Source organism: Bos indicus, chromosome 25 (genome assembly GCF_029378745.1).
Source record: "Bos indicus isolate NIAB-ARS_2022 breed Sahiwal x Tharparkar chromosome 25, NIAB-ARS_B.indTharparkar_mat_pri_1.0, whole genome shotgun sequence".
Taxonomy (NCBI): domain Eukaryota; kingdom Metazoa; phylum Chordata; class Mammalia; order Artiodactyla; family Bovidae; genus Bos; species Bos indicus.
In genome coordinates, this window is record NC_091784.1 from 10,414,767 (window position 1) to 10,478,449 (window position 63,683).

Here is a 63,683-nt window from a genome sequence, read left to right on the forward strand (position 1 = left end):
AGGGTTACAGTCCAGAGGGTCACAAAGAGTCCGACACGACTGAAGGGACTTAGCACGCACCCCAATACAAAATAAAAAGTTCAAAAAAAAAAAAAAAAAAAAAAAACCCCAAGCTTTTTCATTCCCCAGATGCACACACGGAGCCTTGCAGGTCCATCCAGCTACTGGCAAGATCAGGCTTCTCTCCCAGCTGCCACCTCCGTGGGGCCCTGCAGAGGGAGGAGCATGGAGCACACGTAGTCTGGAGTCCCACCTCGTTAGACGGGAGGCTCCGGACTCAGTGTCGGCTTTCATGGGCTGTGCCCACCTCTGTGTCCCCCGGGGGTTGCCCAGCAGCTCCAGAGGGAGAGGGAAGCTGTTTTCCAGTCTCGCTGCCAAGATCCACCTCTGGTTCCCCTGCCCCGCCCTCAGACGGCAGTGCCAGGACCGATTCTCCCCTCGCTGCCATTCCACCCACCTCCTCTGCCTCTGGAGTCACCTGCCAAGGTGCTAACAGATGGGGGGACAAGCCAGTGCCGCAGAACAGACGTTCACGCCCTCAGGAGACTCTCCTCCGAACCCCCAGACTTGAGCGAGCCCCTTCTCCTACCACCCACATGCCCTGAAGTCTGGCTGGCCGAGAGGAAAGGGGGCGTCCTCAGCCCCTCCTCAGACCCTCAGCGTTTGCTGGGTAGGAGGCTGGAGGGGAGGTGGGCAGTGCCCACAGGGGTTGGGCCGCCAAGCACGATTGGCACGGAGTTGACGGGATGCCCGGACATCCACTCAGGGGCGTGGGGGTCAGGGCACGGCTCAGGGGGCGGGGCTACACAGCGGGCCTCATTTGCATACAACCCTGAGGGGCGGGGCCAGGCCGCTGGCGTAATTCTTGACGCCATCTCCCCAACCTCCGCTGCGCCCGGGTGCACTGCCCCCGTTACCCCTGGGGGACGCTCTTACCCACCCACCCAGTGTCTTTATCTCCTCTTTTGCATAGATTTAAAGCTCCTGGACCAGTTCCTGGAATCCAGGGAGGGTGGACGGGAGGGGAGAAAAGACATCCATTCTCCGAACTGATGAAAAAAGCTACTAAGATTTCTGGGAAAAGTTGAAGCCACTGGGGTTTATGAGGAACCAAGATGGGGAAGGGGGTTCCCAAGTGGCGCTAGTGATAAACAACTCGCCTGCCAATGCAGGAGACTAGGAGAGGCGGGTTCCATCCCTGGGTTGGGAAGATCCCCTAGAGAAGGGAATGGCAACCCATTCCAGTATTCTTGTCTGGAGAATCCCATGGACAGAGGAGCCTGGCAGGCTATGGTCCGTAGGATCGCAGAGTCAGACTCGACTGAAGCAACTGAGCACGCACTCAGGATTGGGGAGGTGGAGTGGGACTATACAGGCTTTTTCTGCACTGTTCCTTTCTACAGGTGATCCACGCCTCCTGGGGTCTCAAAAGTTCTCCTTTTGTTCTGGGTCAGCTTCAGGACCCCAGTCACCAAGCTCACAACATGATTTGCTAAGTCGGTGTGTGGATCAGCAAGTCCTGGGCTGGCCAGGCCTCTGAAGAGTCCCCCCTGGCCTGCAATTCTCTGACTGGTGGGGGTCCTTAACAGATACTGAGAAAGCAGGAGTCCCCCTAACTAACCCAACCAGCAAGGCGCCTCTGCTATGCGCCAGTCTCTGTGGCCTGCATTTCATAGACATTACTCCAGACAACTGGCTAAGCCCCCACAAATAGAAACTATTCTTGTTATTCCCATTTTACAGATGAGGAAACTGAGGCTTGGGGCAGTTACATGAGTTGTCCATAATCACCCAGAGAATGAACTGCAGTGCCTGAATATATTTAAAGCTCCTGGACCAGTTCTTGGTGTTCTGTGGTTCCCTGTCAGGATGGTCCTGCTTTGGAACAGGAGGCTGCACACCCATTGGAAAGGTCAGTTCTCTGACTCACATCCTCCCCTGATGGGTCTCACTCATCTGAGACCACCAACAGCTGGGGTTGAGCTGTGGGCACTGCAGAGACGCCCTCCAACACACACACACACACACACACACACACACAAACACACACACACTCTCTCACACTCTGCCAGGCTCAAACCCACTGGGCTTGTGGCAGAGGAGGGGCTGTTCCAGGAGCCCCTTGGCCACCCTCACCAGGCTGTCCTGGGCTCTGCCCCCTGTGGGTGCCCACACCCTGGCCTGCCCGCGGAGGAGCGCCAGGAATCCCAAGCAGCATATTTGGGTGGGGAGGAGGGAAGGACCAGCCATCCCTGGGACACAGAAAACTCCTCCCAGGAGCCCATTTGTAGTTACAAGGGACCCAAGAAGGTGTAGCCAGAGGCTCAAAGCCCAGCCCAATATAGAGACCAAGAATTTTCTGTGAGTTTTCAAGGGAGGAATTGAAGGACTCCACATAGTTCCTTAGGAATTTTAATCATGTGCCTTGAACCTGCTTCCTTTCCTGCCCCGCCCCGCCTCAGCCTATGTGAGGGGACACTTGTCAAGGGTGCCCCAGGAACCACAGAAGCAAACAGCCAGGACTTTGTGTGTTGGTGACGCACTGACATTTCTGGTCAAGGCAAAAAATGCAGCCGCCTCCCTCCCAGAGCCTAACAGCCTGACGCTGGCTGGGGAAGGATGAAGGGAGGGGAGCCCCCTGGGGCCAGTGCCAGTTCATCCTAACTGTACTGCTGTGGGCACCCCATAACGTGTGGTTGGAAGCCTGGACTCAGCCTGATTGCCTGGTTATGGATCCTGGCTCCACCATCTCTGTAAATTTGGATGACTTCCTAAACTGCCCTGTGCCTCAGTTTTGTTATCTGTAAAATGGGGACAGGCACAGCAGTGACTTTGAAGGATGAATGTGGGATTACCTGAGATAAGAGGGTAGCACTGGGCATCTCACAAGCGTTCAAGATGTTATCTTCAATTATTATTATTATTATTGCTATTTGTTAGCAGAGAACAGATAAATGCTGTCCCACCATGTCAGCTGCTTGGTGAGTAGGGCTCTGGGGTCCTCTGTCCATTAGACTACCCTGCAGTGATTGCCAGTGGCCTTGCCAGACCCCTCTTGGGGTCCCTCCAGGTCCACTTAAAGTAGTAACTTTTCTTTTATTTGGGAGGCTTGGGTCAGCAGTTCAGACCCTAAAGTCACATACCTAGACTCATGTCCTGTCTCAGCCATTTATTCACTGTGTGAGATTCTTAACCTCTCTGGGCCTTGATTTCCACTTCCATAAAATGACAAGGTAAATAGAACCCATGTTCCAGGGCTTAGTTCCCTGACCAGGGACTGAACCCACACCCCCTACAATGGACGTGCAGAGTCTTAACCACTGGATCACCAGGGAAGTCCCTGAAGCTCACTTTTAAAAACCTCATATGACTCTTCAGTGAAACAGAAGTGTTTTCCCCTGGGTTGTTTGACTGAAGACTGTGGCTTGAAGTTCTGTGAAGGCAGGTGGAGTCCCTGCTAGAGCCGCAATGCCCAGCACAGGTGTTGACACATGCCAGGTGTTCCATGAATATGTCAAATGAAGACGTGAATGAATGAATGAAAGCTTACATGGAGTGACCCAGTGTTCAAGGGTAGCCCTTCTATGCGTCTTACTAATCCACAGTCACCTTCAGTCCCAGACCAGATGGCACAACTCTCGGCCCTTCAGTCATCGAGCAAAGACAGGCTCGGTGTACCCTCTTAGCTCTCCCTAACCTGGGGGGAAAAGTGGGTTCTGCAACAGGCCTGGGAGTTCTGAAGAGGACAGAGCACCGGCTCCAGCTCTAACTGACTGTGTGACTATGAGCAAATCACTGTGCCTCTCTGGGCTTTCTCTTCTGAAAAATAAGGGCTTGAAAGTATCACCTCCCGAGGCCCTCGTGAGCCCTATCTATTCCTTCATCCATTCACTCAAGAAACATCTGGTGATTCTAAAGGTTAAGACCAAAACAGAGGGTCGCCTCTGAATCATTCTTGTTAACCAGAAAATGAAAAAACCCCAGGACCTTTGCATTCCTAGAGCATTGCTTTTGAGGTTTTACTTTTTCTGGCTTCGGTTTTGCTGAATCTGTGAAATGAAATTGGGAAAGAGAATACAACAGCATTCAAATTAGTGAGTATCCTGGCCCCCAACAGCTCCAGCCTTGATATCTCAGACCCTATGTCCCTTCTTTTATTTTTTTGTAATTTTAATTTTCTTTTTTTGTTTTTTTTACCCCTTCTTTTGAAGCACCCCTATTGGGAAATAGATAGATAGCAAGGTCAGAGAGTGACTTTTGGTGTCAAACATGATAATAAATTCTGAACAATTCACCCAGGAAGAAACCTGGGGGTGTAGGAAATCAACCAGACAGAAGACAAGCAGCCTGGTCCCCACTGCATATCTGCCTTGTCTGTATCATGTGACCCCCACTTGAAATGTGACCCCCTTCTCCTCTCCAGCCCCTGGGCCTCAGTTTTCTGGATCAGAGGATCTTTCAGGAGCCTCAGCAAAGCAAAATACCAAAATCAGCTGCCTAAAGTGTCAGCGAGCGAGCTGTGTGAGTGAAGCAGGACTGGTGTGAGACAAGAGGGAATGGTAGGGACTGTGGTAGAATGAAGGCTGCAAGCTCCGTATATCAGCTTCAGGGAGAGTGTGCAGACAGGGTAGCCAGATAATCCCCTTTAATACAAGCCAAATGTGTGTGTGCACGTGTGTGTGTGTGTGTGTGTGTGTGTGTAGAATGTATTATTTAGTCATTGGCAATTAATTCAATACATTTTTGAAAGCTTCCTGATCATTGAGACTCGGGTCCATGCCCATCAGCCTTCCATCTTCAACCCTGTCTCTCTTCTGTGGCTTCTCACGTTGTCCCTGAAGCCTGCTGGATCTCTGCACCACAGGTCTGGTCTCAGAAATGCTAAAATGCTGGGTAAGGCCATGGAGACACAAAAGGCTACAAGTGTGAACCTATACATGCGCACACACACACACATACACACACACATACACATATGCACTGCTTAGGGAGTGGTCTGTTCCTTGGAGCCAGCTGGACAGGATCCTCCTGAACTCACTGGAAAGCAAGTGCACTGAGAGATCCTCCAGTTTCTCCCAGTTTGCTCCCAGGCCTGGCACAGAGCCAGCTCTTGGTCGTGTCTCTAGGATTTCCTGCCTGGGCTGCAGCAGGGAAGACACCCAGTGACCTGTGATCACCATGCCAGCCTCTGAGAGCCACAGTGGGAAACACCTCACGGGTCCCTAAGCTGTAAAAGCAGATAGGAGACTTACCTTCCCACAGCAAAATGCAACTACATCCTTTTTCTTCTAAAATTCAGAAGTCATCCCTTCTGTCCAAGATGAATGTACATGCATTTTTATGTACTTGTTTGGTTATTTACAATTCACCCAATCAAGTACTGCACGTGCATGCGTGCTCAGTCGTGGCCGACTCTGTGCGACCCAGGGAACTCTTGTGTCTCCTGCATTGGTAGGCAGATTCTTCACCACTGTGTAAAAGAATCCGCCTGCCCAGGTGGCGCAGTGGTAAAGAATCTGCCTGCCAATGCAGGAGATGCTGGGTCGGAAAGATCCCCTGGAATAGGAAATGGCTATCCACTCCAGTATTCTTGCCTGTGAAATTCCATGAACAGGGGAGCCTGGTGGGCTGCAGTCCATGTGGTCGCAGAGAGTCAAACATGACTGAGTGACTGAGCACGCAAATACAGTAAACTATTTATGGAACACCCACTTTTACAGCAACTGGGGTGCAGAGCTGACTAAAAGCTCAGGGTGTCCCCAGTTCTCTCCACTTCACTTTCTGACCCAGTTGCTCTGCCAAAACACCTTTTCTCACAGTTCATCCAAAGACCCCTGGGCACTAAACCCAATGATCTTTTTATTTTCTTATTTAAAAAAAATTCCTAATGATGAGCACATCCAGTATCATTAGGGAAATGCAAATCAAACAAATCTCACAGATACCATCTCACTCCCATTAAGATGGCTAAAAAAAAAAAAAAAAAAAAACAGAAAATAAGTTTTGACAAGGATAGTCCCACCAGCCCTTGTTAGTGGGACTAGTATGATGGCTCTTCAAAAAATTAAAAATAGAATTGTGTTATCTAACAATTCCTATTCTGAGTATATACTCAAAATAATTGAAAGTAGAGTCTCAAAGAGATATTTGTATATCTGTGTTCACTGAAGCATTATTCATAAGAGCTAAAACATGGAAGCAAACCAAGGGTCCATTGATAGGTGAATGGATAAGCAAAATTCAGTACAAGGGAATATTGTTTAGATTTAAAAATGGAAGAAGTTTTGCAATATACTACAACCTGGGTGAACCTTGAGGACATTATGCTAAGTGAAATGAGCCAGTCACAAAAAGACAAATACTGTGTAGTTCCACTTATACATAAGAGTTACTTAGAGTAGTCAAAATCATAGAGACAGAAGTAGAATGGGTTGGCAAGGGGAATTAGGGCGAGTTACTGTTTAATGGATACAGACTTTTAGTTTTATAAGATAAAAAGAATTATGGAGATGGATGGTGGTGATAGCTCAGTTTAGTTCAGTTCAGTCGCTCAGCTGTGTCCAACTCTTTGCGACCCCATGGACTGTAGCATGCCAGGCCTCCTTGTCCATCACCAACTCCTGGACTTTACTCAAACTCAAGTCCATTGAGTCAGTGATGCCATCCAACCATCTCATCCTCTGTCATCCCCTTCTTCTCCCACCTTCAACCTTTCCCAGCATCATGGTCTTTTCCAATGAGTCAGTTCTTCACATAAGGTGGCCAAAGTATTAGAGTTTCAGCTTCAGCATCAGTCCTTCCAATGAGTATTCAGGACTGGTTTCCTTTAAGATGGACTGGCTGGCTCTCCTTGCAGTCCAAGGGACTCTCAAAGAGTCTTCTCCAACACCACAGTTCAAAAGAATCGATTCTTCGGTGCTCAGCTTTCTTTATAGTCCAACTCTCACATCCATACATGACTACTGGAAAAACCATAGTTTTGACTAGATGGACCTTTGTTGGCAAAGGTAATGTCTCTGCTTTTTAATATGCTGTCTGCTGCTGCTAAGTCACTTCAGTAGTGTCCGACTCTGTGCGACCCCATAGATGGCAGCCCACCAGGCTCCTCCATTCCTGGGATTCTCCAGACAAGAACACTGGAGTGGGTTGCCATTTCCTTCTCCAATGCATGAAAGTGAAAAGTGAAAGTGAAGTCACTCAGTCGTGTCTGACTCTTAGCGACCCCATGGACTGCAGCCCACCAGGCTCCCCAGTCCATGGGATTTTCCAGGCAAGAGTACTGGAGTGGGGTGCCATTGCCTTCTCCAATATGCTGTCTAGGTTGGTCATAAATTTTCTTCCAAGGAGCAAGAGTCTTTTAATTTCATGGCTGCAGTCACCATCTGCAGTGATTTTGGAGCCCAAAAAATAAAGTCTGTCACTGTTTCCTTTGTTTCCCCATCTATTTACCATGAAGTGATGGGACCAGACGTCATGATCTTAGTTTTCTGAATGTTGAGTTTTAAGCCAAGTTTTTCACTCTCCTCTTTCATCAAGAGGCTCTTTAGTTCTTCTTCACTTTCTGCCATAAGGGTGGTGTCATCTGCATATCTGAGGTTACTGATATTTCTCCCGGCAATCTTGATTCCAGCTTGTGCTTCTTCCAGCCCAGCGTTTCTCATGACGTACTCTGCATATAAGTTAAATAAGCAGGGTGACAATACACAGCCTTGACGTACTCCTTTCCCTATTTGGAACCAGTCTGTTGTTCCATGTCCAGTTCTAACTGTTGCTTCTTGACCTACATGCAGATTTCTCAGGAGGCAGGTCACGTGGTCTGGTATTCCCATCTCTTTAAGAATTTTCCACACAGTATTATGAATGTTATTTGTTACCAATGAATTGTACAACTACTTTTAGGTTATTTTTAGGTTAAGATAAATTTTACATCACATGGATTTTATCATAGTAAGAAAAATTGAAAAAAAAATCCTAATAGCGCACCGAGCACCCCAGACTTTGGGTTTCTAAATACCGTTCTCCAGTAAAAGGAAACAGGGTTCCTTGGAGAAATGGCTGATTCCGGGACTGGAGCAGAAAAATTTGAAATGAGCCTGGAGCATCTTATAGGGCCAGGAAGTAAGGAAGTGCTCAAAAAACAACAGGACGGGGGCTGTCAAAGGGACATAGGAACCACAGGATGTAGGATCCAACCCAAAGAACTCCCAATGCTCAAAGCTGGAACAATTTGAGCAACACAATAAATAATGTAGTATTGGATTATAGCCCAGAGTGTAAAATATATATCCATGAGTAATATTGACATAAATAAATGATAGAATAAATAACAGTGAAGATACTTTTCTTAGAGAAGAATTACAAATAATACATGTACATACATATATTACAAATAATACATGTACATACATACATCTCCCAGAGATGGAGCTTAATCCCACCCCACCTTGGGTGTAAGCTGGACTTAACGACACACTTTTAAAGAGTGGAGTATGGAAAGGGATGAGCAGTAACGGGCATAGAGGAGAAGTTTGGCAGATGCCCCCTTAACCGCATGACCAGTTTAACCTCTACAGGGATGTCACGCAGACATCATGAATGCCTTCACAGGAAGGAATGAGAAAGACACTGCATCCCTGGTCTTCCCTGCCAAATCTGTAACCCCATACTAATCACAAGAAAAGCATCAGACAAACCCACGTTCAGGGACATTTAACAAATACCTTCAAATACCAACAAATAGAAGGACTCTTCAAAACTGTCAAGATCATGGAAAACAAGGAAAGATGGAGATACGGCCATCAACAGAAGAGAGCTGATAACGAAGTACAGTGTAATATACCCTGGATTGGATCTTAGAACAGATAAAGGCAAACAGGAAAAACAAATTCTGGAGTTTAGTTAATAGTAATACACTAATGTTACTTCTTAGTTTTAACAAATGAACCATAACAAACAGTTCCAACAGTTATTAGAGGGCGATGGGTGAAGGGTACATGGAAATTCTCCACCTTGTCTTTGCGACTTTTCTAAGAACCTAAACATATTGCACAATTTAAAAGTCTATTTAAAAAAGCATTTCCTCCTGATTAAAGAGGAACACATGTTCACTGTAGATGATTAAATATAAACAAATAAGAAACCAGCAGTTTCAATGCCATCTTATTCTGCACTTTTTTTTTTGACTTGAAGTATAGTTAGTTGGCTCAGTGGTAAAGAATCTGCCTGCCAAGCAGGAGACCCGGGTTCGATCCCTGGAGAAGGAAATGACAACCCATTCCAGTAATCTTGCCTGGGAAGTCCCATGGACAGGGGAGCCTGGTGGGCTACAGTCCACGGGGTCTCAAAGAGTCAGACACAACTTAGTGACTTTGCAACTCCATGGACTGTAGCCCATCTTCCTCTGTCCAGGGAATTCTCCAGGCAAGAATACTGGAGTGGGTTGCCATTCCCTTCTCCAGGGGATCTTCCTGACCCAGGGCTTGAACCCAGATCTCCTGCACTGCACGTAGATTCTTTACCATCTGAGCCACCAGGGGAGCCCCCAACAACAACAATACTCTATAACAATAATGTAATGGATTATAGATAATTATACGGTGAAAGTGAAGTCGCTCAGTCGTGTCTGACTCTTTGAGACCCCATGGACTGTAGCCTACCAGGCTGCTCCCTCCATGGGATTTTCCAGGCAAGAGTACTGGAGTGGGCTGCCATTTCCTTCTCCAGGAGATCTTCCCAACCCAGGGATTGAATCCAGGCTTCCTGCATTGTAGGCAGATGCTTTACCATCTGAGCCACCAGGGAAGTCAATTATACTGTAACAATACTCTATTACAAAATAAAAGTAAATAAATAAGTAAATTTGTCTATTAAGGGCAGGATTCAAACCCAGGACTTCTGGCTCCAGTTCCTAATTTCTTTTGCACTGCCCCACATGGCTGACAGTCACCTCCACCTTGGACCAACCTTGTTTTATAGAAACAAGCTCAGTCTGGGAACTTGTACAAGGCCCCTCGGCTCCTAAGTCACAGCTGGCCTCAGGACTCCTAGCTCCGATGTCCAGTCTTTGGACACCATGGTCTATGCTGTGCTCCTTAACAGACAAACAGGTTTTTAAAAATGCGGCCTCTTCCGTTCCTGGGGAGGCTGACAACCTCACAACATTCGGTCCCCGACGGGTAACAGCATGTCTCCACCCTGGGATCCATCGAGAGGCCGGTTCCGCAGCAAGGAACAAGCTCCCAGATCTCTGGTTTGGGCACATTTATTTTGGCTCTTTACATATATATATACATATTATTTTTTTTTTTTCATGATAGGAGGAAAGGGAGAAAAATGACACTTTCTTTTATTTTTGTTTTTCTGCCTTTGCAAATTCTGTGTTATGTAAGGAGCGTGCGTGGAGCGGGGCGGGGTGGGGGTGGAGGGAGGGGCAGGCTCAAGGGCAGATGCCCATGCACGGGGTGCTGGGGAAGGTCTTCCTCATCGCCATGCACTTCTCCTTGTCAATGCACAGGGTGTTGGCCTTGATGGCCAGTTCGTGCTCCAGCCGGCACTTGGTCATGACCAACAGCTGCATCGTGTCCCGGGTCTCCCGCAGCCTCAGCTTGAGGGTCTGCAGGGTGTCGTCGATGGTGAACACCTCGTTCACCAGCCTGGGGAGAGAGCAGAGGGGAAGGTGGGTTCGGCCAGCCGGAGGCCATATGTGCCTTTCCCATGTGCCAGGCGCTGGGGAACTCAGAGAACCAGGTGGGTGGGGCTCAGCCAGCAGGAAAGACAGAGGTGGGCAGGCAGGTGGGTGAACACCCTGTAGAGTTGCTGAGGATGGTGAGCACAAAGCGAGACACAGACGGGGTGTTCAGGAAAACAAGCCGGTGTTTCCTCACTTAAGCACAGACTCAAGACAGGACCCACAAGAACCAAAAGTGAAGTGAAGTGCAAGCCGCTCAGTCATGTCCGACTCTTGGCAACCCCATGGACTATACAGTTCATGGAGTTCTCCAGGCCAGAATACTAGAGTGGGTAGCCTTTCCCTTCTCCAGGGGATCTTCCAACCCAGGTCTCCCACATTGCAGGCGGATTCTTTACCAGCTGAGCCACCAGAGAAACCCAAGAATACAGAAGTGGGTAGCCTATCCCTTCTCCAGAGGATCTCCCCAACCCAGGAATCAAACCAGGGTCTCCTGAACAGCAGGCAGATTCTTTACCAGCTAAGCTACCAGGGAAGTATAAACAGACACTCAAATCCTTACACAAATACTCGTGTGGCGCGAATGAAAAGCCAGTGAAAGTGTTAGCTCCTCAGTTGTGTCTGACTCTTGCAACTGCATGGACTATAGCCGGCCAGGCTCCTCTGTCCATGGAATTCTCCAGGCAAGAATACTGGTGTAGGTAGCTATTCCCTTCTTCAGGGTATCTTCCCTACCCAGGGATTGAATCCAGTCTCCTGCATTTCAGGCAAATCCTTTACCGTCTGAGCCATCAGGGAAGCCCGCGGCACAAATAACAAGAGTCAAAAGGTCAAAACAACCCAAATGTCCATCGAAAGATGAATGGATGCACAAAATATGCTCTGTCCCCACATGAGGATATTATTCAGATGTAATGAAAAGGAATGCAAAGAACAGACTTATTGGAAAAGACTCTGATGCTGGGAAGATTGAAGGCAGGAGAAGAAGGGGACAACAGAGGACAAGATGGTTGGAGGGCATCACTGACTTGATGGACGTGAGTTTGAGCAAGCTCCGGGAGCTGGTGATGGACAGGGAAGCCTGGCATGGTGCAGTTCATGGGGTCGCAAAGAGCTGGGCATGACTGAGTGACTGAACCGAACTGAACTGAACTGAATGAAAAGGAATGAAGTGCTGATATGTACCACAACATGGATGGACCTTGAAGACATGAAGCTGAGTGAAAGATACCAGACACCACGTCTGAACCCCAGTACCTGTGATGTGATGCTTTTTGGAAGAAGGATTTTTGTGGATGGAATTCAGTTAAGCATCTTGAGATGAAATTATCCTCCATTAAGTGTGCTGTGCTCAGTCAGTCAGTCCTGTCTGACTCTGTGTGAACCCATGGACTGTAGCCTGCCAGGCTCCTCTGTCCATGGGATTCTCCCAGAATACTGGAATGGATTTACCTGCCCTCCTCCAGGGGATCTTCCCGGCCCAGAGATCAAACCCGGATCTCCCCCATTACAGGCAGATTATTTACTGTCTAAGCCACCAAGGATGGACCCTAAATCCAATGACTGATCTCCTTATAAGAGAAAGGAGTGGGAGATTTGAAACACAGACACACACAGGGAGGAAGGCCATGTGAAGATGGAGGCAGATGCAATGATGCAGCTACAAGCCAAGGGCTGCCAGCCACCACCAGGAGCCAGGAGAGGGGCCGGGTGAAGATGCACTCTCAGAACCCCCAGAGAGAATCAACCCTGCCGATACTCTGATTTCAGAGGTTTGGCCTTTGCAAGTTTCAGAGGAGAAATCCTATTGTTTTAAGCCACCCAGCTTGTGGTCATTTGTCACAGCAGCCTTGGGTCATGAATACACCTGGTGAGCTGTGATGGTGGGTTGGTTGTGGGGCTGGGACCCACCTGGAGGTTGGGGGAGAGACAGTGCTCAGAACTGGAGGACACGCTGCTGGGAGGACCCAGGTTGATATCAGGGTGCTTCCCAGTGACAAGCCTGAGCTAGAGAGAGGTGACAGCAGCAGCCTGGAGACCCTTCTTTCCTTAGGGCTCTCTCAGCCAGCACTGTCCAGCAGAATTTTCAGCAGCGATGGAGATGGTCCATTGCACGCCTCCAGCCACACATAGCTTCTGACCACTTGATATGCAGTTTGTGCAAATAAGAACCTGAATTTTATTCCCAGGCAGTGACCAAGGCTGTAGAAACCTCAGCGCACGGCACCACTCAGCATTTTCTCTCTGAATATTTTTCTTCCTCCTCTTTCTCCTCCAGCTCTGTTTGCCTCATTATCTCAGCTCAGAAGGAAGACGAGCCACTGAGTTGTGGGGGAAGCCTGTCACATGGCCACAGAGAATGAAGACAGTGTCCTGAGCTTGGAGGGGACAGAGCAGTCAAGCGACCAGCCCCAAGTCACACAGCAGGTCACAGGAAAAACACTCCCCAAGTCCAGTGGCCATTTCCTTCCTTGCCTGATCATCGTGCCATCTCAAACCCCCACCCCTAGACTCCAAAAACCCTGTTTCTGGGCCTGCAGTGAGCTTTGTGCCACTCTCCCGTCAAAAGAAGCAGGTCCTCCTTAGCTAAGTGGGACGGGCAGGATTGGGCTGTTCCAAGGCGATGGCACCCCACTCCAGTACTCTTGCCTGAAAAATCCCATGGACGGAGGAGCCTGGTAGGCTGCAATCCATGGGGTCGCGAAGAGCCGGACAGGACTGAGTGACTTCACTTTCACTTTTCACCTTCATGCATTGGAGAAGGAAATGGCAACCCACTCCAGTGTTCTTGCCTGGAGAATCCCAGGGACGGGGGAGGCTGGTGGGCTGCCGTCTATGAGGTCGCACAGAGTCGGACACGACTGAAGTGACTTAGCAGCAAGGGCTTGCAGGTGAGAATTTCACAGAAAGGGCGCTGGAGGATGGGTGAGGTGTGGGCTGGGCATCTCTTTCACAGGAGCCTGGAGAGACGGGGCGGGGATTGGGGGCGCGGAGGGGCGGGGTGGGGGGCGGTTGGAGCGATCAAAGGGCAAGGACCACGCCTCCAGGCTGGGCGGCAGCTTCTCATGGGCTTGGAGAGTTCCCGCAGCAGAACAGGCCTACAAAACCGTCCTCATTTAGATGAGAAGGCGGCAGCGCAAAGGGGTGGCCTCCATTGGTGGGGAGACTGCCAAGGGCATCCTCAGAGCCCCAGGCCCCCAGTGCGCTGTGGAGTCGTAGACCCCGGTCTCCTGATGGGTGGAGGGTCCATTTCCCAGTTCCTGAGACCTGCCCCTCCCCTGCCGGCCCCTGACCCCCACCCCGCGACTCACTTGAACTGGGGGCTGTCCCTGCACAGCTCCACGTTGGGGCGCCGGGTCCGGCACTCCAGCCTCGTCTGTGCCACCTTCAGCGGGCACTCCTTGGCCATGATGGACCTTTCCAGCAGCATGATGGTGTTCTCCGTCTGGAAGATCTCCTGCAGCGTCTGCGGGGAACATTTGCGGTATCAGAAGGAACCTGAACTTGCATTTGTGTGCTTAGTCGCTCGGTCGTGCCTGACTCTTTGCCACCCCGTAGATCGCAACCCGCCAGGCTCCTCTGTCCATGGGGATTCTCCAGGCAAGAATACTAAAGGGGGTTGCCATGCCCTCCTCCAGGGGAATCTTCCCAACCCAGGGATCGAACCCAGGTCTCCTGCATCACAGGCCAACTTTATCAACTGAGCCACCAGGGAAGAACTTGCACTTAACCAACCATAAGTGCCCCCCCAGAACTGAGTGTACTAAAGGTATGACACGCCACCATGTATAAAACGTCCGTTCTCTTCCCTGTCATCTCCGGCAGCTCTAGATCTATGTATGAGCAGTTCTAATTTTCATGGTGCCCCTCACCTGAGAGAAGGTTCTTTAGAGGTGGACTGCGCTGACACCCTTCCCAGACTTGTCAGGGCCCAATGGGGAGGTAATGTCAACCCACTCCAGTATTCTTGACTGGGAAATCCCCTGGACAGAGGAGCCTCGCGGGCTATAGTCCCTGGGGTCGCAAAGGAGTTGGACACGACTCAGCAACTCGGCAACAACAAATAACGAGGTGACGTGTGCTCTGTTCTGGACAAGCCTGGAATGGTACCCTGCCACAGTGTCCCTCAACACCCTTCCTTCGATTAATCTATGGGCTTGTCTGTCTCCCTCCCTAGCATGTGAGCTCCAAGAGGTCAGGTGCTTTGCTTTATCCATTGCTGCATCCCCTCCACCCATCGCCAGGCACAGAGCTTAGTGCAGAGTGAGGGCTGTCAGATAAAATACCGCACACCCAGTTACATGTGAATTTCAGATCAACAACAAAGCATTTTTAGTACAGTAAGTCCAATTTGTTTCTAAATCCAACAAGATTAGCCTAGATACCCAATTAACACAGTTGGTGATACAGTACTGTACTATAATAGGTTTATAATACTTTTCACACAAATAATAGATAAAAAAATAAAATAAAACATTTTTACTCTTACAGTACAGTACCTTGAAACTACAGTACTACAGTACTACAGCTGCCATACAGGGGCTGGCATCAAGTGAACAGGCAAGAAGAATTACTGACTCGAGGAAGCAGAGGAGGTGGGAGATGGTAGAGCCGAAGGACCGTCAGTAATAGGAGACAGTGTGTGCATAGTCGCTTAGTCGTGTCTGATTCTTTTCGACCGTTTGGACTGTAGCCCACCAAGCTTCTCTGTCCATGGGATTTTCCAGGCAAGAATACTGGAGTGGGCTGCCATTTCCTCCTCCAGGGCATCTTCCTGACCCAGGAAGGCAAGCTGCAATTTCACTCACTCCTGATGTTAATGCAATGCACGTTCACATCTTTGAAAGTTCACAACTTGAAGGTTCATATGTAGGGGATTTACTGATATGTCTCAATATTGCATAACACATACTTACACTAGAAAGTTGTTTGCTGTTGATCTGAAATTCAAGTTGAACTGGACATCCTGCATTCTTATTTGCTAAATATGGCAACTCTACTCATAGTAGGAACTCAATAAACATCCATTGAATGAACGAATGAATCACGGTGGGACCTCGAAGTCTAGATTTTTAGTTAGTTGCCCAAGGGTCCTTATGCACACTGAAGTTTTGGACCAGTGTGCCCTGAAATGTATATGGTCCTGTCACAGATTTTAATATGCAGAGAACTGTTACATGTGAGTATACCAGTGCTCCTGAATGCGGTGGGGACTGCAAGTCTAAGACCCTGTCTCACTTTTAGGGACTTTGTAACCATATTGTTTTTCTCTTTGACATGAGAAAGAGAAACAACTGATGCCGAACAACTGATGCTTTTAAACTGTGGTGTTGGAGAAGACTCCTGAGAGTCCCTTGGACTGCAAGGAGATTAAACCAGTCCATCCTAAAGGAAATCAGTCCTGAATATTCATTGGAAGGACTGATGCTGAAGCTGAAACTCCAATACTTTGGCCACCTGATGCAAAGAACTGACTCACTGGAAAAGACCCTGATGCTGGGAAAGATTGAAGGCAGGAGGAGAAGGGAATGACAGAGGATGAGATGGTTGGATGGCATCACCGACTCTTTGGACATGAATCTGAGCAAGCTCCTGGAGTTGCTGATGGACAAGGAAGCCTGGCGTGCTGCAGTCCATGGGGTCGAAAAGAGTCGTACGTGACTGAGCGACTAAACTGAACTGAACTGATGAAATACTCACAAATCATAACATGACTATTTTACCTGGGTTGGGCCCATATTTTATGGACAACAAGAAATTGCTTAAAAGAGATTTTTTTTTCCCAAAGAAGTAAAGTCCTGGCTTCCCTATTACCTTAACACGTTATTGACTGGAGACGTATTAATATATCTTTTATCACCCAAATGTTATTGACTGGAGATGTATCAATACGTTTTTAGACAGTGATACAATTAACATCACTGCGTGAAGTTGTTAGAACTTAAAGTTGATCAAAGATTCATTATCCAACTTCTGTCATTATCATTCACATTTTTCTCCCTCAGGGGTTTTTGATCCAACCTTATTGAGAAACCTATATGCAGGTCAGGAAGCAACAGTTAGAACTGGACATGGAACAACAGACTGGTTCCAAATAGGAAAAGGAGTATGTCAAGGCTGTATATTGTCACCCTGATTATTTAACTTCTATGCAGAGTACATCATGAGAAACACTGGGCTGGAAGAAGCACAAGCTGGAATCAAGATTGCTGGGAGAAATATCAATAACCTCAGACATGCAGATGACACCACCCTTACGGCAGAAAGTGAAGAGGAACTAAAAAGCCTCTTGATGAAAGTGAAAGAGGAGAGTGAAAAAGTTGGCTTAAAGCTCAACATTCAGAAAACGAAGATCATGGCATCTGGTCCCATGACTTCATAGGAAATAGATGGGGAAACAGCGGAAACAGTGTCAGACTTTATTTTTGGGGGCTCCAAAACCACTGCAGATGCTGACTGCAGCCATGAAATTAAAAGATGCTTACTCCTTGGAAGAAAAGTTATGACCGACCTAGATAGCATATTGAAAAGCAGAGACATTACTTTGCCAACAAAGGTCCGTCTAGTCAGGCTATAGTTTTTCCAGTGGTCATGTATGGATGTGAGAATTGGACTGTGAAGAAAGCTGAACGCCGAAGAATTCCTGCTTTTGAACTGTGATGTTGAAGAAGACTCTTGAGAGTCCCTTGGACTGCAAGGAGATGCAACCAGTCCATTCTGAAGGAGATCAGCCCTGGGATTTCTTTGGAAGGAATGATGCTAAAGCTGAAACTCCAGTACTTTGGCTACCTCATGCGAAGAGTTGACTCGTTGGAAAAGACTCTCATGCTGGGAGGGATTGGGGGCAGGAGGAGAAGGGGACGACAGAGGATGAGATGGCTGGATGGCATCACTGACTCGATGGACGTGAGTCTGAGTGAACTCCGGGAGCTGGTGATGGACAGGGAGGCCTGGCGTGCTGCGATTCATGGGGTTGCAAAGAGTCAGACATGACTGAGCGACTGAACTGAACTATGTATATTATAAATGCAAGTTTATTACCAAAAATTTTCAAAAGTGATGTATTACAAAATTTTGAGTAAAGAAGTATTTTTCATTGAATTTTATGCAGATACTTTTTCTGATTGTCTGAGCAACACATATACCAGTATCTTAGAAGATGACAGTTCTTCAGATTATAATTCTGATTCAGATGATGTGAATATTAGACCAAAAAAAAAAAAGACAAAAAATCTTAGTGATGGATTCTGAAATGGAAAGTGAAAATGAAACTCATGGTGCTGGAGAAGACTTTACAGGTGTGGCTTCTCAAGTGGCACAGTGGTAACGAACCCACCTGCCAATGCAGGAGACACAAAAGACACAGATTCAGTCCTTGGGTCAATAAGATCCCCTGGAGGAGGTCATGGCAGCCCACTCCAGTACTCTTGCCTGGGAAATCCCATGGACGGAGGAGCCTGGTGGGCTACATTCCATAGGGTCGTAAAGAGTTGGACACGACTGAAGTGACTTAGCGCGGACACACACAGTGGAAACTACTGAATATAATAACCCACAGAGTGTTAGTGAAATAACAGGAATTAATTTTGGCCAGCCAAAATAAAAATCCCTAGCCACAGGCACTAGTTTCTGGAAAAACCACTCAGCATGCCCTGGTCAATAATGAATTTGCATGAGGCTTAGTCACTCAGTCGCATCCAACTCTTTGTGACCCTATGAGCAGTAGCCTGCCAGGTTCCTCTGTCCATGGATTCTCCAGGCAAGAATACTGGGATGGGTTGCCATGCCTTCCTCCAGGGGATTTTCCCCACCCAGGGATCAAACCCAAGTTTCCTGTATCTCCTGCAATGGCAGGTGGGTTCTTTACTATTGAGCCACCTGGGAAGCCCTATGTTACGGAAGGAAAAAAAAAAAAAAGCCTACAAAAAGAACACGTCTCTGTTTCAAGAGAACAAAAGGATGCCCTTTTCCTACTTGGGCTGAGACAGAGGCAGAGTTATCTGAGGGTGGGGTAGGAGGGGGTGCTACACTGCCTCTTTCAAATCCCAAGGAGGGAGACTGGCCCCTCACCTGGTCCTCAGTGGGCCACCCAGACCAGAGCAATGCCAACCAGAGGCTGGTTAAACGCTATCCCATAAGAATGTTCCGTGCCCAGCATGGGAAGGTAAACACTCCACTGAGCGGGGAGAACAGCTCCTTAGAAGCCCAGGGGATTTTTCTCAGAAACTTACCCTTTGGATATGCAGGTATGCAAAGCTCAGAGAGCATGCCGAACACACTGTAGAAGAAAACTGGGCCTTCCAACCCAGGTGGCTCAGTGGTAAAGGATCCATCTGCCAAGCAGGAGGAGTTTTGGCAGGCAGGTTCTTTACTACTGAGCCACCTGGGAAGCCCCCTTATGCCTCATTACAGGATACTGAACACAGTTCCCTGTGCTGTATAGGAGATCCTTGTTGTTTATTTTATACATAGAAGTGTGTGGACCCTCAACTCACACCACCAAAGTGAAAGTGTTAGTAGCTCAGTGGTGTCCAACTCTTTGTGACCCCATGGACTATAGCCCACCAGGTTCCTCTGTCCACGGAATTCTCCAGGCAAGAATACTGGAGTGGGTAGCCATTCCCTCCTCCAGGGGATCTTCCTGACCCAGAGATCAAACCTGGTCTCCTGCATTGCAGGCAGATGTTTTACTGTCTGCGCCACCAGGGAAGCCTGTATCTGCTCATCCCAAACTCCTCATTTATCCCTCCCACCCCCTTCCCCCTTTGGTAACCATAAGTTTGTTTTCTGTGTCTGTGAGTCAGTTTTGTAAATAAGTTGACTTGTATCATAGTTTAGATTCCATGTATAAGGGCCATCATAGGGTATTTATCTTTCTCTTTCTGATTTACTTCACTTAGTGTGATAATCTTCTCTAGATCCACCCATGTTGCTGCAAATGGCATTCTTTCATTGTTTTTTATGGCTGAGTAGCATTCCATTCACCCCACTCCAGCACTCTTTCCTGGAAAATCCCATGGACGGAGGAGCCTGGTAGGCTGCAGTCCATGGGGTCGCTAAGAGTTGGGCACAACTGAGCGGCTGACTTCCCTTTCACTTTTTACTTTCATGCATTGGAGAAGGAAATGGCAACCCACTCCAGTGTTCTTGCCTAGAGAACCCCAGGGACTGTGGGGCCTGGTGGGCTGCCGTCTATGGGGTCGCACAGAGTTGGACACGACCGAGGCGACTTAGCAGCAGCAGCATTCCATTATATACCACGTGTTCTCCCCATTCATCTACCCATGGCGCTTTAGGTCGTTTCCATGTCTTGGCTTTTGTGAACAGTGCCACTATGAACATTGGAGTATATGTATCTTTTTGAATTAGAGTTTTCTCCAGGAATGGGATTGTTGGATCATATGGTAACTCTATTTTTAGGTTTTTGAAAAGCCTCCATACTGTTTTTCCACAGTGGCCGCACCAATTTACATTCCCACCAATGGTGTAGAAGGGTTCCCTTTTATCTACACCCTCTCCAGCATTTATTTTCTGTAGATTTTCTTTGATGATGAAAGGGCCTATCCCTTGACTCTAGCGAATGGGCGGACATTCATTCACATGCTCATTGATTTCTTCATTCACTCACTAATTTATGGATTCACTGATTCAGTCTTTGACTTAACTGTGGATGAGGCACCTATTGGGTGCTAAGCACTGTTGTAGGTAGTGGACACAGCAGTGCACAGAACAGGTAGAAAACACCATCTTCAAGGAGTTACATTCTAGTACAGCGGTCCCCAACCTTTTGGCACCAGAGAAAAGTTTCATGGAAGACAGGCTTTCCATGGACCAATGAGGCAGGGTATGGTTTCAGGAGGATTCAAGAGCATTACATCTATTGTGCACTTTATTTCTACTATTATTACATCAGTTCCACCTCAGATCATCCAGCATTAGATCCCCCAGAGGTTGGGGACCCCTGTTCTAGTGGATTATTTGCCCACTTCTTTAGGCAAGATTTATTAAGCACCTGGGCTTCCCAGATGGTGCTAGTGGTAAGGGACCTGCCTGCCAATGCAGGAGATGTGGGTTCAATCCTTGGGTCAGGAAGATCCCCTGGAGGAGGGCATGGCAACCCACTCCAGTATTCTTGCCTGGAGAATCCCATGGACAGAGGAGTCTGGTGGGCTGCAGTGCATGGAGTTGCAAAGAGTTGGACACAACTGAAGTGACTAAGCACGCACACACATTTAGCACCCATAAGCCCTTACTACAACTGCAACCGTCTTTGTGCTGTGCTAAGTTGATTCAGTCGTGTTTGACTCTTTGCAACCCTATGGACTGTAGCCCGCCAGGCTCCTCTGTCCATGGGATTCTCCAGGCAAGAATATTGGAGTGAGTTGTCATGCCCTCCTCCAGGGGGTCTTCCTGATCCAAGGATTGAACCCATGTTCAATCCTCTTACGTTTCCTGCATTGGCAGCTGGGTTCTTTACCACTAGTAGCATCACCTGGGAAGTGACCATCTTTGCCATCACAGAAGTTCAAGTTCCTCTCTCCCCGTTAACAACACAAATTTGAATGCCTTTAGTGTGCAGGATATTGGTGGGAGATGCCATCACTAGGAGGCATCCAGTACATTTCAGTTTTCTGGGAACTCTCATGTGAGCCCAGCAGTGAGGCAGGAAGACAGCAGCTCCCAGGGAAAACTAAAGCTTACTAATTGTTTTTCAAACCTGAGGACCACTTCCAGGGGCATGAGGCCAGTCTGTCCTGGCACAGCCTCCCAACACTTGCTCATCTCCCTTGATTGGCAAAGAGCAGCTGGGGGATCCAGAGACTTCTGCAGGCAACAGGCTCCAGTTACATGTTAACAAGCCTGCTCTGCTTTCGTTATATGTATCTTTCTACCGTGTGTGTGTGTGTGTGTGTGTGTGTGTGTGTGTCCGTGTGTGTGTGTGTGTGTGTGTGTGTGTGTGTGTGTCAGAATCTTTGCGACCCTATGGGCTGTAGCCCGCTAGGCTCTGTCTATGGCATTCTCCAGGCAAGAACACTGGAGTGGGTTGCCATGCCCTCTTCCAGGGGATCTTCCTGCCCAGGGATCAAAACCCACATCTCATGTCTCCTGCATTGGCAGGCGGGTTCTTTACCACTTGTGCCACCCGGGAGACTGAGCTACTCTCTACTCCTGGCAAACGCTGTTGGTTTTCCATCCATAGAATAACATAATTACATTTTACCACATGAATGAAACGTAAAGTGAGTAACAGCCCAGGTGGCGGGGCGGGGGTGGGGGAGGGGCAGGCAGGTAAAATCAGGAAGGGTGACGGTGAAGGAGGGTGCTGAGGGGCACTATGAAGCTACTTGCCCCCCGTCTCCTCCTCGGGGCTGGCTTTTGGCGGCGTGGTGGGGCAGCTGGAACCGACTCTTGCTTTTTCCCCATGCCACCACCCCTTCCCACCCCACCCCACCCCCTAGCATTTCTTGAACAGGCCTGCCTGTGGATTTTCCAGAACAGAAGGGGTTTTCCAGAATTGGCTGTTCTAGAACCCACTGATGACTCACACCCAAGGCAAATCTGCCCAGGCGGGTCTAAACTCTGCCGAGAAAATGTTTCTCCAAACCTCCTGTCCAGCCTCCATCACTCACAGCCAGGGTCCTCTTCAATGGAAGGGAGAAAAAAGATACACACACACTCCTTCTTGGGGGCAGCCCCTGATGCCTACCACAGTCCTGCCAACCTGTGCACCTCCAAAAGCCCTGGAGGCAGTGACTCAGCTTCCAGAAGTTTGAGGAATGTGACCCCCAAGGGACAGGAGGCAGAGACCACGTGGGCTGACCAGAGGCAGGGGCTGGAGACAGAACAGCCTTGGCCTTCAGGCTTAGCAGGAAGCTAAGGTGCCAAGACTGAGCTCTGGTCCCAAGACCCCAAATTCCATGATGTCCCCCAAGGAGAAGAACTTGGAGTCCAAGAGGGTAATCCACATATCCCAGCATGTCCACTCCTGGTCTATACTATATACACTGAAGGAGCCCAAGACCATTCTGGAACATACGTGTCAAGGAGGTTCAGTGAGCTGGCAGCACCCAGCTGCCTGTGACCAGAGACAGACATGTAAAAAACAGTAAATGAGCAGGTGGAGGATTTTGGCAGCCCATAGATGGATTAACCTCACATCCATAGGAACGATGCAAGGTGAGGAAACTGGGAAACAGATTGAGCTATTTGATACAATCCCTTTTGAGAAAAGTAAAGATCCATGCACAAGCAATGGCAATCCACATTTTTTATAAGAACACATTTAAACGGGTGGCAGAGGAGGAGTGGTTAGGTTGCATCACCGACTCAATGGACATGAATTTGAGCAAACTTTGGGAGATAGTGAAGAACAGAGGAGCCTGGTGTGCTGCAGTCCATGGGGCTGCAAAGAATCAAACACCACTGAGAGACTGAACAATATTTAAATCAACAGGTCAACATTCTTTAAAGAGGTCATATTCATTCATTCATTCAAATAGTCCCTGAGGGCAAGGTCATCTATGAGAGAATAGGAGTTACCTTGAAGTTTAGGGATAAAAGGGTATAAACAAGGAAATGAGGGGCTTTGTACAAACACATGTGCCAGGAGCCAAGACGTATGATAAACTTACCTCTCTTCCCCAGGATCAAAAGAGGAGAAAAAAATCCCCATAATCCTATCAGAGCTAAGGTTTCCTTTTAAAGTAACTTTTCTAAGGGAGAAATTCTATTAAAGACAAAATGCTATCTAATTGTAATGGGTGTTAATTCTTGCATTTGTTTGCCCATTAGCATTATCTGGACAGTTTTTTAAACTGCAGCTGTCTGCCCCCTCCACCAGAGGTTCAGATTTCATTGGCCCGGGATGCAGTGGGTGTCAAAAGGTTTTAGGAACTCCCTACAGGTGCAGCCAGAGTCACGAAACACTGATGCAGGTGATAGAGATGTGCAAATGCTAAAGAGTCCCAAGGGGAAGGAGATGGATTGAGGACTTGGATGTGCAACTCAAGACTGTCCATCTTGGCAGGAAAACTCCAAGTGGAGTCACTGGAGTAATTTCATCCCTTGAAGATATTTTTGGAGCTGTGCATGTGGGTGACCTGAGCACCATGGGCTTGGGTTTCCAGCAAGGGGCCTGGGGGAAAGGAGGCTGCTTCATCACAGGGTTTTCAAGTTTCTGGGGGAAATTTGATGTCAGCAATTGGAAATCCTGGTGCTCAGCCCAGAGCTGTGCCCTTGTCCCGCACTGTGGTCACCTAGGCAATCCAGACCCCAGCCCAGGCAGGCAGGAAGCTCAGAGCACAGGCAGCCTTGCCGGGCAAGTCTGTACATGCTCTGCAGCTCAGAATCGCTCAGACCCAAGGCGCCTGTAATATGCATGTGGGCACGCACGCGCGCACACACACACACACAGAATGAGCATCTAGAACACCTTCACCACCCTTTGCAGGGGGAAGAAGATAGAGGTGTTTGAGGCATTCAATTACCCACTCACCTACCACCTGCCCATGGAGCTGGTGCATCTCACAATCCACATCTAACCCAGCATGCTCCCACCACAGGGCCTTTGCATAGACTGTTCCCGCTGCCAGGGACGCTCCTTCCCCAGATCTCCACATGGCTCATGCCCTCATGCCCTTCTGGTTATGGCTAAAATGCCCAGAAGACCTCTCTCTGATCATTTCCTTTAAACTTACAACCCCCAAACCGGCCAGCACTCCCAATTGTTCAAATTCTGCTTTCTTTTCTCTATAGTCGTTATACCTTCTGACATACTGTGCTTTATTCATTAAAGAGCCTCTTGATGAGGGTAAAAGAGGAGAGTGAAAGAGCTGGCTTAAAAGTCAACATTCGAAACACAAAGATCATGGCATCCTGTCCCATCACTTCATGGCAAATAGATGGGGAAACAATGGAAACAGTCTTTATTTTATTAACCCAAGTTTATTTTCTTGGGCTCCAAAATCACTGTGGATGGTGACTGCAGCCATGAAATTAAAAGATGCTTGCTCCTCGGAAGAAAAGCTATGACAGACCTAGACAGCGTATTAAAAAGCAGAAATAACGCTTTGCCGACAAAGGTCCATATAGTCAAAGCTGTGGTTTTCCCAGTAGTCATGTACGTATTTAGACCATGAGTCATGTGAGAGTTGGACCATAAAGAAGGCTAAGAGCCAAAGAATTGATTCTTTTGAACTCTGGTGTTGGAGAAGACTCTTGAGAATCCCTTGGACAGCAAGGAGATCAAACCAGTCAATCCTAAAGGAAATCAACCCTGAATATTTATTGGAAGGACTGATAATGAAGCTGAAGCTCCAGTTCTTTGGCCACTTGATCCAAAGAGCCTACTCACTGGAAAAGACCCTAATGCTGGGAAAGATTGAAGGTGGGAGGAAAAGGGGGCAACAGAGGATGAGATGGTTGAATGGCATCACCGATTCAATGCACATGAGTTTGAGCAAACTCTGGGAGATAGTGAAGGACAGGGAAGCCTGGCGTGCTGCAGTCCATGGGGTCGCAAAGAGTCGGGCATGACTGAGCAACTGAACAACAATTCATTAATGTTGTCCATCATCCTCTACCAGGGAGTAAGCTCCATGTGGGGAGGGATTTTTGTTTTGCTCTCTGCTGAATTCCCACTGCCTAAACCAATCAGTGCCCGGGACATAGTAATAATATCACCTAACACTTAAAATAGTGCTGACAGGGTGCCAGGCATTTTGCTAAAAGCTGTATGTATTGCCCAATTGTTCAGTCGTTCAGTGGCATCCAACTATTTGCGACCCTGTGGACTACAGCCTGCCAGGCTCCTCTGCCCATGGAATTTTCCAGATAAGAATACTGGAGTGGGTTGCACTTCCTATTCCAGGGGATCTCAGGGATAGAACCCAAGTACCCTGACTCAGGGATAGAACCCAAGTCTCCTGCATTGGTAGGCAGATTCTTTACCACTGTGCCACCTGGGAAGCCCACCGACTAATTAGTAGATGCTTAATGAACACTTCCTCCCTGGATGGACCAATGCACACCATGAAGTGTTTGCTTAAGTAGAAAGCAGAGACATTGGCACCAGACAACCTGAATCTCTCCAAATCCCAGCCCCAGCACATCCAAGCTGGGTGACCTTAGGCAAGTGTCCTAGGCTCTCTGAGCCTTTCTAGTAAAATGGGGATCACAGCCACTCCACAGAGTGGAGGTGAGGCCATTGTGCCAGGCCTGGGAGAAGGAGCTCTTGGAAACCTTAGCAAGTATATAAAGCCCTTCACTGCTGGCACACGAAGCCAGTGACACTCCTTTGTGGTAACTTGAAAAGCCTTGGCACCAAGTCCTGCTCTTCCCAAAGCAAGCCCGTGCCTGTGTGTGCGTGTTCCTCCCACAAACACGCCCTGGGAAAAGCCATCGTGCCCCTCCTTCCATCTTCCCTTGGCCAGCTAAAGAGCTCTCGCCCTCCTTCCCTGTCTGCCTTTCTCCCCAGTCCCTGAGCTGGGGAAATCTCCTGGGGCAGGGCGAAGGGCTGCCTGCTGTGGGATTGGCCCAGGGGCTCACCCCATGGGAGGAGTCTCTGCAGCCTTGGCCCAAAGCTGGAATTCAGTTGGGAAGGAGGGTCCCCAGGCCCTAGACTGAGAAAGGGGTAGTTCTAAGCCTCCCGTGTGCCAGGCACAGGGGGCAAGGAAGGCAGGTCCCTTCAGCTCACTGAGTCCCTCTGCAGTCACACAGATCTAGGTTCAAATACCAGCTCCGGCTCTTCCCCACTGTGTGCCCTTCAACCGGTCGCTTACCCTATCTGTGCCGTATATATTCGTGTATTCGATGTCCACTGAGCCTCTTCACTCAGTAGCCCCGTCTATGGGGCCAGACATTGTACAGGACACTTGTTCTTTTTGTTGTTGTTGTTGTTTGGTTGCTAAGTCATGTCCGACACCTTGCCACCCCATGGACTATACACCCACAGGGCTCCTCTGTCCATGGGATTTCCCAGGCAAGAATACTGTGAACGTGAAGTGAAAGTGAAAGTTGCTCAGTCGTGTCCGACTCTTTGAGACCAGGCCAGAAAGCTGGAGTAGGTAGTCAGTCCCCTTCTCTGGGAGATCTTCCCAACCCAGGGATTGAACCCAGGTCTCCCACATTGCAGGCGGATTCTTTACCAACTGAGCCACCAGGGAAGCCCAGAATACTGTAGTGGGTTGTCATTTCCTTCTCCAGGGGATCTTCCCAACCCAGGGACAGAACCCCCATCTTCTGCTTGGCAGGCAGATTCTTTACCATGGAGTCACCTGGGAAACCCATGCTTTTATTATCATGCTATAAAGTTCGCATAATAATAATAACAAATCACCCACCAGGTTACCGTGCAGATTAAATGAGATACTGTATATAAAATGCTTAGTCCAGTGCAGGCACATGCCATGAGGCTGTCCCTCCTGCCCACCCTCCGCCCAGCTCCCATCCTGCAGTGTTCAGTCCCTTAGGAGGTTTTTCCTTTGGGATAATTGTTGTTGTTGTTTAATGTCAGACAATAGGAACCTCAGAGTTTATCTCTGCAGGTGACTTCAGTCCCCTCAGATGTCCAGTCCAGGGCTCAACTTCCATCAACCCACTTATTAGGGTGTAAGGGGTCAAGGCAGGGGTTGCCTGTGCAGCGGAGGAGGAGTGTCCTCTTTCTCAGCTTCTAGAATGCGGCTCAGGGAGGGTCGGCTCAAGGTAGAAGGTGGGTCAGTCCCCCAAACCCCAACCCCCCAACCCCCCAGCCCTGCCTGAGGAACCAAAGAGCGTTTTGTTCACCACACCCCTCTACCTTCCCAACTCCCCACTCTCCTCCCCACCCCTTTCCCCCCTCCGCCCCCCGCCCCTGCTCCAGGCAGATTCTCAGCCATGGGGGCCTCCTTGCAGGGTGTCTTGGAGGTAAGAGTCCTGGGCAGGAAGTCAGGAGACTGGGGTCCCATCCAAGCCCTAACACAAACCAGCTGTGGAACTCATACCTCACTCAGAGCCCCGGGCTGTGGGGGCCCCAATTTCCTTATCCAGCAAATGGGGACTCAAGACCTGTCTCCCTGACTGGTTAGGGCACTGAAAGTGCTCCTGGACCAAGTTCAAGCTCTAATCCATCACCATCACCTCCGTGTGCCCAGAGCCACGTCCTCTGAGATGCAGTCTGAGAGCTGTTGTTAAGAGCTGCAGGTGTGGCTGTGTGTGTGCACATGTGTGTATGTGCAGGTATGCGTCTGTGATTTTAAGTCTTCGAGTAAACCCCCCTCAGATGGCTGGGAGTCCCAGTAGATAGCCTTCTGGAGCACCTTGAAGATGCTGTAGACAGTGGACACATTTTTCTCTAAGTAGATATTTTCGGTTGTAGACGTATAGTTTCTGTCACATATAGTTTCTGAGTTTCTGAGCTCAACTCAGCCAAGGTAGTGCACAAGTAACCCCGGACAATACGGAAATGTATGGGGGAATCTGTGTTCCAATAAAACTTTATTTACAAAAACAGTCGGGGGAGGGGCAGATTTGGCCCCAGGGCTGATAGTTTGATGGGCTTCCCAGGTGGCTCAATGGGTAAGGAATCCACCTGCCAATACAGGAGATGCAGGATGGATCCTTGGGTCAGGAAGATCCCCTGGAGAAGGGAATGGCAACCCACTCCAGTATTCTTGCCTGGAGAATCCCATGAACAAGGAGCCTGGCGGGCTACAGACCAATGGGGGTCACAAAGAGTCAGACATGACGGAGCGTGCACGCAGGCTGTAGCTCATCACAGAGGAAGTCCTGATCCCTCTAAGCCTCCCATCACGCACCAGGCTGCTGCTTCTTCGAGGTTTCCCACGTTCAGAGAGTAATTTCTCCAACAGCTTTGCTACTCAAGGGGTGGTCTGCAGACCAGCATGGCTGGACTCTGAGTGCTCGTCATACACGCAGAGTCTCGGGCCCCAGCCCAGACCTCCCAAAGTGCTGCGCCATTTTAACAAAATGCTGAGGTGACCACATGCACGGTTAAAGTTTTAAAGCAGAAGGACATGGTCGGGTTTGTTGTTTGAGGCAGATCTCTCCGGCTGCCATTAGGAGGGTGGGCAGAGGGCACAAAGCTGGGAAGAAGATGGCCAGTGAGGAACTGAGAGGCAGGAGGGCCCACACCGAGTCCAGATGGAGAGATGCAGAGGGAACAAGGTCACGAGAGGACACGAAGGGCAAAATGTGGCGCGCCGTAATGGTCTGAGTGAGCTGAGGGAGGAAGAACCAGCCCCTAAAATCAGAAGGCTGCTGTTCAAAGGCCAGCACCATACCACTGAGCACACGGGCTTGGCAAATGGCCAAACCTCTCTGGGCCTTTTTCCCCATCTGTATAATGGAGATAGTAACAATGTCTACCTCAGAGGGTGACTGTGAGGGTTAATTTAGGTACCCTTTGCTAAGCACAATGGCTGCCACCTAACAAGCACTCTGTAGACCTCAGCACTTTCTATCTAGCCACCCATCCATTCATATATCCACCTACGTACCCATCCATCCATCCACCCATCCATCCATATATCCACTTATGTGCCCATCCATCCATGCATATATCCACCTATGTACCCATCCATCCATCCATCCATATATCCACTTATGTGCCCATCCATCCATCCATCCATATATACACCTATGTACCCATCCATCCATCCATCCATATATACACCTACGTATCCATCCATCCATCCATGTATCCATCCATGTCTACCTATCTTCTACCTTTTATCCTTTCTTTTAAAAAATATTTATTTGGCCGCGCCAGGTCTTATTTGTGGCACACAGCATGTGGGATCTGGTTCCCTCACTAAGGATCAAACCAGGCCCTCTGCATTGGGAGCGCAGAGTCTTAGCCACTGGACCACCAGAGAATTCCCTCCTTTGTTCTTTTTAAAAAGTCAAACCTTAATGCCGGGAGACCGAGTCTTCTCGGTCTTGGCGCTATTGATATTTGGGGCAGGGTTATTCTGTTATTCTGTGGTGCTTCCCTGTGCGCTGCAGGGTATTCAGCTGCATCCCTGGTCTCTACCCACTGGGTGCCAATAGCAGCCCCTCCCAAGTCGTAACGACCAAAAGTGTCTCCAAACATTGTCAGATGTTCCCTGGTGTAAAATCGTCCCATTGGAGGGCACTGATCTAGACATTATTGTTGTTGTTGTTGTTAGGCTGTGTTGGTGGGAGCAGGGAAGATGCTCACACTGACTTAAAGAATACACTCTGGAGCAGAACACGTAGATTCAAATCCTGACTCTGCCATTTACTAGCTGCACTGGGTAAGGGCTTTAGGAAAATATTTGTCCTTGGTTTCCTCATCTGTAAAATGGGGCTAAAAGTAATCCCTTCTTCACAGGGTTGTTGGCAACCCACTCCAGTATTCTTGTCTGGGAAATTTCATGGACAGGAGACCCTGGTGGGCTCTAGTCCATGGGGTTGCAAAGAGCTAGACATGACTGAGCGTGCACACACACAAACACACACACCACACACACACACACACACCACACACACACGGGGTTGTAGGAGGGAAAATGAGTTAACGTTAGAAAAGCACTTAGAACTCTAGCTGCACGGAGTGAGGTTAATATGCCTCTTGTGATGGAGAGTTTTTTCTTTCACCTTCTACTTGCAATAGGATGACAAACTAGATGGTGATCATCCACATTCAGACCTTGTGACGGCAAGCCCCAGTCCCAGGCTTGGGGAAACGATTAAGTCCTGGCTGGAAATGGTCTTTGGCCCCAAATGGCAAGGTACGTCCTTGCTAGGCGTGCCTAGGACGAAACCAACCTCAGCTCAGTGGAAAAGTGCTCTGATGTTCCCGGCTGGAACAGAAATCCACCCAAGGGCTTTGAAAGGGGGGACGCTTTTGGCAGTGGTGTTGGTCATTTCAAAACATCTGCCTGCATCTTGTGACAGCAGACAAAGCCTCCAGGGCCGGGAAATTATTTTTGATGTGAAGGGAAAAAAGGGGGATTTAGCAGTTCCAGCCAGCTTTGGGCTTCTGCATGCTTTGTGCAACCTTGCAAATTTATTGTTTTCCAAATTGCGTGCAGCCAAGGGGTTTCCAAGGAGATGCCTGACTCAGTGCAGTTTCCCCAGCTTCGGAAGGCAGAAAGCAGCTTGGAATCCTTTTTCTGGTCAAATGGTGGAAGATTTTCAACGGCAGCTGAGCCCAGGGGCAAGAGCTAGTGGAGGAGGGCTCCAGAGGGACTTGGCCAGAAATGCAAGTCATGAAAGAGCCAGAGCAGCGAGTCTCAAACTCGGCCCACTTGATGTCTGGGGCCCCGGCTTCGTTGTCGGGAGGGTGGACTGCTTTGTGCATCGACATGTTTAGCAGCATCCCTGGATTCCACCCACTGTTTGTGTCTGTCAGGAGCACGCTGCCCCCTTCCCCCTCCACACGGCAAGTTGTAACAACCAAAATATCTCCAGACGTTGGCAAATGCCGCTGGGGAGTAAATTCAGCCAGGGTGAGAATTACTACTCCGAGGAGAGATGTTGAGTCAACCCGAGTCACAGTTGTTTCTGTCCAGAGGCTGCCTTCAGACAATGCCAGGCCAGTACACATCCCAGCTGCTCAGAGGTCATCTGGGTTCAGGTGTCCTGAAAGTCCTGGAGGGGTGGAGGCTCCCTGCTACAGAGGACACTTGTACGACTCTGAAAATTCACAGGCATCCAGTATCTCAGGCCCTCAGGCATCTTCTTAACACTTATCACAATTTTCATTAATGAGGTTTTCGCTTATTTAAAAAAGTATTTATCTATTTATTTGGCCTCACTGTGTCTTAGTTGCAGTACTCAAATTCTTAGTTTTGGCATGTGGGATCTAGTTCCCGGAGTGAACCCAGGCCCCCTGCATTGGGAACCCTGAGTCTTAGCCACTGGACCACCATGAAAGTTCCTACTTTAAAAAAAAAATGGTCTGTCCCACTGGAACATAGGGCTTCGCTGGGGGGACAGTGGTAAAGAATCCACTTGCCAATGCAGGAAATGCAGGAGACACAGGTTCAATCCCTAGGTCTGGAAGATTCCCCTGGAGAAGGAAATGACAACTTATGCCAGTATTCTTGCCTGGGAAATTCCATGGATGGAGGAGCCCAGCAGGCTACAATTTCTGGGGTAGCAAAAGAGTTGGACATGACTTAGTGGCTAAACAACAAACTAGAACATAAGCCCATAGGCAGGGCCCCTTGGACCCCATGCTCCTAACTCAGAGTCTAGCACACCGGGTGTGCTTTTAGTAAATACTGGGTCAGCCAAAGAGTTTATCCGGGATTTTCTGCAAGATGCTAATGAACTTTTTGGCTAAACCAATACCTCTCAGGGAGAGAGGATTGGATTAGCAAACACTTATTGCACATTTGCACCTGGCAGGCACACTTGGGAGCACTGGTGAAAACTTGGATGTCTGGACCCGAGTTTCTGAGTCAGGATGTCCAGGATGGGACCCAAGGATGTGCACTTCCTTCTAACAAGTTCCCAGATGATACTGATGCAGTTGGTTCAGGATCACACCTTGAGAACCACTGGTCTGAATGCTGATCCTGTCATTCTCAACCTTGGCTGGGGAGTTTAAAAGGCTGGATACCCAGGCTACATCCCAACCAATCAAGTCACAATCCCTAGAGATGCAGGTAATTCCAACGTGTGAGTGTTGAGAATTGCTCAGCTGTATCTTTTCCTGGGCAAACTCGCGGAGACAGTGAGGGACAGGGAAGCCTGGTGTGCTGCAGTCCATGGGGTCGCAAAGAGCTGGACACGACTTAGCAACTGAACAACAACAATCTTTTGTTTTCATTCTCGCAGGATTATTCCTCTCTCAGAGATTAGGAAACTGAGACTCAGAGGAGTTAGTTAGTTTACCAGATGCAACTCTGGTCTTTGGATCCCAGAGGCCATATCCTTTCAGTTTGCTTGTCCCTCTCTGTCAGCACAGGTTATAAATCAGACCACAGGGTGGTTTGTTTGTTTTATCATTTTCACAGTTAATAGTCACTGAGCACTTATGAAGTGACCAGCGTGGATGCTCTTATTCCCAGAGCAAACATTTGCCAACCATTATTCCTCCCATTTGACTGAGACACGGAGAGGTAGGGCAACCTGACCTTGGCCACGTAGTTAGGAAGTGCTGGAGCCAGAAGTGAACCCAACCATCTTCACGGCACTGTGTGGGCTCACGTGTGGGAGAAGCATGGGGAGATGGAAGGGGAGACTGGACCAGGAGGCAAGCCCATGTGAAAGCCAGGAGTGGAGGTGAGGCTGGGCAGTGGGTCTCAAGAAGGCAAGGAGCTGAGGACCCAAAGAGGGAGATGTCACAACTTGGAAGAAACTCAGAGACTGTTGGCACACACCCATACCCAGAAGGCGCCCAGGCAGCCCTCTGCCTCCTCTGGGCTGCATCTTACTGTCTTCTTGTCTCAGCAGTAACCAATCTCAGGGATTGCCCTGCCCATGGCTTCCAGTCAAAGCATATGATTGGCTAATACCAACTGCAAAGTGCAGTCCTAGCTTCCCTGAGCATCAGTGAGCTCAAAACACCCTCATTAGTAGCGTCCCCAGCTCCAGCCCTGGCCGAGCTGACCTTGCTCATTTTCTCCCTACTCTCCTGTCTGGTCCCTCCAGCTTTCTGCATTTGTTGGCTACCTTCCCAGTTCTGGACCTTGGCTCTGTTTTCCTGATTCCAGCAGCATGTCTCTCACTTGGCACAGTGTCACCATGAACAGATAACTGGTAGACATGGCACCCCCTCCATCACCTCACCATTTGGCACAGCCCTCAGAGCCACCTATATCTGAGCTCTCATGGACCCCCTCATGCTGGGTGTCCTCAGGCACACCCCCCCCAACCCCACAAAAAAACAGTGATGAGACCTGAGCCCACATGACACCGGGGAACCGTTGATTCCTGCTGGTACTAAAGCGAGCATCAGGCAGAGACCTACTGCACACGGGGCTTTTCCTGACAGTTACCCTGCCATATCTACATACCCACAAGGGCTCAATGGCTCAGTAGTGTCCGACTCTGTGCCACCCCATGGGCTGTAGCCCACCAGGCTCCTCTGTCCAGGGGATTCTCCAGGCAAGAATAATGGAGTGGGTTGCCATTCCCTCCTCCAGGGGATCTTCCCGACCCAGGGATCCAACCTGCATCTCTTGTGTCTCTTGCATTGGCAAGTGGATTCTTTACCACTGCACCACCTGGAAAACCCCTAGTTATTTAATCTATTTCTTCAAATCAATGCCCTTTTCAGCTTTGAACAAATGTATTTGAAATGGCTTCTTTATAGTATTGCCATATGTAGAAAGGGATTCCTTGGTAATTCAGCTGGTAAAGAATTCACCTACAATGCAAGAGACCCTGGTTCATTTCCTGGGTCAGGAAGATTCACTGCAGAAGGGATAGGCTACCCACTCCAGTATTCTTGGGCTTCCTTGGTGGCTCAGTTGATAAAGAATCCACCTGCAATGAGGGAGACCTGGGTTCGATCCCTGGGTTGGGAAGATTCCACAGAGAAGGGAATGGCTACCCAGTCCAGTACTGTGGCCTGGAGAATTCCATAGACTCTATAGTCCATGGGGTCACAAAGAGTCAGACACAACTGAGCAATTTTCACATATGTAGAAAGCGAGTATCTCCTGCCATAGATAGAGGGTCCCATCATGGTAGAGAAGATGGGAAAAGACCTTAATTTCAAAGGGTCAGCGCAGCCTGAGACTTGAAGTCTGCCTGGAAAGGGAGATTCCCAAACAAAAGAGAGATGGCAGAGACAGACTAGCGTCACATCAGGCCTCATTGCTCGACACTATTGGAAGGACTGACAGAGGGAACCTGAAACAAGAACGTGCTCAGTAGACACGATGGTCTTTAAGGCCTGGCCCATCCACTCCTCACCAGCCTATCCGTCAAGGCACAGGGGCAGGCAGCCCGGCTCCTCAGCACTTGTGCTTGGCTGGTTTTGGAAATGAGCTGTCAGGAGCTTGGCTGCCGGCTCTGGTGCTGGAAGGGATCCGACTGCTTGCGAAGCACAAAAGCGTTTCCCACTCCACCACGGGGTCCAAGCCTCGTTGGACAAATAGAGGGGCTGGCAGCAGGCACTGGGGCCCTCAGATGGTGACTGCAGGTCCTCACCCCCATAGATAGCGCACACCCTACTGCCCCACACCCTCCCAGGGGAGGAGAGGTTCTGCTGGTGCTAATGACCCCTTGGAAGTCAAAACCCCAAAGAAACTTCAGAGTGAAAGCAGAAACCTTACAAGGTGAAAATTCAGAGCCCCTGTGTTCTCTACAGTCCTTTCCAGGCCTGGCTGCTTTCTTGCATTTCCTCCAATGTACAGAGCAGATGTGGAAAAAGATGGGAAAAAATGGAAAGAGTTGCAGATTTTATTTTCTTGGGCTCCAAAATCACTTCAGACAGTGACTGCAGCCATGAAATTCAAAAACGCTTGCTACTTGGAAGAAAAGTTATGACAAACCTAGATGGCATATTAAAAAGCAGAGACATCACTTTGCTGACAAAGGTCTGTATAGTCAAAGCTATGGTTTTTCCAGTAGTCATGTACAGATGTGAGAATTGGACCATAAGAAAGGCTGAACGCTAAAGAATTAATGCTTTGGAAGTGTGGTGTTGGAGAAGATTCTTGAGAGTCCCTTGGACAGCAAGGAGATCAAACCAATCAACCCTAAAGGTAATCAACCCTGAATATTCATTTGAAAGACTGACTCTGAAGCTGCAGCTCCAGTACTTTGGCCACCTGATGCGAAGAGCCTACTCAGTGGAAAAGACCCTGATGCTGGGGAAGACTGAGGGCAAGAGGAGAAGAGAGCTGTTGATGAATATCAGGGTTGTTGTGGTGTATCAATATATACCAGGGATAGTACCTATCAGTACAACACAGTATCCATTCAAGACATGTAAGACTCAGGAATAAGAAGGAACAAACTAGGGATCTCAACTATGCTGAATGGAAAAAAGCCTAATGAAAAAGAGTGGCTAGAGTATGGTGCCCTTTATGTAATTATTCTGGAAAATGCAAACTAATCTGTAGTGACAGAAAGCAGATCAGTGGTTGTGTTGGGAATGGGGGGGGGCGGGTCAGGAGGAAGAGATGACAAGGGACACAAGGAAATCTTTTTGTATGTTCACTACTTTGCTTGAGGTGGCAGCTTCATGACATATGTGTGTCAACGCTTCTTACAGTCTACACTTGAAATATAAACAGTTAATTACATGTCAAGTAAAAATAGAGCTGTTAAAAGAAAAACGTGAGGGTCCAAATAATATGTGGGCCAAGTTTGTTTAACCCCTGGACTACAAGTATTTATCCTCTGATTTAAAATCCCCTCCATAAAAGCAAAAATAAACAAATGGGACCTAATTAACCTTAAAAGCTTCTGCACATCAAAGGAAACTATTAGCAAGGTGAAAAGACAGCCTTCAGAATGGGAGAAAATAATAGCAAATGAAGCAACTGACAAACAACTAATCTCAAAAATATACAAGCAACTCCTACAGCTCAACTCCAGAAAAATAAACGACCCAATCAAAAAATGGGCCAAAGAACTAAATAGACATTTCTCCAAAGAAGACATATAGATGGCTAACAAACACATGAAAAGATGCTCAACATCACTCATTATCAGAGAAATGCAAATCAAAACCACTATGAGGTACCATTTCACACCAGTCAGAATGGCTGCGATCCAAAAGTCTACAAATAATAAATGCTGGAGAGGGTGTGCAGAAAAGGGAACCCTCTTACACTGTTGGTGGGAATGCAAACTAGTACAGCCACTATGGAGAACAGTGTGGAGATTCCTTAAAAAACTGGAAATAGAACTGCCTTATGATCCAGCAATCCCACTGCTGGGCATACACACTGCGGAAACCAGAAGGGAAAGAGACACGTGTACCCCAATGTTCATCGCAGCACTGTGTATAATAGCCAAGACATGGAAGCAACCTAGATGTCCATCAGCAGATGAATGGATAAGAAAGCAGTGGTACATATACACAATGGAGTATTACTCAGCCATTAAAAAGAATACATTTGAATCAGTTCTAATGAGGTGGATGAAACTGGAGCCTATTATACAGAGTGAAGTAAGCCAGAAGGAAAAACATAAATACAGTATACTAACGCATATATATGGTATTTAGAAAGATGGTAACAATAACCCAGTGTACGAGACAGCAAAAGAGACACTGATGTATAGAACAGTCTTATGGACTCTGTGGGAGAGGGAGAGGGTGGGAAGATTTGGGAGAATGGCAATGAAACATGTAAAATATCATGTAGGAAACAAGTTGCCAGTCCAGGTTCGATGCACGATGCTGGATGCTTGGAGCTGGTGCACTGGGAGGGCCCAGAGGGATGGTATGGGGAGGGAGGAGGGAGGAGGGTTCGGGATGGGGAACACATGTATACCTGTGGCGGATTCATTTTGATATTTGGCAAAACTAATACAATTATGTAAAGTTTAAAAATAAAATAAAATTAGAAAAAAAATAAAAAAAAAAAAAAATAAAATCCCCTCCAGGGACTTCCCTGGTAGTCCAGTGGTTAAGATTTCACTTTCTCTTGCAGGGGATGAGGGTTCGATCCTTGGTCAGGGAGCTAAGATTCCATATGCCTCATGACCAAAAAATCAAAACGTAAAACAGAAGCAATATTGTAACACATTCAGTGAAGACTTTAAAAGTGGTCTACATTTTTTTTTTTTTAAATCTTAAAAAAAAAAAAAGAAAAACCACTTCATCCTCATTTACTTAGACTTCATCAGGCACCGTGCATTTTGGGAGGCACTGAGGTTGCAAAGGCATGGTGAGAAATTCCCATGACAGCAGTGGTGCAGAGGGGCCTGGCCAAGGTGAAGATGGTGGCAGAGACAGCCTGTTACCTGTATTCTCCAGTTAAACTCTCAAGGTTTCCTGAAGAATCTAAAGCAATTGAACTTTTTCTCTCTGTAAATCTAGTCGGCCTATTGAAGAACCGAATGCCCTCTCAACAAGCTGCCAGCCCATTAGTTGGCAACATCAAAAGCAAGCAGTGCACTTAGGAGGCCTCAGCAATGGTCCAGGCAAGAAATGATGGAGGCTCAGGTCAGAGCGGAAGCAGAGGAGGAGGGGTAGTGATGAGCTTCTGAAATTTGAACCAACAGGATTTACTGATGGAGAGGATGGGGGCGTGGGAGAGAAAGAGCGGCATCCAGGTGGACTCTGAGATTCAGGATTGAGCCCTGGAAGCTTCTGGAAGCATCTGGAAGTGAGAGCTACTAACTGAGATGGGGGAAGGGGCTCCAGGTGAAGGAGAGCCAACAGGAAAGTTCCCAGCTTGAAAGCTGGCTCATTCTGTTTGCTACAGGAAAGCCTTCAGCCGGGGGGTGGGGGGGGGGCAGGGGGGGGTGCAGTGAGGGTGGGGGGAAGGGAGGTAGAGGGGGGAGGCTGTTGAGCAGAAGCAGAGAAATCCGATTCCTCTCTCTGACAGCCAGTCAACGCTAAGCTTCTGCCTCATCCTGACTCCCCAGCTCCTAACATCATTCGCTCCCACCACATTAGTAATCAAGATGGAAAATGAGATTTTGATTCAAGGGCATGCATCTCAGAGGGGCGGCAGAAGCCCCAGAGGGACATATACATCTGCATAAACCTGGGAAGATCTGTGTGGCGGGCTGAGCCGGCCTGAGCCAGCCGGATCCCTCCAGGGAAGAACGGCTGGGCTTGGTTCAGAAGCTTGGAAGTAAAATGCAATTAGAGAAAATCTGATTAGAATGGGATGACTGTGCCTTGCCTCTTGGAAAGATTTGGTTCTCCCAATATTTTTGAGTCTGGAAGACAGAGGGAGGAGGAAGGGGTGAGAGAAGAGCAGACAGCTTAAAATTGTCAAGATCAACTTGCTCTACAACCTGCACGCTTGCCTGCTTTTTACCAGCAGCACTGGGGACCCCGGAGGTTGTTCACAGTGCAGATTCTCAGGCTCGACTGCAGACCTTCTCGGTCAGGATCTGCATCTCGATGCAATCCCCAGGTAACATGGGTGATTTCAGCACAGAAAATAATAGTTGAGACCCAAGTCTATTTTGCTGTTCTCCAAGAGTCAGGGGCTTCACAGGTAGCACTAGCGGTAAAGAACCCGCCTGCCAATACAGGAGACATAAGAGACATGGGTTCGATCCCTGGGTTGAAAAGATCCCGTGGAGGAGGGCAAGGCAGCCCACTCCAGTATTCTTGCCTGGAAAACCCAATGGACAGAGGAGTCTGGTGGGCTACAATCTATGAGGTTGCAAAGAGTTGGACACAACTGAAGCGACTTACGCACACAAGAGTCAGGCTTTCACCCACCATCTTTACCACTATAGGCATGTCCCTTCACACCATTTGTAACATGGTTAATAATCTTTTAAAATCAATTGTCTTTTTAAAAATTAAAAAAAAATGTATCTGTTTAAAAATAAAACGTTATATCACTATTATCAGTGGAAAACTGGCATCATCTGCCATAAGGGAAATAACCATTAAAATGTACGAACAAGATGAGAGTAAAAGCGTGTGATTTAAACTCTGGGTACAGCTGCCAGCCCAAAGGTCTCAGCCTGAGGTCCACATCCTCTGCTTCAAAGGGAGATCAGTTGGAGTTAAAGAGCTGAGGAAGGCATTCTAGCATCCGATGGAGAATTTCCCCTTGAGAGCATCACAAGGGTTGAAGGGGACTTCACTGATGGTCCAGTGGTTAGGAATCTGCCTTCTAATGGAGGGGACATGGGTTCCATCCCTGGTCTGGGAACTAAGATCCCACGTGCTGAGGCAGAGCAACAAAGCCCTGTGCCACAACTAGAGAAGCCTGTGCACCCCAGTGAAGAGCCCACATGCTGCAGTGAAAATCCAGCACAGCCAAAATGTTAAGAAGGAGGAAATACCTTCTCACCATGTGATTGCATGCTATTAATGCTGCGTCCTTGCTTACACACCCAGTCATTTCCCCTGCCGGGACCTCACGCCCACAACTGCAGAACAAGCGCTGTGGGACCGCAGCGCCTCTCCCCCACTGCCTCCCCTCCCCCCTCCTCCCTCCCCCGAGGTCCTTGTATCTTCCACCCTCCCCACCACCCCCTCTCGCCCCACAACGTTGAGTCTCCCTGTAAAGGGCACCTTGGACTGGGTAATCCAGAGACAAGCCCCTCCTCTGGCCACGCCCCTTCCCTAGCCACGCCCCCCACTGGGAGCCTGGTTTTCAGGAGCTATCAGTTCTCAAAGGCAGCAACTCACTCTGTGACCATCAACTGCTTCAGCTCAAAAAGGCCACCCACCGTTCTTTAAGCAGTGGTCAGTACGACTGGGTGACATCCCAAGGCCCCAGAGTGTGAGGACCCAGGATAAGTTACAAGGCTTGGGGTTTGGCCTAGGGGATAGACCCCCATGATCATGGTAGACAGCTAAGGCTGTCTACACAGCCCTGAACCACTGGGACATTCAAAATCTGCTTAGGGAACTGTGTAGACCTGGTCTTTCAAAGTGAATTCCTATGACCACCGGGTCAATAATTGCTGTGCAGCACAGAAAAAGATAGTTGTGTGCTTAGTTGCTCAGTCATGTCTGAGACTCTTTGCAGCCCCGTGGACTGTAGCCCACCAGGCTCCTCCGTCCATGGGATTTTCCAGGCAAGAATGAGTACTGGCTTGTTTGCAAAGGAACTGGTAATTAAATAATGATGATTAATAAAAATCCACTTGGTGGCAAAAACTGATCAGCAGTGATGAGGCTGTTAGTAATCCTTGAAAACTTCCCTGGAGATACACGGAAAGGGGAAATGTTTGCTCCCTACCCTCACCCAAAAGATCCCTTTTTCTTTATCACTAATGTATTGATTTTATTAATTAAATAGATTAATAAACACCTCTATTGAGAGTTTACTGTGTACCAAGCACATTCTAAGGGATCCATAAAGATCAACTCACTAATCCTCATGCTGTCGGCATCAGACAGGAATCCTGACCCCCAGTTTCACAGGTGAGAAACCAGCCGCTGTGACCCAACTTAATCCCAAGTCACCTCCAGGCCTCAGACTCATGTGGTAAAACCTGATGATGAACTGTATTTGATCCGCTACAGGAAACACCAAATTAAAGAAATCGCTTGCACAAACGGCCCAAAAGTAGAAGCCATTCAAGCATCCATCGAGGGATGAATCGTATATACATCCATGCAATATCATTCAGCTTTATGAAGGATACTCTGATGCAATCTACAGCACGGATGAACCTTAAAGACATTGTGCTAAGTGAAATAAGCCAGATACAAAAGGACAAATACCGTATGATTCTACTTAGCTAAAGTACCTAGTCAATTCATAGAGACAGAAAGTGGAATTGGTGGTCACCAGGGGAGAGGGAGGGGGATGGGGAGTCATGGTTTAATGGACACAGAGTTTAAACACAGGGTTCTTCATACTTTGGGAAGATGACAAATGTTCTAGAGATGGACAGTGGTGATGTTTGCATCATGTGAAGATACATAACATGACGGAAAGCATTAGTCGCTGAGTCATGTCTGACTCTGCAACCCTATGGACTGTAGCCCACCAGGCTTCTCTGTCCATGGGGATTATCCAGGCAAGAATACTGGAGTGGGTTGTCATGCCCTCCTCCAGGGAATCTTCCTGACCCAGGGATTGAACCCGGGTCTCTTGCATGGCAGGCAGATTCTTTACCATCTGAGCCACCAGGAAAGCCGGACTTGATGGAACTATACACTTAATAATGGTTGCTATGAACCGAATGTCTGTGTCCCCCCAGATTCAGATGTTGACACCTAACCCTCATTGTGACAGTATTGGGAAGTGGAGTAGTCTGTGGGAGGTGATTAGGTCAGCAGTAGCCTCATGAATACCCACTCCAGTACTCTTGCCTGGAAAATCCCATGGACGGAGGAGCCTGGTAGGCTGCAGTCCATGGGATCGCTAAGAGTCGGACACAACTGAAGTAACTTAGCAGCAGCAGCAGCCTGATGAATGGGAGTAGGGCCCTTCTGAAAGAGGTCAGGGAGCTCCACACCTCTCTGCCATGTGAGGACACAGGCAGAGGACAGTATCCAAGAACCAAGAAGCGAGTTCCCACCAGACACCATGCCTTCTGGGGCCTCGATCCTGGACTTCTCAGTCCTCAGAAGGCTGAGATACAAATTTCTGTTGTTTATAAGTCACTCAGGCTATGGTATTTTTGTTATAGCAGCGCAAAGCAACTAAGACAATGGCAAATACTTTGTTATGTATATTTTATCACAATAATAGACTGATTTTTCAAGGAAGGAAGGAAGAAGGAAGAAAGGAAGGGAGGAAAGAAAGAATCCGCATGACCTCCTGTGTCTTCCCCTCCCTCCAAACTCATCCCACCTGCATCATCTTGAGAACACTCGCCCCCATCCCAGTCCTGCCTAACTCCCTATCCACCTGCTCTTGATGTAACTGCGACAACTGCCTGTCTGATCTACCTGAAGTAAGGACCCCAGGAGATCTCTGGCAAATCTCCTTGCTTCTTCTCTCACTAACACTTATTACAACCTTGCAATTATTTAGAGGAACTTCTGTTTTATGGGCTTCCCTGGTGGCTCAAACTAAAGAATCTGCCTCCAATGCCAGAGACCTGGGTTCAATCCCTGGGTCAGGAAGATTCCCTGGAGAAGGGAATGGCTACCCACTCCAGTATTCTTGTCTGGAGAATCCCATGGATAGAGGAGCCTGGCGGGCTGCAGTCCATGAGGTCACAAAGAGTCGGCTAACACTGAGCGACTCTTTGTGACCCCACGACTGAGCGACTAACACTGGGCTTTCCTGGTAGCTCAGTTGGTAAAGACTCTGTCTGCAAGGCAGGAGAACCTGGTTCGATTCCTGGGTCAGGAAGATCCCCTGGAGAAGGGATAGACTATCCAGTCCAGAATGCTTGGGCTTTCCCTGGTGGCTCAGACAGTAAAGAATCCACTTGCAATTCAGGAGTCCTGGGTTTGATCCCCTGGAGGAGGGCATGACAACCCACTCGAGTATTCTTGCCTGGAGAATTCCATGGACAGAGGAGCCTGGCAGGCTACAGTCCATGGGGTCACAAAGTGTCAGACATGACTTAGTGACTAAGCATAGCACTCCATACTCCACGCCAAAGGGTGGCCTATGTGGGTGGCCTTAGAGTGCCCCCATAATATCCATTAAACCCTGGCTGCAGCCCACTAAACCTCACCAAACATATATACAATAAAAGGGGGTAGTGTTTGCAAGTTCAGGTTCAATGCTAGTCCCCTGCCTCCCCCGCACCCGAACCAGATTGTCATCCCTAAGTCCTTACCGTGTATAAATTTGGCAGCCACCACTGCTTCCCACCACAGCTACCATAAGCCCCCTGAAGATGGGTACCAGGAGACTGTTCGTGTGGCTCCTCTTCTCATTCCAGTCCCTAGCCCAGCATCTGGTACCCAGTAGGTGCTCTAAATTTAGCAGAGAGGATAGATTCCATGCAGCAGAGCTTCCCCCAGGGTTGGGAAACAGCATGATGGTTCAGATGCAGCAGTAAGGAAAGGGGCTTGTCGGTGAGGGAATAGCAGAGGATTCTGGCAGGATTAGGCTATCCTTGTGGCTCCTCCAATTCAAAAAGCACCCCACCCCTCCACGGGGGTGCCCTTGAAGCCTTTGAAGGTCAAGAGGTTACATTTCTTAAGATGTTGATGTGACATTTCTTAAGATCTTAAGATCAGCTCAGACCTGTTTCCTGGGGGTCTGGCATTGACAACCATTCTCACTGGTCACGCTCAGCCACGTCGCCCTCAGGTAGACTGAAGGACCCTGGGGGCCATCAGCAGCCTCTTTGGGTGCTGCTATGCCAGCTAGGCCAAGCTCCATCATCTAGTGAGCAAGGAAGATTTACCCACAGGAGGCTGGAGTCTCCCCAGGAAGTTCACAGCCTCCACCCCCTTTTGGGTGAACAGGCTCATAAACCGTGGACCATTGCAGCAGCAACCAGAAGCCGCGGAGATCCAGGAGTGGGGGAGGGGAGGCACGTGGTGAGGTCCTGGCAGCGTGGACGACGGTCCTCCCGGGCATCTCGCTTACCTTAGCCAACTGCGTCTGCAGCTTGTTTTTCACGTCGGTCTCCTCCGCGATGCGAGCGTTGAAGGCCAGGTTGGTGTTGGTGAACTGCCTCCACAGCTGGTCTGCCAACACATCGAAGAGGTTCTGCGCCTCCTCCCGCAGCCGGATGGAATTGGCCCTCATGTTCTGCGAGTGCCGGATGTTGTCGTTACTGAACTTGGCCCACGTCTCTGGTACGGAGATCCTAGGAGAGGCAGGAGAGAGAATTTACCGGGCGAGGAGGATGGGGGATCTGCGGCAGGCTTGGAGATCTCTGCATCCGGGGTTTCTCAGCCTTGGCGCTTCTGACGTTCGGGTCAGGATAATTCTCTGTTGGGGCTTCCCTCGTGGCGCTAGTGGTAAAGAACCCACCTGCCAGTGCAGGTAGACGTAAGAGACTCGGGTTCAATCCCTGAGTCGGGAAGATCCCCTGGAGGAGGGCATGGCAATCCAATCCAGTATCTTTGCCTGAAGAATCCCATGGACCCAGGAGCCTGGCAGGCTACGGTTCATAGGGTCATACAGAGTTGGACACAGCGACTTAGTACACACGCAGGCAATTCTTTGTTGGGGTGGGGATGATGGGCTGTCTTCTGTAGGATGTTTAATAGCATCCCTGGCCTCTAACCACTAGATAGATGCCGGGAGTAATGCTTCTCTCCCTGTTACAGTCAAAAATGTCTCTGCTGCTGCTGCTGCTAAGTCGCGTCAGTCGTGTCCGACTCTGTGCAACCCATAGTCGGCAGTCCACCAGGCTCCCCCATCCCTGGGATTCTCCAGGCAAGAACACTGGAGTGGGTTGCCATTTCCTTCTCCAATACATGAAAGTAAAAAGTGAAAGTGAAGTCGCTCAGTCGTGTCTGACTCTTCAGGACCCCACAGACTGCAGCCTACCAGGCTCCTCTGTCCATGGGATTTTCCAGGCAAGAGTACTGGAGTGGGGTGCCAAAATGTCTCTAGACACTAACTACCAAATGTTCCTTGGAGGAGGAGGAACAATGACCCCTAGCTGAGCCACTGAGCTGATCCAAACCCTTCATTTACAGATAAAGCAACTGCAGCCTGGCTGGCTTCCTCAAAGGGCACTTGGTGAATTGCAAGAGGGGAGAGATCCCCTGGATGGGTTCTTTTCTTTAACCTTCCCTCCTTCTCCACCAAAAACATAGATTCAAGAAGGGGACATCAGGCATGTTGCTGGCTGCAGGGCCCCTTCCATTCAGGGATGAGCCTGTGGCCACACTACTTGCACTGACTTATTCACTCAGCAAATATTCTCTGAACACCTACCACACGCCAAGACTTTTTCCAGTCACCTGGGATAGAGCGGGTGACATCCTCGTCCTCATGGTGATGAATTTCCAGGGGAGGGAGATAGACAATAAATTAATAAGATGTTTACACCTGGTGTTACGTTCTGGGAAGGAATTTAGAAGCAGAATGAGGAAGAGAGACAAGTAGAGTGGGTCATTATGTGTCAGTCTAGGTCATAAAAGGAAATAGATGGAATTTATACTCAGAGAACACTGAGGGGCTCATAGATTAGCAAGTGCACAAAGTTGTCACCACCCCAGCTGTGAAAGGAAAAGAGAGGAAGCCATGGAGAATAAATCCTCAACATCCTTCTCCTTCATCTCCTTCTGGTGACCCTCTTATTGGCTGAACCCTGCTGGGAACCAGATGGCAAACACCCAGGAAAGGCAGTTTGTAGAGGGCAAACTCCTCTATCGGACTCACACCAGGGCAGCTAGAGAATGGATCTGGAAGGATGAAGAGAGCTCAGGCTACATTAGAAAATGCAGGCTGGGAAGGCTTCTTGGAGGCGGTGACACATAAGGGATTCAGTTTAGGGAAGAGAAAGTTCTTCCCGGTTGAGTATGTAAATCCGTGCAATAAGAGTTTTCTCCTCCGGGAAGCCTTTGAGAAAGAGAGACACATACACATGTTCCTTTGAGCTGACTTCAGTCCCCAGGTAAACCAGATTAGATACATTTTTGAGGTCTTTTCTAGCCGGGAAGTCTCCAGTTCTTAAAATAAAGCAGATTTTTATTCTCAGACAGCAGGAAAAAAGAGATTCAATCATCTGAAATAGAAGGCTCTTTCAGGACATTTTAAAGCACTTAGACTGCATGGTGACTAGAAATATTTTAAAAAGCATACAACATGTGCTTGTTTTGTCTGGCTTTTGCAGGAGTTAAAATCAAACTTCTGGAGAGATCTCGGCTTCTAGAGATGTGAGAGGCCACTGAGTCTGATCCAGAGCTTTCATCCAACACTGACTTGAGGCCTCAGAGAGGTGAAGTGTCTTCCCCAAGGTCACACAGCTACTCACCATCAATCGAGGAAGGAGGAGGCACCAAAGAGAGCAAAGAACCACCCACAGATGGACTCTGAGGGTACCTGCTGCTGTTCAGTGGGATGCTATCAAAGTCAAGGGCAGCAGCTGCAAAGCCCCCCCTCCCCAGGAGCAGACAGCTGAGCTCCGCAGGGAAAATAGCCCACTTATTCACACTCTCCCTGGGGAGGTTTGCCGCGGCAGCCTGTCTCCTCACGGGTGGCGTGGCTCAGGAGGGGGGGACATGCTTTCTGGAGCCTGTGTCCTCTAAAAACAGGAGGACACAGCAGGCTTTGCTGGGAAGGCAGGAAGGCACGGTGGTAAAACAGGGTCCCAGTGTCCCACGTGACTCAGACTGAGGCTCTGCCACTTGCTGTGTGAGCTTGGACCAGTCACTATACGTCTCTGAGTCTCAGGTTCCTCATTGTGAAATGGGGATAAAAATGGTGCCTTCCCTGAAGGCTGCTGACTGACTAAATGTGAGACCTCCTATCATGGCACCTGACAATAGAAAGCACTTGATAAATGTTTATTTTTCACGAAATGCTCTGGAGGGGCTCAGCACAGTGCCCAGCCTATAGCAAACAGCGGGTAAAAGGCAACGGCTAGCATCTTCATCCACATCATCCAAGGTGATGAGAAATTCCATGAACAGAGTTACGGCAATGCAAACTCCAAACGTGCTGTGACCTACCGAGACATGGCCTCGCCTTAAGAAACCCCACTGGGACTTCCCTGGTGGTCCAGTGGTTAAGACTCCATGCGACCAATGCAGGGGGGCCTGGGTTTGATCCCTGGTTGGGGAACTAGGATCCCACGTGCAGCCAGGTGCGGCAAAAAAAAAAAAAAAAAACATATACAAAGCCTCGAGTTAGCACATCTAGGGAGCAGTTAGTCATCCCAAATGGCAGCTCTGGCTTTCCAGCTGGAGTCACTGGAATAGCAGACTCCTTGAAATAGCAGACCCCTCGTGGGCATGGAAATCAGTCTCCACCAACCAGCCTGGCCGCCCAGCTTCCAGGAAGACATTTACTTGGGAAGGGAACCTTCCAGATTCCCTGTCCAAATGGGCAGCTGTGGCTGAGGGGACTGGGCCCCCCTCAAGGCCTTGTTCACCTTGCCACCGCCGTGGGGAAGTCAAATTTGCCCAGACAAGGAGAAGGGCCCCTGGAAGTTGTCATTGCAGGAAACCCCAAAGGGTTCTTTCAATAGCCGCATGTTTAATACAATCCAGAAAGCGACCCCAGCATGAGCCAAGGGTCCCTTCCTTCTCTCCCCTCCCTCCCTCCTCCCTTTCATTCATTTTCTCAGTCAACAGACATTTATTGCACACTGACTATGTGAAAAGCACAATTCTATGTGCTAGAGGGTTTTTTTCTTGAAGGAAATCCGAGACCCCATCCTCTGCGTGTACCCAGAGTATCTCTCTCCATCCGTCGTTATCCCAGGCCTCAAACTACCAATGGGGAAAGCTCGCTTTCATTTTCAAGCAATTCCGTGATGCTGGGACATGCCCACAGCAATCCAGGCAGACAGGAGGCACCTATTTTATGGTTGTTGTGACAAGAAAATCAGGTCACACAGCAAGCGCTCAATAAATGTTAGCCATCATCATTCCCGACGCAAGGATCTGTGCTCGGTGCCTCAGACGCCCACGTTTCCACTCTCACAGAAACTCTGGGAGGTGGATGTTATTTTTATTCCAGTGGTAGAGGCGGGGAAATGGAGCCCGGAGAGATTAAGTCCTTTGTCCTGAGGGTTAATTGAAGCCTGGATCTGAAACCAGGCAACCTGGCTCCAGAATCCACTCTTTTTTTTTAAGCTTTTTATATTATTTTTGGCTACACAGTGAGGCATGTGGGATCTTAGTTCCCCATCCAGGGACTGAACCCTCACCCCCTGCATTGAAAGTATGGAATTTTAGGCCCTGGAAGTCCCAGAACTCACACTTAACCAGAGTGGGCAGGCATCAATCGGCTCTCCCAACCAAGCTTTTGTTCCTCCTCCTCCTGGTTAAAGCCATCTTGTCTTGTAATTTGTTCAATGCACCTGCCAACCCAGGTACCCCAAGAGCAGCGGCTGTGGGACCCTCACAAGCCAATCAGCTGTGCTCCCTTCCTGGAACTTGGGTCTTGGTGAAGTGGGCAAGACAGTGGTGCTCCAACACCAAAGCCGATTAGCTCATTCAGGCTTCCAGAACTTCCCCCTACAGCCTTCCCCTGGAGCCGCAGGCTCCCTGACAGCCTTCCAGTAAATTCCATCATAGCTTAGCCAGAATCGGATTCTGTGGCATGCAACTGAATTCAACCCACGACCCATTCAGCCCACAGCTCCACACTTGACTGGGGCCTGATGCCCCTTTTCCATTCCTAGGCAGGAGTGGACCCAAAGCCCCCTCGTGGCTCCCCTCGGGCACAGCCAGGTGGGGACTGAGAGCCCGGTACTTACGTGCCATCAATTTTCTCCACCCCGTGGAAGAAGCTGATGCAGTCTGACGTGTTCCGTAGGTTAAGGCACTTCTCATCAATGAACTCGGCCGAGTTTTTGTCCTCGAGGTCCCTCTCCAGGGCATGCTGAGCATCTCGGTTATCACTAGGAGGCAAGGACGTGTCCCTAGATTGTGCTTCCACCCAGAGTCCCTCACCCAGGGTCACAGGGGAGGTCAGTGCAGAGCCACTGCTGGAAACCGAGTCTCTGGACCCCAGGAGGATGTTCTGTCCACCCCCAGTAACTTCCAGCCCTCTTCCCACCTTAAGGCCCCACCACACACCCAGGGCCTCCTCCCACTCTCCCTCCCATCCCCCCAGTCCAAACAGACCTGTTGTCACTTAGAATAGGAGAGAGTAAACATTTATTGTAAAGGGTCAAATACTATATATTTTAGGTTTTGCGGGTCATGTGGTCTCTGTTGCAACTAACTGCTCAACTATGTAGGAAAACAGTCATAGATAATCTGTAAATGAATGGTTGTGGCTGGGTTCCAATAAAACTTTATTGACAAAAACAGATGGTGGGCCAGTTCTGGCCCTCCGACTGTAGTTTGCTGACCTAAGGCTTCAAAAACAGGTCAGGAGCAAAGAAATTAAATCCTCACGCTGGGTCCCCCCCCATCAGGATGCACAGAGAGTCATGTTGGGGCAGGAAGAGCCCTACTGGGGCCCTTGGGGCCATTGGAATTGGCAAAGCCATGGAGAAATGGGGCCCCATCCTACCCTATGAACCAGAATGTGAAGACAGACCAGAATGGGATACTTCTTTGGTGGTCCAGTGGTTAAAACCCATACTTGCACTGCAGAAGGCATGGGTTCCGATCCCCAGTCTGGGAAATAAGATCCCACATGCACCTTTGTGACCCCATGGACTATAGCCCACCAGGCTCCTCTGTCCATGGAATTCGCCAGGCAAAAATACTGGAGTTGGTAGCCATTCCCTTCTCCAGGGGATCTTCCCGACCCAGGGATCGAACCCAGGTCTCCTGCATTATGGGCAGATTCTTTACCATCTGCATCACGAGAGAAGCCCCTTTCACTTTCATGCCACGTGGCAAGGCCAAAAGATTAAAAAAACAAAAACAAAAACAAAAGACCAGAATGTAGGAGAGACGCATACCAGAGCATCAGAGGAGGACCTGGGGCCTCAGACTCACGGGTTAGTCGGTACAGCTCCTGGCCCCAGCTAATGGGGCCCAGGGAAGGAGGGGGCAGCCCGTCACCCCCAGTAGGAGATTCTGGCCAGTGCCAAAGCTTGTCCTACCGTCGGCCCACCGGGAAAAGCCTGAACTTGGCTCCTGCCCAGTCAGGAAAGCCTTTTCTGCTTTGCTGGGGCATCTGGCAAGGTGAGGACTCAACCCTGCCCAGATGCAGGCCTCAGGCCTCGTTTAGAAAACCTTGAGTCCACAGCCCAGCACCTGCTCAGGGCCAGGGTGGCCCCAGGTGGGTCAGTGATAGAGCCTTCCCACGGGGTCAGGGCATACTGAGTTCTGACCCTCTGATGAGGCTTCGGCCAGTTCTTGGTTAGCCGGGCTGCCCTGGCCGCTCGAGCCACCGCCCTCCGAGATGACAGGCATCCTCTGACACGCAGGCTGCTGCCCAAGGTCACTCTCTCCAGGGTGAGCAGACCTCTGATCCTGGCAAAGAGCAGAGTCCCATCCACCTGCTCTCATCTCCCCCAGACTTGCACTGCCTCGACGGCTTCCCTCCCAGCCTCTCCTGTTCTCTTTTGCTCTTTCTCCGTGTCTGTCTTTTCCAGCTCTCTCAGTCTTGATTTTTCTGTTTGTCCAGCATGTCTATGTCCCTCTCTGGCCCTCTGTCTCTCTGCTCGTCATCTCTCTCTGTTTACAGCTTCATGTCTTTCTCTTTCTGTCTCTCTCTCCCTCTGACACCAGCTCTCGCTCTGTCTCTCTCATCCTATGTCTCCCAGTCAAGGAGACCACACTGGTCATTCTAGTTTTCCTGCACAAGCAGCCCTCTGCTCACTCCAGTTTCAAGATTTCTCTTCCAGGGTCCAGTTCTCCAGTTTCAAGTCTTGGATTTTGTTCACTTTTTCGGCTCAAACTGTCCCATTTCCCAAACTACAGGCCTCCTGTCACTCCGACACAGAATTTTGTCACAGCCCCAAGACAACCACAAATGCAAAAGCATGCTCCTTTGCTGGGGAAAAAAAAAAAAATAGGCAATCATAAATATAAGGGCAGGGCTTCCCAGGTGACTCTGTAGTAAAGTATCTGCCTGCCAATGCAAGAGATGTATGAGACTCGGGTTCAATCCCTGGGTCAGGAAGATCCCCTGGAGAAAGAAATGGCAACCCACTCCAGAATTCTTACCTGGGAAATTCCATGGACAGAGGAGCCTGGTGGGCTACAGTCCAATGGGATCTCATAAAAGTCGGATACAACGTAGCGACTCAACAACAACATCAACAAACATAAAGGTAAGAAAAATCCAATAAAGACATTTGCTACCCAGAGAATTCTCTTTGTTAAAACTTTCCTGTTCTAAATACAACTGCTGAAGCCTTTTTTAAAAGTTAGTTAATTTATAGACGAATATTAAGCAAATTTAGTCCAAGCAGTAGACGAACTGCCAGAAATCAGGACAGAAGCACAAATATGGTATTCAACTCTCCTTTCATCCATTCAACTGCCACCTCAGTCACCGCTGTATTTGCATCTCATTTTGATGTTTCTCCACCTCTGAGGTCTCCCTGAGTCTTCCCAACTCCTCTGTCCCTGACTGCACCCTTAGATCTGCAGGTAGCTTTTTGACATTGCCCTGGATGACATTTTATCCTGGACAATTCTCTCCAACCCTGCCACCCTTTTTACAGCCTCAGTGGGGTCAGGGAGCTGCTGTGTTTATCAGGTGGGGGTGACTGCTGTTTCTGGGGATACAGCGGACCAGGGTACCAAGCTCCCAGAGCCTGAGTATAAGCTCCCAGACCCTTTAGCATCCCATACAGGCTGCCCACTTGCCCTACACAGCAGGAAGGGGCAGTCCTGGTAAGGTTGCCAGCCCATCTAAATGAAGAATGGAGAAACCAGTAGAACAGCCTGCCCTGCAAGTGCCCAGCTCAAGAACCAGGCTGCTACCTCCAGGTGATCTGAGTGCCAAGGGCTCAGCTATGAATCTCACAAGTCCTGTAAAACTCAAGCCTCCCCTTCAATTATAGGGGGGCTGGGGGGGTTCGGGGTGGGGTGGTTCCTGGCTTGTCATGACACCAGGTGCATAATCTTCCAACAAAAAAAAGCTGATTCCTTTGAAGACTCAAAGGAATGATGGCTCAAGGCGTCCATCAGCTCCCTTCTGGAGATTCCCAGGCCCCCTCACCTTGATGGCCAATGCCACTCACTCTTGGATGTATCCCAAAGTTCACGACTCACACGGGGAAGCCACAGGCTAAGAGGACCCTCAGGGAGCCTAATTTCTTTTGCCAAAGGACTCACACTGCCAACAAGAACCACCAGTGATGTGCTGACTCATGAAAATCAATCAGTAGCATCCTATCGGTAGACTGAGATCAGCCATGGGGGTAGTATTTACATCCCTGAAATTGACAAACGTGACAAATCAGGATTTCTCTCTTTTCCTGAGGAGAGCTGATTGTTAAACTCTTACCAACACACCACTGATCAAAAGAACCACGTGGAGATGGGGGACCCTTCCGTCTTGCCCCCTAGAAACCTGGGATACCCCAAACAAACTCCAAGAGGAGGAGGAGAAAACAGCTCTTACCGCATCTGGATATCAATCCTTTGAGCTAGTTTTCTCATCTGTTCTTGGCAACATTTTATCATATCTACTTCCTGCAATGAAAGATGTCAGAAAGAGCTCAGAAACTCAGCACCCTGTCTCCCAGGCCAGCGCCCTACCCACCACCTCTCACTGCCCACTCTCCATCCCATGAGGTGAAATGTCAGGGTGGAGTCCATTTCCAGCCTCAACCCGCATTATCCCCTGACCAGGCAACTGACAGTCGATGTGGAAGCTGTACGTTCTATGTCCCTCCTGTCCTTTCCTTTATATACCTCCAGAATAAAAGAAGATGCAGCACCTACTATGTGCCACGGGTCCATGCATAGAACATCTTATCATTGAATTAAATAATGCGTATGAAACGATATGTGACAGTGTGTGACATGCAATAGGTGTTCAATAAACACTGGCTATTGGCTCAGACGGTAAAGCGTCTGTCTGCAATGCTGGAGACCCAGGTTCGATCCCTGGGTCAGGAAGATCCCCTGGAGAAGGAAATGGCAACCCACTCCAGTACTCTTGCCTGGAAAAATCCCATGGACAGAGGAGCCTGGTAGGCTATAGTCCATGGGGTCGCGAAGAGTCGGACACGACTGAGCAACTTTACTTTACTTTGTACTTTACTTTACTATCATGATAGGTGCAGCTAGTGGCAAAGAACCCACCTGCCAATGCAGGAGATGCAAGAGACTCAGGTTTGACCCCTGGGTCAGGAAGATCCCCTGGAGGAGGGCATGGCAACCCTCTCCAATATTCTTGCCTGGAGAATCCCATGGACAGAGGAGCCTGGTGGGCTACCGGGTCCCAAAGAGTCAGACACGACTGAAGTGACACCACAGCACACACTATTATAATGCCCATTTTGGAGATGAAAAGACTGAGGGTCAAATGACCTCATCTCTCACTATTTCTAAATTGCAACCTAACCCCTGCCCCACTTTCTGAGTCCTAACTTTGCATGGCGTGTGGGGGGCTGGGTGGGGGTGGGGGCGGGGACTCATGTGGCTTCTACTCTTGACTGGCAGCTCAGAAACCTCTCTGACCAGCTGATCTTCCACTTCCCTTAGGGAGTTGGCCAGACCCAGGGGGCACTTTACCCGGATAAGATTTTTCTCCACGTTGTCATGGACCAAATCAATCCCGATCCTTTTCTCTCTCTGGTACAGACACTCCAGGGCCACCTGCAGGGAGTGATGAGAAATCGTGTGTTCTCCCTGCAGCTGTCTGTAGACCCTGAGTGGAAGTGACTCGCTTATACCTTTGCCATGATGTGTTTCATTCCTGGGAAACCTGGATGTTTCATGGGGCCCCATTACTGTGTGTTTGGCTGGGCTTCTGCCTCCCCTTCTCCATCAGGGGGGCTTCGAGATGCTGAGGGAGATGAGGGCTGTGGGATGCTGAGATGGTACACAGGTGCAAAATTAGTGCACACCTCAAGTAGGTCGTGCTGGTTAAGTCAGCTCGACAAGTATAAAGCACTTAAAATATTGTCTGAAAGTATCACTGATGAATAAGTATATGTGAAAACCCCTCTTTGGAGATCTCTAAATGGGGGGAGAGCTTTGGAAAGTGGCTGAGGCCAAATGAGACCCAGGCAACCCTGCCACATGGCCCTTACGAGCCATGAAAGATGTGACATGAGCAGAATGGAACAGAAGTCATAGGAGCAGATGCTCAGAGCAGCTCCTGCAGCAGCAGACTGAGAAAGAATGGTCACAGGCCATGGGCTTGTGGTGTCACAAAGAGCATGGGAGGAGAAGGGGTCAGGGAGCATAGCAGGACATCTGGCATCGGGATGCAAAAACATCTGGGAACTCAGGAAGGAGGGGGAGGAGCCCTTGATTTCAGGAGAATTGACTGCCCCCTCTTCTCTGTGTCACCATCCATCAAGGTACTGGGGGCACTGCGTGAACTAAACAGACAGCCCTTGCTCATGTGGAGTTCGAATAGAAAAGCAAGAACACAAACACACGTGAACACAGAAAGGAATCTCAGTTGTTTCTGACTGTGATGTGGGCTGGGATGAAAATAAGGGACTGTGAGTGGGTGGTGAAGGAATGACCGGGTGGTTAGGGAGGACTTCCCTAAGGAGGTGGCAGATCATGACTGAATTATGAGAAGCAGCAGAAATGAATGGGGATACTGTGCCAGGAAGCAGGAACAGCTGGTGCAAAGACCCTGGGGTAGGAGGCGCAGCAGACAGGAAGCACTGGGGCTGTGACAAGAAACTCGGATGTTAACCCCTCCAATGCATGAGGAAACCATTGTGGGGTTTTAGTGGGCAGGAGCAGAGATCTAGTTTAATGTTTAAAACCATCCCTCTGGCTACTGTCTGGAAAATGGGTTGAAGGGAGCAGAAGTCAGGAGGCCAGGAAGGAGGCTGTCATCACGGTTCACTGAGAAGCACCTGGAACAAGGTGGTCAGCTTGGACTTGGAAACAAGTGCATAGAAGTAATATGTCTCTGGTCCCTGTGCCTCCATCTGGCTGTCACAGGGGGCCGTACATAATGAGGCAGAGCTGGGCTTTCCAGACAGGCTCGATGAGTGAGGAGGGTTGGAGGCAGTGGGGGGAGCTCTGGATTTCGGATGCTACCCTGGATCTCTGAGTGGCAGTCCTTGCCCACTGTCCTTCCAGGTGGGCAACCTGGGGGTGTAGGGAAACAGCTGGGACCCCCACCACCCCATAGTGGTCAGAACCTGTTCCATGTCTCCAAGGGATCTGGAGGCAGAACCCCTCAGGTGTCCCCATGCCTGACAAAGAGCAGATGCAGATGCAGGAGGTCGGCAGGCAGGATGTCTGCGTCCCCACGTGCTCCAGGAAGCAGCAGGACACTGTCTCGTGTGGCCACAATAATCTTCCACAGCCCAAGGCGGATTTGTCCGGGCCAGGACCCAGGGACAAATTCTCAGTTACTCAGACTCCTCTGCAGCCAGGAAGCCTATAAGAGTTCTAGCAAATGGGCTAAACTCCAGGAGATGGTGAAGGACAGGGAAGCCTGACGTGCTGCAGTCCATGGGGTTGCAAAGAGTGGGACATGACACTTTCATTTCACTTTTCATAGACATACTGGTCCCTCTCAGCTGAACAGCAGTCTTTGCTGGAAAAGTGGACGGAAATCCCTGCCCTCGAGGAGCCTATATTCTAGTGCATGGAGCAAAACAGTAAATAAGAAAAAAATGTAAATTATCTAGTATATTAGCAGGGTCTCAAGGGCTACGGAGAAAAATAAAGCAGTTAATTGAAACACGTCTTCTAAAAACCATCACGTACATATACATACATACATGTGTGCTTGTGATGTCTTTATGAAGCACCTGTGATTCTGCTGTAACTTCAGGAGAAAGGAAATTCCATTCAGTTTGAGGAACCCTGATTGCACTGGGATTATTGTCAACTGACTAAGTTATATATAACTTATATGTATATAATATGCATGTATATATACATAATATATGTATGCATACATAATATATATGCACAACAATATATATTATGTATATATGCATATGTATAAATGGGCTTCTCTCATAGCTTAGTAGTTAAGAATCCACCTGCAATGCAGGAGACCCCAGTTCAATTCCTGGGTCAGGAAGATCCCCTGGAGAAGGGATTGGCTTCCCACTCCAGTGCTCATAGGCTTCCCTCGTGGCTCAGACAGTAAAGAATCTGCCTGCAATGTGGGAGACCTGGGTTCAATCTCTGGATTGGGAAGATCCCTTGGAGGAGGGCATGGTAACCCACTCCAGTATTCTTGCCTGAAGAATCCCATGGACAGAGGAGCCTGGCAGGCTACCGTCCATGGGGTTGCAAAGAGTTGGACATGACTGAGCAACTAAGCACACACGCACACACACACACACACATATGTAAATATATATATGTACATACATATATATTTAACTTAAAGCTGACTATAGATGAGGATAGGAATCAGAGGAGTAAAATCAGCAAACTAAAATGGACTAGAATGGGTGAATTTAACTCAGATGACCATTATATCTACTACTGTGGGCAAGAATCCCTTAGAAGAAATGGAGGAGCCATCATAGTCAACAAAAGAGTCTGAAATGCAGTACTTAGATGTGGTCTCAAAAATGACAGAATGATCTCTGTTCATTTCCAAGGCAAACCATTCAATATCAGAGTAATCCAAGTCTATGCCCCAAACAGTAATGCTGAAGAAGCTGAAAAGACCTATGAAAACCTACAAGACCTTCTAGAACTAACACCCCAAAACGATGTCCTTTTCATTATAGGGGACTGGAATGCAAAACTAGGAAGTCAAAAAATACCTGGAATAGCAAGCAAATTTGGCCTTGGAGTACAGAATGAAGCAGGGCAAAGGCTCATAGAGTTTGCCAACAGAATGTACTGGTCATAGCAAACACCCTCTTCTAACAACACAAGAGAAGACTCTACACATGGACATCACCAGATGGTCAATACTAAAATCAGATTGATTATATTCTTTGCAGCCAAAGATGGAGAAGCTCTATGCAGTCAGCAAAAACAAGACCGGGAGCTGACTGTGGCTCAGATCATGAACTCCTTATTGCCAAATTCAGACTGAAATAGAAGAAAGTAGGGAAAACCACTATCCCTTATGATTATACAGTGGAAGTGAGAAATAGATTCAAGAGATTAGATCTAATAGACAGAGTACCTGAAGAACTATGAACGGAGGTTTGTGACGTTGTACAGGAGGCAGGGATCAAGACCATCCCCAAGAAAAAGAAATGAAGAAAGGCAAAATGGTTGTCTGAGAAGGACTTACAAATAGCTGTGAAAAGAAGAGAAGCAAAAGGCAAAGGAGAAAAGGAAAGATATAACCATTTGAATGCAGAGTTCCAAAGAACAGCAAGGAGAGATAAGCCTTCCTCAGCGATCAATGCAAAGAAATAGAGGAAAACAATAGAATGGGAAAAACTAGAGATCTCTTCAAAAAAATTAGATATACCAAGGGAACATGTCATGCAAAGATGGGCACAATAAAAGACAGAAATGGTATGGACCTAACAGAAGCAGAAGATATAAAGAAGAGGTGGCAAGAATACACAGAACTGTACAAAAAAGACCTTCATGACCCAGATAATTATGATGGTGTGATCACTCACCTAGAGCCAGACATTCTGGAATGCAAAGTCAAGTAGGCCTTAGGAAACATCACTATGAACAAAGCTAGTGGAGGTGATAGAATTCCAGTTGAGCTATTTCAAATCCTATTTCAAAAGATGATGCTGTGAAAGTGCTGCACTTAATGTGCCAGCAAATTTGGAAAACTCAGCAGTGGCCACAGGACTGGAAAAGGTCAGTTTTCATTCTGATCCCTAAGAAAGGCAATGCCAAAGAATGCTCAAACTACCACACAATTGCACTCATTTCACATGCTAGTTAAAGTAATGCTCAAAATTCTCCAAGCTAGGCTTCGAACTTCCAGATGTTCAAGCTGGTTTTAGAAAAGGCAGAGGAACCAGAGATCAAATTGCCAACATCCACTGGATCATCGAAAAAGCAAGAGAGTTCCAGAAAAACATCTATTTCTGCAATATTGACTATGCTAAAGCCTTTGACTGTGTGGATCACAACAAACTGTGGAAAAATCTTAAAGAGATGGGAATACCAGACCACCTGACCTGCCTCCTGAGAAACCTGTATGGAGGTCAGGAAGCAACAGTTAGAACTGGACATGGAACAACAGACTGGTTCCAAATCGGGAAAGGAGTACATCAAAGCTGTATATTGTCACCCTGTTTATTTAACTTATATGCAGAGTTAACTTATCATGAGAAACTTATCATGAGTTAACTTATCATGAGAAACGCTGAGCTGGATGAAGCACAAGCTGGAATCAAGATTGCCAGGAGAAATATCAATAACCTCAGATATGCAGATGACACCACGCTTAGGACAGAAAGCAAAGAAGAACTAAAAAGCCTCTTGATGAAAATGAGAGAGGAGAGTGAAAAAGTTGGCTTAAAACTCAACATTCAGAAAACTAAGATCACAGCATCTGGTCCCATCACTTCATGGCAAATAGAGGGGAAAACAGTGGAAACAGTGTCAAACTTTATTTTGGGGGGCTCCAAAATCACTGCAGATGGTGATTGCAGCCATGAAATTAAAAGATGCTTGCTCCTTGGAAGAAAAGCTATGACCAACCTAGACAGCATATTAAAAAGCAGAAACATTCCTTTGCCAACAAAGTTCCATCTAGTCGATAAGCTATGGTTTTTCCAGTAGTCATGTATGGATGTGAGAGTTGGACTATAAAGAAAGCTGAGCACCAAAGAATTGATGTTTTTGAACTGTGGTGCTGGAGAAGATTCTTGAGAGACCCTTGGACAGTGAGGAGATCCAGCTAGTCCATCCTAAGGGAAATCAGTCCTGAATGTTCATTGAAAGGACTGATGTTGAAGCTGAAACTCCCATACTTTGGCCACCTGATGTGAAGAACTGACTCACTGGAAAAGACCCTCATGCTGGGAAAGATTGAAGGCAGAAGGAGAAGGGGACGACAGAGGATGAAATGGTTGGATGGCATCACCGACTTGATGGACATGAGTTTGAGTAAATACCGGGAGTTGGTGATGGACAGGGAGGTCTGGGGTACCACAGTCCATGGGGTCACAAAGAGTTGGACATGACTGAGCGACTAAATTGAACTGACAGATGATGATGCAGCTCAAACTGAGCTTCAAGATGCCTGTCACCTTGACCTTCACTCAAGGGAGGTGTGTGGGACTGTACTGCAGGGCTGACATCCCAGTCACCCCCAGGACCCCCTCCCTGCCGCACGCTCACTTGCAATGGACACCTCAGCTCCTCAGCCGCACACTCCAGCCGCCTCTTAATGGCATCCAAGCTGTGGTTCTCGTTCAGAAGCCTCTCCAGCTCGTAGTTCAGCTCCGACTTCCAGAAGCCGATGTCCGACAGCCTCTGGCCCAGGTTCCGGCAGGTCCCCTCCTGCATCTGGCGCGTCAGCTGATCCTTGTCCTGCATGAGCCGCATGGAGTCGCCCGTCATCCGGCCGGCCCAGAGCCGCGACGCCTCAGCCCCACATAACTGCAGCCGGTTGGACTGGTCCCAGTCCTGGGGGCTGTAGCGACAGAAGAGGGCGGAGCGGACGGCCGGCAGGATGGTGGGCGGCCGCAGGGCGCTGCGGCAGGTGGCCCCCTCGTCCAGGCAGGTCTGGGCATTGGCCACCTTGTAGAAGAGGCTGGGTCTCCAAGCGTTGAGGTAGCGGTACCCTGGCAAGTAGTAGGGCTGGTAGCACTCCTGGACGGTCGGGCCGGACGCCACCGAGGGCAGCGCGCTCCCGCCACAGGGTTTCTTGGGACCACAGTAAGTGGCGGTCTGAGTCGTTCCAAGAAACTCCATCTTCCCCCATCAGCCCCGCTAGGGCAAAAGTCTACCCTGGGGAGGCCAGGGCACCACAGGAAGGGGAAGGGGCTTCTCTTAGGGATGGGCAGGGCCTCTATGACTCGGTGCTGTTGTCATAAAGCCTGGGAGTGGTGCCCTCCTGGGCGGCCCCCTGGCCGCCCCCATCCTGCACCGGCTCACTTACCCCCTGCTGGGACCGTAGCAGCCCAATGGAAACCCAAACAAAACAACCAACAACATGAATGAGTTTTTCAGTCGACAAGAGTTGGAGGTGCAAGAAATGGCATTTGTATATTTTCAGTAAATAATCAAACCTGCCTTTCCACACTTAACTCTGCCTATGGGAGAATGTGGTCCACTCCAGTACATCCAATCAACTCAGGGTCAAGGTGGTCAAGGCTAGTTGTTTCCCTTCTCTCTCTGTCCCCAGGATGGCACCAGAGTGGTCCATGCACATCATGGGATACCACTCAGGGGTAAAAAATCAGAATGAGTTCTTGGCACACACAAGAGCAGGAATGAATCTCAGATGGATTAAGCTCAGTGGAAGCAGCTAGACTCACATCCTGTATGATTCCATCTACATGACATTCTGGTAAAGGTAGATCTATATGGACAGAAGACAGATCGATGGGGCTGGCGGTGAGAGGGAGATTGACCGGAGGGGAAGGAGAAAATTTGGGAATGATGGCAGCACTGTCCTGTATCTTGATGGTGATGGGGTTATGCAACTATCTGTCAAAACTCATAGAACCATCCACTAAAAAGGGTGAAGCTCCACTACTTTGGCCACCTGATGTGAAAACCTGACTCACTGGAAAAAGACCCTGATGCTGGGAAAGATTTAAGGCAGGAGGAGAAAGGGACAACAGAGGATGAGATGGTTGGATGGCATCACCGATTCAATGGACATGAGTTTGAGCAGACTCTGGGAGATAGTGCAGGACAGCCTGGGGTCACTGCAGTCCATGGGGTCACAAAGAGTCAGACACAACGGAGCAACTGAGCAACAAAAAAAGGGATGGTTTTTACTGTATGTAAATTATACTTCAACAAACCTGAACTTAAGAAGGAAGGTGAGGGATGTGAGCTCATTGGCAGGGCTCTGCCACGTCTGTTTGGCTTCGCCGTTAACTCCCAGCACCTGACACAGGACTAAATGGATGAATGGGAGTCTAGGTTGAGGGTTTTGTTACTCCAGAAAAAGCATTCAACCTTCCATTCTATACCAATACTTTCATTCCATCAAGAAACTTCCTCCCCTCCTTGGTTGGTGGGAGTGGCAATAAAGTCTCAAGATATTCGACAAGAGGGGTGCTTGATTTGTGGGGTCCCCTCTCCCTTTTGAGGGCTTCCCAGGTGGTACCAGTGGTAAAGGACCCCCTGACAATTCAGGAGATGTAAGAGATGTGGGTTCAATCCTTGGGTCGGGAAGATCCCCTGGAGGAGGGCATGGCAACCCTCTCCAGTATTCTTGCCTGGGAAATTCCATGGACAGAGGAGCCTGGCCAGCTGCAGTCCATGAGGTTGCAGAGAGTTGGACACGACTGAAGCGACTTAGCACACACACACCTAACCCTATTCTACTGATTGTATTCTTCCGTCTTTTGAAATGAGAAAGACAATACAGTCAATCCTCAAATGGCCCTTGTTAGTGGAGTGTGATGGTTAATGTGAATTTTCTCCCCAGTCACCTAAAACCTGGACTGAAAAATGCAGTGGGTACTAGATGATTAAGGCAGAGAGAAATGTATTAAGCACCTCTGTATACATAGGGCTTTACATAAACTCATTTGTTTCATTTCCACAGTGAGACTGTAAGAAAGCTTGAGATTCCCATCTTATAGGGTGGGCTTTGGGCCCCCTCTGGACCTAGAGTGCTTGCAGGATCATTAGAGATGGGACATCCCACCCAGGAAGTGTTTTTGTATTGAAGAATTCCAAGAAATAGTCCAGAAAGCCTCAGGGTATTTATAAAGCACTAAATGTTAATGACAATAATATCAATGTGATCACGTATCTAAAAACATGTATATATATATACATTACACATATATACAATGGAATATTACTCAGCCATTAAAAAGAATGAAATAATACCATTTGCAGCAACATGGACGGACCTAGAGATGATCAGACCAAGTGAAGTGAGTCAGAGAAAGACAAATATCAGATCAGTTCAGTTCAGTCGCTGAGTCGTGTCCGACTCTTTTCGACCCCGGGAACCATAGCACGCCAGGCCTCCCTGTCCATCACCAACTCCCGGAGTTCACCCAGACCCATGTCCATTGAGTCAGTGATGCTATCCAACCATCTCATCCTCTGTCATCCCCTTCTCCTGCCCGCAATCATTCCCAGCATCAGGGTCTTTTCCAATGAGTCAGCTTTTTGCATCAGGTGGCCAAAGTATTGGAGTTTCAGCTTCAGCATCAGTCCTTTCAATGAATATTCAGGACTGATTTCCTTTAGGATGGAAAATATCATATGATATCACTTATATGTAGAATCTAAAATATGACACAGATGAAATTATTTACAAAATAGAAATAGACTCATAGAAAACAAACTTATAGTTATCAAAGAGGAAAGAAGGTGGGGAGAAAGATAAATTAGGCATTTGGCAGTAACAGATATACACTACTATAAATAGAAAATAAACAACAAGGCCCTACAGTATAGCACAGGGAACTATATTCAGTATCTCATAATAACCCATGACGGAAAAAAATCTAAAAATGGAAAAGAATCTCAAAAAAGAATCTATGTGGGCTTCCCTGATGGCTCAGACAGTAAAAAATCTGCCTGCAATTCGGGAAATTGGGGTTCAATCCCTAGTTGGGAAGATCCCCTGGAGAAGGGAGTGACTACCCACTCTGGTATTCTTGCTAGAGAATTTCATGGACAAGAAGCCTGGCGAGCTACAGTCCATGGGATCTCAGAGAGTCGGACAAGACTGAGAGACTAACACTTTCATATATATACACATACCCAAAACAGAATGACTTTGCTGTATGCCTGAAACCAACATGACATTGCAAATCAACTATACTTCAACAAAAATAAATAAATAAAAATTAATGTAAGCAATATCTATGAGTGTAAAGTTTAGATTTTCTCACCACTCAGCTACTTTCAGTTTTTTCAGATAAAATCCAGTTATCAGATCTTTGCATTTTTCTAGAGATATCTTATGCACATACAAGCTTGCTGCTGCTGCTGCTAAGTCGCTTCAGTCGTGTCCGACTCTGTGCGACCCCGTAGACGGCAGCCCACCAGGCTCCCCCGTCCCTGGGATTCTCCAGGCAAGAACACTGGAGTGGGTTGCCATTTCCTTCTCCAATGCATGAAAGTGAAAAGTCAAAGAGAAGTCGATCAGTCGTGTCCGACTCTTAGCGACCCCATGGACTGTAGCCCACCAGGCTCCTCCGTCCATAGGATTTTCCAGGCAAGAGTGCTGGAGCGGGGTGCCATTGCCTTCTCCAACATACAAGCTTATATCAATCTATATCTTTTTTACATAGATGATAAACACCATACCCACTGTTTTCCACATAATTGTAACTCTTGGAGATCATCTCATTTTGGTCCATAAACCTCTCTTTCTACCATTTAGTAGCTGCGCATCCCTCCATTATACAGAGGTGGTATGATTTGTTTGATCATTCTCTACAATGGGGCATTTAAAGGTATTTCCTCTAAACATTGCTGCAATAAATGTCTTACCTCTTGCATTTCTTTTTTTTTTTTTTAAGAAAACCTTTTTACTTTTTATTGGATTATAGCCAGTTAACTATGTTGTGATAGCTTCAAGTGGACAGTGAAGGACTCAGCCCTATATACCCACTCTCCCCAAAACTCCTGTCACATCCAGGCTGCCACATAACATTGATCAGAGTTCCCTGTGCTATACAGCAGGTCCTTGCT

The 63,683-nt window shown here is 48.5% G+C and overlaps 1 protein-coding gene across 1 annotated transcript; it reads right to left on the reverse strand.

Moving 5' to 3' along the window:
• Positions 1-10,245: 10,245 nt before the first annotated feature.
• On the reverse strand, positions 10,246-59,833 carry TEKT5 (tektin 5). The gene is made up of 7 exons (XM_070779657.1): positions 59,181-59,833; positions 53,475-53,558; positions 52,357-52,427; positions 48,575-48,718; positions 43,777-43,999; positions 13,999-14,153; positions 10,246-10,652 (listed from the first exon to the last, which is right to left on the reverse strand). Exons 1-7 carry the CDS (start codon positions 59,754-59,756, stop codon positions 10,436-10,438), a joined length of 1,470 nt encoding a protein of 489 aa, XP_070635758.1. The 5' UTR covers positions 59,757-59,833; the 3' UTR covers positions 10,246-10,435.
• Between the last annotated feature and the right edge of the window lie 3,850 nt (positions 59,834-63,683).

Coding starts and splice junctions, on each gene's coding strand:
- TEKT5 (XM_070779657.1), bottom strand. CDS start 59,756: ATGGAGTTTCTTGGAACGACTCAGACCGCCACTTACTGTGGTCCCAAG. Junction 44,000..48,574: donor GTGGAGAAAATTGATGGCAC/GTAAGTACCGGG, acceptor TGCCTCTCCTAG/GATCTCCGTACCAGAGACGT. Junction 10,653..13,998: donor AGGGACAGCCCCCAGTTCAA/GTGAGTCGCGGG, acceptor CTCTCTCCCCAG/GCTGGTGAACGAGGTGTTCA.